At 44.8% G+C, this 72,089-nt stretch overlaps 1 long non-coding RNA gene across 1 annotated transcript; it reads right to left on the bottom strand.

Annotated features, from left to right (window-relative positions):
* Window positions 1–14,443: 14,443 nt before the first annotated feature.
* Window positions 14,444–47,689, bottom strand: LOC143828829 (uncharacterized). Its single transcript, XR_013227912.1, has 3 exons — window positions 47,628–47,689; window positions 15,311–15,455; window positions 14,444–14,884 (listed from the first exon to the last, which is right to left on the bottom strand). It is a non-coding gene; the product is annotated as an uncharacterized LOC143828829 (long non-coding RNA).
* Window positions 47,690–72,089: the final 24,400 nt, after the last annotated feature.

Below are 72,089 nucleotides of genomic sequence, written 5' to 3'. Positions count from 1 at the left end.
ATGGTTTTGAATGGCTATTCAGGGGGCTTGGGACATTTTTTAACCATTATAGAACAACACCACACAAAGGTACATTCAAATAGTTGGGATCTGTCTAAACCTTCTGCTAACTGTCCAATATATTTCTATCTCACCATTCCACCGTGCAGCACAGGCATACATTGTTGTTTATTCCCTCACGGCATCTCTCAAGAAGCATATAAGATAGGCAAGTGCAGGAGTGGGTCACACACTGAGTTTTATGGGTAGTAGAGACCTCCCATATCCTGGCCTTAGTCTCTAACCTAGCCTTTCTCAACTTTTTACCATTGAGAAATCCTTGAAATATTCTTCCGGCTTCAAGAATCCCCAGAAATGGCACAATCATGCAGAATATGGTTGGGAAGCATAGCTGTGTACATGCTCACCCAGGGCTCTCCCCTTTCCAGCCCCTCCAGGCCCATCTCTGGCCATTTTGGGGGTGGGTGGGTCAATATCGTGTCACCTGATAAATGTTTGACAAATTAAAGATATATATATATATATATAAATCAATTAACTCCCACCCATTTGGGAAACCCTTCCATGTCTGTCAAGAAATCACAGGGTTTCATGAAATCCTGGTTGAGAAAGCCTGCTCTAACCACTACATATTATCTGCCATTCAAAATCTTAACCCATGGGGCCCTGCACTGCTTTACTAGTTCTTTATAAGAATTTTTTACTAGTAGTAAAGACTATTGCATTTTGTAATACAACAGTGCTAGCTCATGGTTCGGTGTGGGTTTTGTGCCTCAGTTGGAAGCTGACATCTCTGTGCACAGCATAGCAGTCCTAGTCCTAATCAGGTTTATGCACACCTAGGAAGTGTGGAATTCCAGAACATGAACCTACATCTGACAACCTTCCCTCCTCTCTGCAATACTTTCCTGACCAGGAATAGATCAGAAGGTGTTATGTGGCTGGGTAGGTGGCTTTCCAGACTAAGGACGGCCAACCTCCAGGTGGGGCCTGGAGATCTCCTGGAATTGCTGTTCATCTCCAGACTATAAAGATCAGCTCCCCAGGCAAAAATGGCTGCTTTGGAAGGATGACTCGGTAGCATTGTACCCCAGGTGTCTGTGCCCATCTGCATTCCTTTTGAAGGGGCGCACATGAGGGGGGAGAGCTTTCCATTTCAGCCTAACTGCCTGGAGATGAGTTGTACCCTCAGGGGATCTCCAGATCCCACCTGGGGTACAATGCTACAGAGTTACCCTTTCAAAGCAGCCATTTTTGCCTGGGGAACTGATCTTTATAGTCTGGAGATAAATGGCAATTTGGTGTAGTGGTTAGGAGTGCAGACTTCTAATCTGGTGAGCTGGGTTCGATTCTGCGCTCACCCACATGCAGCCAGCTCGGTGACCTTGGGCTTGTCACGGCACTGATAAAGCTGTTCTGACCAAGCAATAATATCAGGGCTTTCTCAGCCTCACCCACCTCACATGGTGTCTGTTGTGGGGAGAGGAAAGGGGAGGCGACTGTAAGCCACTTTGACATGCCTTCGGGTAGAGAAAAGTGGCATATAAGAACCAACTCTTCTTCTTCTTGACTAGCACAGCCTGTAGCTTGGCTGGTGATGTCTGCCCTTCTGAAGCCTGAGGCCTACTTCTGGCAACTGCAAAATCTGTTGTTTGCAAGGCCAAGTTGTTGCCTAATAAAAATGGAGATTCCACCAATAGGATTCTTTGGAACCCTCCATAAATCTATCTAATCCCCTTTAAAGGCTGCTTATTTCATCACTATATCCTCTGGCAGAAAAATCCACACTGCAATAATGTTCTATGTATTTCTTTTTGTCCTTCCTGAATATGCTGACCATCAGTTTCATTAGATACCCTCTGTGTGTAGTATTTCTAAGAACAGACGAAGACAAAGTCTGAGGGAAGATTTGCCTGTGCTTCCTGCCCTGCCGTTATTTTGGCATCCTGTGGGCAAAGGGGCAAAGGGGGATGAGGGTGCTAGCAACTGTGGAGAAAACAATTACCCACATTGTCAGGACCTCACCAGTCAGACACATTGACAGCACAATGGTGTGAATCACCTACTTGTTTCAAAACAGGAACATTCCTTTAAATATATTGTTTATACTGTTGCATTGTTATATGGTTACAACTATTAGTGATTATTATTGTAAGGTTATTCACATGTTTATAGACTGTTTTATGTATTGTTCTTTGTTCTTATGTAAACCGCCCTGAGCCTCCGGGGAGGGTGGTATATAAATAAATGAATGAATGAATGAATGAATGAATGAATGAATGAATAAATAAATAAATAATATATATTTTTGGTCTCATTATTAATATTATGCACAAATGGTAAATATTATTATTTATATGTATGCTTGTGGCATATTCATCATCTTAGATTTTGGGGGAAATATGTTAAAAAACTGAGCCGCGAGGTTTACGTCTGGATTTTCTTTTTTGAGCCGCTTCCAGTTTTTGACATGGAATCCATTAGCTTGTGGGGCCTATGAAGATATTGTTCAACCAGGTACAAGAAAATGAAGGCAAATGTCATTCACAAATCTTGCTCATTTTTTAGAGAAGTGACAAGTGATTCCCTCTGGCTTCAAATTATTCAGGAGCCATGGTGAACTGGCAGTTCTGATCAGGGCTTGTCAACTGCATCATAAAAAGGTTTCAAACAGACGGATTGTGGCCCGAGCTTCCAAAAATTCTGAAGCCGATTTTCACTATCGCTGTAAGAGCAGAAGGATTTAATATTCAGGGTACCTGTCCAAGGTAGCAGCCGAATATTAAAAATTACACTTTGCAAACATATGAGTTTATTCTTGGGATTATGCTTTTCTTTCTTTCTTTTGTATAGAACACATTTATATTAGATAATATGATGCCCCCCCCCCCACAAAGTGAGCCATCCTTTATACAAACCTGCCTTTGTTGCAGTGGGATTAGAGAAGAGGAATTATAGAAGAGCAGCAGCTTTATAAGATCTGGCAGAGTTTGTTTCCCTTTTTTTCACAGGTCATTGTGGCATTGGTGTGCCTGGAGACACTTCTTGCAGGGAAGATATCAGGGAAGAACCTGATAGATGGGCTGCTCTTCACTTAAATGATCCCCCTTTCCCCCTTCCCTTATTTTGTATTAGAAGTCAATTTGGACCTACACTGGGGAGAAAAATAGACATTTAGGTCTCAGCCAAGTTTTTTCATTCTCAGGCAGAGGAATTAATCTGAGAGATATCACGCAGTAGGTTCAATGGTGTTGTTTTCTGGGTATTGGCTATCACATCAATTGCTGAATAACAAAATCTATACAGAACAAAAGTTACCCTGATAGCCAGCCATCTTTCCCTTCTTCCAGATAGCAGCTCTCCTTCACAGTGTCAGGTACCTCATTTCTGTCATTCTCTTTTCCTCTTCTCTCCTTCCGGTAACTATCTCTTAACTCCTGATAGATTTAACCCTCTTTTCCTTGAATCTTTCTTTGCCTGACTTACATGTTTGTTTCTCAAGCTTTTCAGCTAGTGGTCAGGTTCCCTTTCCACAGAAGTGGAAAGTGTCTCTTTGAACACACTCACACATAGACCACTTTCCTTTTCTGTTTTCTGGAGGGTGAGAAATAGCCCTCCTCTAGCAGTATATTGCAAGAGCCTCTTGTGGCGCAGAGTGGTAAGGCAGCAGACATGCAGTCTGAAAGCTCTGCCCCATGAGGCTGGGAGTTCAATCCCAGCAGCCAGCTCAAAGTTGACTCAGCCTTCCATCCTTCCAAGGTTGGTAAAATGAGTACCCAGCTTGCTGGGGGGTAAACAGTAATGACTGGGGAAGGCACTGGCAAACCACCCTGTATTGAGTCTGCCATGAAAACACTAGAGGGCGTCACCCCAAGGGTCAGACATGACTCTGTGCTTGCACAGGGGATACCTTTACCTTTTTAGCAGTATATCAACTGTACCTATACAATGCATGAGCCAAAGCGGGGAGAGGTCAAGGCTGTGGCAAATGGCAAAACTCTGTTATCATTCCTGATTATTTAAAGCATCTTGGGAGGGGGGCATATCACTCCACAAGACCAAAAATGATCCAGCTGCTCATGGGCTGACTGCTAAAAAAATTAGGGATCAGTTGAGCAAGTGGAGATACCCATTGATTGGCTTTAGGCCAGCTCTATGCACAACCTGGGAAGCCAGTTTGCATAGGTTCTCTGAGTATGCATTAGAAAGGGTTATCTGGTGGGGGAAGAGGAAGTGGTGCTTAGTCACCTGCTCTCCTGCTTTCTCTTCTTTGTGGGCGAGGTAAGTGGCCCCTGGCTGCCAGTAACCCTACCTAGCCCTATCATTCCATGGACTCAGGCTACAGGCAGGCTTAAAAGATTGTCGTTTTCATGGTGGTACCCCAACGACGGAATACCCTTACCACAACTTGTCTTTGGGAAGTAAACATCTTATGCTTTAGATACCAGATACATATTCTGCCATTTTTGAGTCCCTTCAAGTGTTTTGTTAATAGTCAAAATATTTTAAACATTTTAAACATATAAATATAGAAGCATGCAAAGTTGAGGGATTGCCTCTCCCTCCACCCTCTCCATGGGATTTCTTAGGAGACATTTATGCTTTTTAAGAGCATCGACACCAAGCACAGATGGGCTATCTTTCAGTGATCTGTCCCACGAATCGAGCTTCGTTCTGGGCACAGCATTTTTGCTACATATTTTCCTCATAGAGACACAGCCCGGACAGCATAACTGATGTAAAAGAGACACTGCTTGCACATTGGTGAGACAAATCATCATTATCCACTAATTCATTTCCTTTAAATCCAGGAATGACACCCAGAGGTGTTCAAAAGCCAGGGGGAATCTAGTTGCAATTACATTGTGGCAAGCAGTGAAATGTTAACCAACAATGCCTGCGATGAATTAAAAGAGTAAAAATAAATTGTGGGCTTTTCTTCACTGCTCCATCTTTATGTAATCCAGTGCCAGGGACATGAAACCCATAATTCCTTGGGGAGCCTTGCAAGCTACTGTGTGACCCAGGAAAGTTATGGCTGATCCCACATGGTGGTGTGCTGTGGATTCATCTGTAAAAAAATGACAGTGTATAAAGTATAATTAAAGTATAATGACTGATGTTGGTGGTTTTGCTGATGATATAGTGCAGATGTGCGACCCAAGTTGTGGAGAGACGGTACCCTAGTGGAGGGAAAAATAAGTACAAAACTGAAAGTGTGTTTATTGGCAAGCAAGCAAACAAAACTTGGTCAGGCCTGAGTTAAATCATATGGTCAGCATACTTGAAATTCACAAAAGCAAGGAACGACGACACAGAACAACTACACCCCTCACTAGTTGGCAGGCTAATCTACAAGAGAGGAGCAGAGATTAAATAAAATCCTGCTCTGCTCTAAAAGAGCAGTAGAAAACTCGGGATTACAGATCAAGGGCCTAGCCTAGCTTCGTACTGGTATTCTAATTTTCTGTGTGCAATAATATTTGTTATTATGTATTAGATGTCACTGAAGCAGTCGGTGTGAACTTAAATGGACTCCGGGGAATGGTAGAGGACAAGAAGGCCTGGAGGATCATTGTCCATGGGGTCGCAATGGGTCGGACATGACTTCACAACTAACAACAAAATGGTTCACATTGTTGTTTCCTCCATTTTATCCTCCCAACAACCCTGTGAAATAAGTTAGACTGTGAGTGTGTGACTGTCACCCAGCAAGCTTAAGAACATAAGAAAAGCTCTGCTAGAACAAATAGGTCCTTGATTATCCTAGCTGTGACCATCCAGTTGCCCTGGAGCAGATCACAATAATTCCATTCCATATTTGTGCCATAGGTTTGCTGGATCAAGTGCTTCATCCCACACATCCTGACCCCCTGATTTTATGTGGATTCTGTTCTGAGTGAGTGAGTGAGTGAGTGAGTGAGTGAGTGAGTGAGTCAGTGAGTGAGTCAGTCAGTCAGTCAGTCAGTCAGTCAGTCAGTCAGTCAGTCAATTGTTATGGTTCTCACCCAGTATATACTCATAGACCAATGCATATTTTGATACTCAGTTGAATATATGTTTTCTTCTTAATTACATGGACGGCTAGTCATTCTTGACACATGCTCACATTTTATTAAATTGCTAGAGCTCATGGCATGGTGTGAAGGCATGGCAGTTTCCAAGGCCTGAGGACTGCCAGGGGGCAACTACTGCTGCCACCAACAACATAGTGAATCAGGGAGTCATGATCCCTAATATAGCCATGCTGTTTTGGCAGTGTGGCTGAGGCAGGAACTACAATAGCACCAGTCAGAGTGTGATGGGAATAGGAGAGGACAAATTGTTATGTGGTAGACATAGAATCATAGAGTTGGAAGCCGCCTCTAGGGTCATCTAGTCTAACCCCTGTACAGTGCAGGAACTCACAATTACCTGCCCACCCACAATAACCCCAGTTCCATGCCTCGGTGATTCTTCCACCAAAAATCTCCAGACTCCAGCCTGGCCTAGAAGAAATTCACCTACCATCCCACAGTGGTGATCAGCAGTTCCCTGGGTATGCAAGGAAGGGCCACAAGAGGGAGGGCCACTTCACTTCCTGCCCAGCCACTCATAATCTGCCTAAATTCACAACACATGCCTAATCCTTGCTCGGGCCTATCTCGAACATAACTGACACAGCCAAGAAGTGTTCAATGTGGGGGAAAGGAGTGACTAGGGAAGGGGAAAAGTTGGTACCTAAGAGGAAGGGCAGGGTGGGGCAGATTATATTCTGTTGTTTTGGTCCCATTTGGCATCAGCCTTATGGACACTGGTAGAATTCTACCCCTCACCTTTTCTGTACAATTAAAGAGTCTGTGAAACTAGAATTCCCATCTCCAATTCCCATCTCCAGATGAAGTCATGCTAGGGTAGATCTCAATCAGGGCCTTTCCTCTATTTAAAGGCAAATCCTCCAATATTCATTTCAGAAAGGAAAGGGTTGTGGCTTGGAGAAGAATGGCTGAGGCAAAAACAGGTATCTCCCTGCGCATATATGTGCTTGACCCCACTGGGCACCTTCAGATATTTGGTAGAATGCTCACAAAAAGGGTGAACAGATGTTGGTTGGGGAGAAGGATGTTTCCCCATCATTATTACTAAGGACACGCCAAATTCCATCAGGCAGCCATATTTCATTATCCATACTGAAACTCTTACGGCTATATACCTTCTCACACTGTGCTATAGCTGACCCATCAAGGAGTGTGGCTAGGGATGCCAGTCCCCGATGGGGACCTGTGGATCTTCTGTAATTATAACTCATTTCCAAACTAAAAAGATCAGTTCCCCTGGAGAAAACGGCTGTGTTGGAGGCTGGATGCCATGACACTAAATTCCACAGGGACCCTCCCTGACCCAAATCCCATCCACTCCCATCTCTACCCCAAAGTCACCTGGTATTTCCCAAACCAGAGCTGGAAACCCTATCCAAGGACTATTCAGGGATGAGAAGAAGCAAAAGTCAAATGCATTGTTTTTGACATCTGATTTATATTCTCACAGATGGGTTCCTTCCACCCAAAAAAGGCATCTCTAAATTAGCTTTGAATTAATCTTAGACCAAGACATGTTTCATCTGAGAAGGAACTCCTGAATTTAATTTTGGGGAAATTTCAGTGGTAATAGTTGATTTAAAACCTGTCAGGATCACAACTTTTAAAAGTTCCTTTCTGAAACCAATGAGGAAAAGGAACGAGACTATAAAGTGTCAGCATTCTTACACTGTGCACATATACATGCATGCGCTCACATGCATACATACACACAGAGTGGCTTTTTAACTGGAACTACTTCTTTATTAAAAGCCTCTTAAACAGGCATTTTGGAGTTTGTTCTGACATTTATTACAGTGTTTATTTTCCTCATTGCTCAAAATACCTATCATTAACTCACTGTGCTTTTGTTAAGTGGGCTGGGACTGGAGGGGAACCACACTCTTTGAAAAGGCTGCAATATTGATCCCCCTTAATCATGTTTTTAAAACAATCATTTATCTGCTCATCCAGGATGTCTCATTGACCACTGAAAGAACAAGGGAAAGTGGGATAACAAAACAATAATTACTAAATCATTTAGATTATATCAAGACAGAGACAAAATAATCCCTATAGGACTGAGCTTTATTTGTCTCTGAGGACATTTTCTACTGTGATTGCTTAATTTAATGTGTGGCATTGCCAGTTTTAGGTTTTGTTTGGATTTTAAGACCCTTACTTTCAAAGAGGGTCTATCGGAGGGTTGGGGCCAGATGTTTATAAGGATAATAATATCAAATGTGCACAAAGCATAGTTCTGTCTCTTACCTAAAGAACATGCATGTTTCAAGTGCATTTGATCTAGGGTTACATGCTGCATTGCTACTAAGCACCTGTGGTAACAAATATTACATTAATTACATCATTATAATGCTTCTCTCTGAGACCCACCTAGTTCTCTGAGACCCACCTAGAGAGCCAGTTTGGTGTAGTGGTTAGGAGTGCGGACTTGTAATCTGGCATGCCAGGTTCGATTCTGCGCTCCCCCACATGCAACCAGCTGGGTGACCTTGGGCTCACCACGGCACTGATAAAACTGTTCTGACCGGGCAGTGATATCAGTGCTCTCTCAGCCTCACCCACCCCACAGGGTGTCTGTTGTGGGGGGAGGAATGGGAAGGCGACTGTAAGCCGCTTTGAGCCTCCTTCGGGTAGGGAAAAGCGGCATATAAGAACCAACTCTTCTTCTCTTCTTCTTCTTCTTCTTTCTGTCCCATATGGCAGCTAGGATTTAGCAGATGCTGGCCAGAATCAGGTATGCTCCCTTCCCCAGTGGTAAAAGCAGATATGCAGCTGCCTGAAATGAACTCCCATAATCTGAGATGCTTCAAGTTGTTGGTTAATTTACCTGTTACTCTTGGAGTATCCAGCATTATTCCCATCAACCTAGCTAGGGCCTCAAAGTCTCAGAACTAGAAAAAACTCACCTTCCATCAACAGTACTTAGCAAGCAAGGAAATTTTCTTCATCTTGCCTAATCTGATAGAAACTCTCCCTCCCAAATCTTGTTCATTCCCCTCTGGGAGAGCCTACTGGAATCTGCCACTATGGGAAGCAACCTATATGAGGGAGCCAAAGGGCACAAACTTCAGGTGACTATCCCCAGGCCACCTAGCAAATAAGCCCCTGGCTTCCCAGCTGAGTCAGCCATGCTTGTTTACATGCTACCTCTTATGGAGGCCCCAAACCCCAGAGACTCCAATCACATACTGGACCCCCTGCCAACAGGTGCTATCCCATGTAAACCCACTGCTGTGATGAACTATTAACTATGAAAACATCCACCGCAAACACTGTAACAAGGCTGTTAAAACATCAACAGGGTGGGTGGGAGGGGAGTTGCTACTGCGGTGTCCTGGGAAAAGAGGCTGGGACCCACACACGTGGTATCTTCATAGGCAATGTGGGTCCTGCCCTGCCCCTTGACACTATGCACACTGCGACTATGCCGTGTGTATGTCAAACAGACTCCTCCAGCCCGATCCTCCACGTCATCAACAGGTGGCTGCGGTAAGTTTTGGCCATGTTTTATTTTTGTGAAATGATTATAAAACAGCAGTTAGGAAAAAGAATCACAATGTTCAGAAACCAAGTGAGCACTTATGTAACTGGAAGTGTCAAGGCTCAGACTCCTGATGGCTTTTATGTCCTCCTCCTGCACACTTTCTTGGCAAGCTGAAGGAAATGCTGTCATTGAGGGGAAGAGAGGGATGCTATCTCCTCTCCTCTCCTCTCCTGACTACAAGGTAGAAGTCTGCCTGATCAGTTACCTTGCTTCTTGCTTCTTATGGATTTCCTATGGATGGAGCAGTCCTAGACCCATTTAAAGTCTCAAAAAGAGGGCCTGGTCCTGTAACAGAGATGGGGGGCACCTTCCTGTGCCTCTCCTTCCTCTGTTTACCTTAGAGAGCCTCTCCTCTGGCCTGTGCCAGCCTGAGAGGGATGAGCACACCACCAGCTTCATCCACTCCTTTCCTGATCTTAGGTGAGACTTCCACCAGGGGCTTCCTGTAGCTGTTCCAGCCACCAGTAGAACCTGGGCCAGCCACCTGGGATCCTCTACCCGACCCGGTTTGTTTAGAAGCAGGCCAGTCAACACACTGGACACAAAAGTTTGAGAATCAGCTGCACTATTGAAAGCACAGCTTTTGCCTTGTCAAACGAAATTGGCCAAACACCAGTGCAGCTTCACTAAAAGCTCTGATTGAGGCAAAATGCATCTATTTTAGGAGCATTTACGAGATGTATTTTATGCAATGGGAAACTATAGAGTGAAGTGCTTGGATTAGCAGAGCGATTTCTTTCCCTGAACTGAAACCTTGCTAATCAATTTTAAGTAGCCAGCTAATGTATTTATGTAATAAATGAATCAATCTCAAATGCATATTTTACCATGTGGATTTAATTTAATATCCCAGCATGCAATTAAATGCCATTATTGACAGTGGTTTAAACATGTAATTGGCGATTTGATATTACAATTGGTGCTTGGTGCCTGAGAACAATTTTTCAATAAGCTCAAGAGGAACTCAAATTTGCCCCGTGGAACATTCAGACTGTTCTGCAGAGCATCCAGGAGACTGTAATAACCAGGTTCAAACAAGATACGCTCTTGAGGTCTGTCTACCAAATCACTGAACAACTCCCTCTTTCCGTATTATTAGGAGGCAGCGTTGTTGCTACATAAGACATGTTCCTGCCTTTGTCCTAATCCCTTTATTGCAACTATCTGTTCAAAGGGTGTAAATGAAACAGATTTCCCCACATCTAGCACAGGAATGCTGTGCCATCTTGGCACTTTTTCAATACCTGATCAGTACTGTGAGGGATTCCTGAATAATGTTTCTTCATATCTGTAACTTCTATTAAATCGTCAAGGAAAATTACTGTGAAACAGTCCTTGTTCCTCTTGTTAAAAAGACCAAGAACATATGAGGAGAACAACATCAATGTGCATTGCCCATGGGTATGGCATCCTTAGGGGGCACTACAGGAATGGGAAGGCGACTGTAAGCCGCTTTGAGCCTCCTTCAGGTAGGGAAAAGTGGCATATAAGAACTAACTCTTCTTCTTCTTCTACAGCCAATCCTGCCATCCTGCTAATCCTGTTTGCTACTTCCCACCGGATCTTTAAGCAACACTTTCCTGGGAAGTGGATAATTAAGGCTTCTAGCTGTTTTGTTCTTGCCTTGGGAGCATCGGTTGTGACAGTAAAAGGCTGGCTGAAATGCAATTCTCTCTGTGTTGGGCTTACAGGCTGTAGTATCTTCTGAGATGTGGTAGCTGGATGGTAGCTCACCTATCTTGTTTCAGATCACCCTTTGGTCTAGCTCCGTAGCTGGCCCACAGGAGACTCTGGTTACCTCAACAACTGGGATCTTCCAACTGATGTCAAACACTTGCTGATGAAGAACATGAATAAATTAGGACACTGCATCCAATACAGAAGAATAAGATCTAAGTGAGGCCCCTCCCAATGGCACAGGGCCTCTGCACAAAAAGAGTTCTCCATTCACTTCCATGGAAGAACCAACTCTCATACACCTATCTCCATCCCATAATGCATTTATTCCATGCAAATGACTGACCTCCACTCATACCAATAAAAATGAATAGACTGATAGGATGATTGTGCTGCAACAGGGGCAAGACTGCAACCAGGATGACCCTTTGCACTGCTATAAAGGTAAAGGTATCCCCTGTGCAAGCACCGAGTCATGTCTGACCCTTGGGGTGACGCCCTCCAGCGTTTTCATGGGGTGGTTTGCCAGTGCCTTCCCCAGTCATTACCGTTTACCCCCCAGCAAGCTGGGGACTCATTTTACCAACCTTGGAAGGATGGAAGGCTGAGTCAACCTTGAGCCGGCTGCTGGGATTGAACTCCCAGCCTCATGGACAGACAGCTTCAAACAGCAAGAGGCTCTTTGCACTGCTATACATCCAGTATTTTAGCAGAAGCATTTGGTGAGCAGACTCCCAGGAACCAAACCATAGGAGGGGACATCCGAATCTGCACCAGGAAGCTGAAGCTGCACCAGGAAAACTCCTGATAAGAATCCTTCTGCCAATGGAAATGATCCATGAGATCCAACTCAGTATATACCCGATAACCAAACCTTTACAAGTATAGGATGGTCTAAGCTGGTTCATTTCTGTAAGGGTGTTGTTGTTTTTTAAAGACAGACTACAAACAATAAAGAGAGCCAGCTTGCTGTAGTGGTTAGGAGCATGGACCTCTAATCTGGCAAGCCGGGTTTGATTTTGTGCTCCCCCACATGCAACAAGCTGTGTCACCTTGGGCTTGCCAGAGTGCTGATAAAGCTGTTATTCAGGGCTCTCTCAGACTCACCTGCCTCACAGGGTGTCTGTTGTGGGGAGAGGAAAAGAAAGGCAAATGTAAGCTGCTTTGAGACTCCTTTGGGTAGGGAAAGGCAGCATATAAGAACCAACTCTTCTTCTTCTAAATGAGCTCAGTGAGATTGAAATGTCAAACAGAAATGAGCTTCTATGTTTAGCCTGTATTTTCCACAATGGTACTACAGCTCAGAACTCCAGCCTTTGCATTTGTTATGTAAACTAGGGAAGAGCACGAACTGGAACATTATGGTTCAGAGTGTTTCTGAACTTAATTACTGAACCAAACTGAATCCATAGGGCTGAAACAAATCAGCCACTTTGGGCTGGTCTGTTTTGCTTTTCCCTGCTTAGAAGTGTGTGCGTGTGTGTGTGTGTGTGGGGGGGGGAGGTTCCACCTGTCAACTTTTAGATTTAAATGGCTGTCAGCCATTTCAGCCATCCATTTCACTTCTCCCTACATGGCAGGGGGGTGGGGGAGAGAAATAAATGATTTAAATGGTCCAAATATCTAAATGGGACAAAAGCTCAGGAAAAGTGGGAGGGGGCGTTTCCCTTGAAGTCCACATGTGGTCCTTCGACTAATTGGAGGTGGGCCCCGAAGGACGCCTTCTCCCCCTCCCCCCACGGCCCTTTACTTCATCCCCCCCAGCCCTTTACAACACACTTCATTGTTGTGGCGTGTCTTATTTTGAAGGGATAAACATTAACATAGTGATCGGAGAGCGCTAGGGCAGTGGTTGACAGTAGAGGAGTAAACTACCCCCCTCCCACCGGGCTTCAGTAAAAGGCATTGAGTGGTCTCCGGTGAGTGGTCCCCGGCGTGGTCCCCGGTGATAAAAAGGTTGGGGACCACTGCGTTAGAGGGTACAAGCCAGGCCAAATTCATGATGAATTTTGACTTGTGAACCTGCTCGTACCCATTCTTATAGTCAGCTACCTGATTATGGGTTATGATGTGTTTTCAAATGGCTTAACGGCATCTCTTGATATTGTAAACGTGCCATCTACTAGGTTTTTAGCAATAGCCTTCAGTTTACTTCATTTTTATTTCTGCCAGAGGTTCAAATATTCAGACAAATCCTCAGTGTATATTACATCAAGATCTGAATAAATTGGAAATAATTCCCCTGGAACCATTCAGTCACCTGGGGTGAACAGTATGTGCCATAATCTAGGAGAAAATCCCAGTTTCTTCTGAGTTATAAGGTGTAGAGAAAAATGACTGAACAATGTTAGGCAGACAAATGGCTTCTTCAGACAAAGCTGTCTAAAGTGTTTCATTCTTGTCCTTAATGCAGAATATAGTTGGGTTTTTAAGGATTTTTTGAAGTTGTAAAACAATAGATTTTACAAATGTGGGCAAAACTAGCCCTCTAGCTGTATCATACATTTTATATGTATTATAAGGAAGCTTTTGGGATACCTGTATCCAGCAGTGTACAGCAATTATTCATAGTTTCCCATGAATCATAAGATGCTGTTTAAGTTATGAAATATATGTGTTTTTCTTCTGGTTGGTCTGCCATGCACATGCTGTCAACATCCCAGAAAACAGCACCAAAAATAGTTTCTAAGGGGGGAGAACATCAGGTGGAAGAAAAAATAATACACTGATGCCACTAAAGCCCTGACTTCTAAGTTTTAATCTATGTATCTCTATGATTCATAATGCTTATCTTCATCACAGAATTGAGCAATTTGATACTTACTAGTATAGAATCATAGAATCATAGAGTTGGAAGGGGCCATAAAGGCCATCTAGTCCAACCCCCTGCTCAACGCAGGATCAGCCCTAAGCATCCTAAAGCATCCAAGAAAAGTGTGTATCCAACCTTTGCTTGAAGACTGCCAGTGGGAGTTCTTCTGGGAACTCATTCCACCAGGTATCCAAGGCCCATTTTTACAAATCGATTTTGAAAGGGGTGGCAGTCAAGATGGTTCCCTCAGACCAATGTTTGGAGGACAGGAGGGCGCCCAGCTCTCCCCCTGGCTGTTTGGAGGCTGGGAAATTAGCCTCCTCATCTAGTCTAGGTAGACAATATGTCAAAAAGGCCATGAATGGCAGACTAATCCTCAACTGCTTTTTGAGTATTAAAAATATATTAAGCAAGCACTATTGAAATATTGTACTTTAGGTTTCACTCAAAGCTTCCTTTACTGAATATTAGCAACCAATGCTTTAAATGAAGTTCGAGAGGAACGAATTTCTAAGAGGCAATTGGATTCCCCACCCTCTTGTTAACCTGAGTATAATTGGAAAGCAGAATAATATTCCTCCATCTTTTGTTTATGCTTATGTTTTCTTCCCCTTTATATAAGAGAAGCAATTCAGGAAGTAATTTTTTTACATCTCATTTCAGCTTAAAGTGAAGGAGAAGCAAAGTAATATCGGATATTAGCCTGTGGTGAGCACAATGGAAGGTGGTTTTCTTTTCTTTTTTCTTCCGCGAATGAGTTTTGCATTCAGGCTGAAAAAAAGGAAGCAGGCTTGGTTACCTTTTCAGATCTTTTATTTATGATGTTGTTTCAAAAGGTGAAAGATTCACTGCTCTGGTTATATGATCTCTAAATATCACATATCTAAATATGTTTGACTTCCTAATTAGGTGTAAGAAAAAGCCAGAGGTGCCTAATGGATTTGGCACTCTGCAGAAACCCTATACCTTTCTCAGCTAAAGAATAAGATTTTTGTATTTGAACAACATCTTTCCTTTTTGTCACCTCAGCTTTTGACACCCCTTCCCCCCCTCCCACCCCCGGCACATTACATCACACAACCTGTATTGAGATTCCACAGGGGAATAATCAAAGCAAAGAGAAGCTGGTACAATATATCCAAAAGTCACAAAGAGATTCTATGGGCCCTTTCTAATGTTACCTTAGCTGTGTCTCACCTTTCTACTCTGTTGTGGTATTCCACAGATCACATGGCAGAAGTCGATGACATGGCTTGGAGTTGTGCTGGCTCCGGAGAGAGGCCAAGTCGATGTGGGAAACAGCTGAGTTGCTGGGTTCTTTCTTGTTATATGAGGGCTTCAGCTGATATAGAAACACAAGGCAATGAAATGATCCAAATCAATAAGCAGCCTTTTGAGGTTCCCTCTTTTGAGAGAACCTCTGAAAACTGTTTGCTTACGGACACTTAAGCAACTGCTGCTTAAGGATACTGAGATCGGAGAGGCTGAGAACAGAGGAATGAAAAATTTAGCACTTTAAAATTTAGCACTTTAAAGAGGGATGATTCAAATTTCCCATCCTAGTTGTTTTCATCTAAAAACCCCTCTAGCTTCATGTGATCTGACGAGTTCAGGCTCACCTGGGCCATTCATGTCAAGGCATAGTATAATATACATATTTTTTATTTCTTTAATATTTGTATTTATATACCACCTGGTCAGCCAGCTCAAAGCAATTCACAACAGTTAAAATACCCCCTTCCCTTCCCTTCCCCCTTCCCTTCCCTTCCCTACTTCCTTCTAACTTGGTAGACCACATCCACTACCAACACCTCTTGGTGGAGTATTTCAGAGGAGGGACCTAATCGATGTTCCAACAATCTGCCGCAATCAAATGCCTGGTAGAAGAACTCCATATTACAAGCCCAGCAAAATTGTGACAGCTCTGAGAGGGCCCTTAGCTCATCCAAGAGCTCATTCCACCAGGCTGGGGCCAGTACTGAAAAGGCCCTGGCCCTGGTCAAGGCCAGGCATACTTCTTGTGGGCCAGGGATAACCAACCTGTTTAAATTCACAGAGTATAATGCTCTACATGGGGCATAAGAAGTTAAATGCTCCTTTAGGTATGCTGGACCCAGACCATGGATGGCCTTGAAGGTCAAATCTAAAACCTTAAACTTGATCTAAAACACAACTGGCAACCAATGCAGCTGCTGCAGCACTGGCTGGATATCTGTTCTCTGTGGTGTTCTAGTGAGAACCCCTGCAGCTGCATTTTGTACCAGCTGCACTTTCCAGGGCAGAGTCTGCACTTACTTTGATTATTCCATTGTCAATCCTGTTGAATTCAGATCGCTTTGAACTCAATTCTTCCTCTCCCCCCCCATTGAAACAGGAAAGTCTTCTGCACATGGTTAGGGTAGTTCAGAAGGGGGGAGGAAGCCAAGCCTCTTTCTTTCTTTTCTTGAAGGGGGGGGGGGGAAGGAGCCAAGCAGGGAGCCTCTTTCTTTTCTTGGAGGGAAGGGGAGAGGATCGAAAAAGGCAGAGGAGGGAGGAAAAATCCAGGACCGACAGAAATTGAGAGAAATTAGGGGCTTCTCCTTTAAGGCAAGCATGTCACATGACCATGTGTAGCCTATCAGAGGTTCTCTACCATGGAGCTTTCTTTCCCAAATGGATATTCAGGATTAAAAGCAGTCTGAGATACCGCACAATAAAGGTAGGGTAACACCGGATCAATCCTTCTTGCTGCAGAAGAAATTTTAAATCGGCCAAAATCCAAACGGAAATTGCATTCTATGTAGAGGGCAGGGACTGAATCGATCTGGGGTTGGAATAAAAGCTCCGTGCAGTTTACACCCAGGTCAAGGATAAGGTGAGGCCCACATAGAGTGAGTTACAGAAATCTAGTCTGGATGTGACCATCACATGGATCACTGTGGCTAGATGTTCTGGGGACAGATAGGGTATTAGTAGTCTTACTTGGTGCAGATGGAAGAACAACTTCATAACTTGAGCCTCCATGGAAAGGGAAGCATCAAAGGTCACGCCTAAATTCTTGGCTGAGGATGCAATCTCCAGTTGCACCCCATCCAGGCAAGGAAGTTTCCTGATCTGAACCTTTCCTACTCACACTTAGGACCTCCATTTTGGAAGGGTTCAGTTTCAGATGGCTTTGCTTGAGCCAGGCCATCACTTCTTCCAAGCGACTGGCAAATGTATTCATGGGGAGGAGCTGGACCGTCCATCCACTAGGAGATAAAGCTGGGAATCATATGCATATTGGCGACAGCCCAACCCATAATTCTGGACCAGCTGGGCTAGGGGGCACAGGTAGATATTAAATAGCATGGACCACCCCTTGAGGGACTCCACACAAAATTTGGAAACTGTGTGATTGCTCATCTCCCACTGTTACCCTCTGTGTGTGGTTCCAGAGAAAAGAGACCAACCATTGCAAGACATATTCTGGCCCCAGCAAGGTAGAGGGCTAACAACTCATGGTCAATGACATCAAATGCCAGCAACAGGTCTAAAACATGAAGAACATGGATCTGCCTCCCATCGGGACTACCAGCACTGTCTCCACCCTGTGGCCAGATCAAAAGCCAGACTGGAATAGGTAAAGCACCAGTGTTTCCTTCAAGTATGCCAGAAGCTGATTCACAGCTGCTGAGAGATGAAAAGAGAATATATATTGGTTATAAAACACAATACAATATATTTTTATGTAATTTCATTTAATAGCAAAGAATGGAGAATCAAATAGGTGATAAAATATATACTACTATTTGTATATATTTCACCAACTATTACCATTCTCTGACTTCATTATTTAGACAAGCCTTTCTCAACTTTTTACCATTGAGAAACCCCTGAAACATTCTTCAGGCTTCAAGGAACCCCAGATGTGGTGTGACTGTGCAGAATATGTTTGGGAAATATAGCTATATAACCCAATTGGTGCCCCTCTTTCATTCAGCTATTCGCTACAGCCACAATATGAGTGAAGCTGTTGAGGTGATGCATGGGGGAGAGATTGTCCATCTAGCAGAGCAGAGAGATGTTTGGTAGAAAGGACCAACTCTTAAGAAACAGTTCAAAATTAAATTAAATCTAGAAGAGAAACTTGGATTATCCCCCCCCCCCCTTGTATACTTGATGTCGTTTATCCGAAATCATTGCTGGCTTCCCCTTTCTTGGTTTTGGTCAAAAACTCCTCTGCAAACAGAATTGCAGTTTATCCAGTCTTCCTCTGTCTCTATGGCCATTTAGATTGATGAGGATGTACTGGCTTTACAACAGATCTTCCCGCTAGCTGGGGCAACTTTAACTCCTGTGGGTTGAAAAGAAATGATAACGCTGGTTATCATTTAATAGCAACATTTTCAAAGTCCCTGAGATTTTTCTCGAGCCATTAGAAAAGATTTTGATTTCTAAGCACTGCCCATCCAGATCCAGATCTGTACACCGCCCGTGGCGCCGCGGGCGCCACGGACTAAATAAAACAGTAAGGGGTTCTGGGGCGGGATGTGTCCGGGATGAGGAAGGGTCCGGATTGGACCCTTCCTCATGACAGACAACCGGAGGGACCAAACGGCAGGCGCGAAGCGCCTGCCGATTGGTCCCTCCGATTCCCAGCCCCAGCAACTGCGAGCCGCGCTCAGCGCGGCTCGCAGTTGCTCCCGGCCTGACGTGGTGAGAGGCGCGAAGCGTCTCTCACCGCGTCAGGCCGGCCCCAAGGAAGCCCCCGCCGCAAACACAACACAAGACTCCAGCCGCCGAGAAGCTGCAGAAAAAAAAAAACACCCCCGGAGGAGCCTTTCGCCGCTAGCGCGACGAGAGGCAGCAGAAAAAAAAACCCCTGTAGGAGCTCCAAGCCGCCGCGCCGACGAGAGGCAGCAGAAAAAAAAACCCCTGTAGGAGCTCCAAGCCGCCGCGCCGACGAGAGCTAGCAGAAAAAAAAAACCCTGCAGGAGCCTTTCACAGCTCCAAGCAGCAGAAAAAAAACCCCGGAAGGAGCCTTTCACAGCTCCAAGCAGCAGAAAAAAAAACCCTGTAGGAGCCTTTCACAGATCCAAGCAGCAGAAAACAAAACCCTGAAGGAGCCTTTCCCAGCTCCAAGCAGCAGGAAAAAAAACCCCTGTAGGAGCTCCAAGCCGGCACGCCCACGAGAGCTAGCAGAAAAAAAAAACCCTGCAGGAGCCTTTCACAGATCCAAGCAGCAGAAAACAAAACCCTGAAGGAGCCTTTCCCAGCTCCAAGCAGCAGCTCCCTGTAGGAGCTCCAAGCCGGCACGCCCACGAGAGCTAGCAGAAAAAAAAAACCCTGCAGGAGCCTTCCACAGATCCAAGCAGCAGAAAAAAAAAACCCTGTAGGAGCCTTTCGCAGATCCAAGCAGCAGAAAACAAAACCCTGAAGGAGCCTTTCCCAGCTCCAAGCAGCAGGAAAAAAACCCCTGTAGGAGCTCCAAGCCGGCATGCCCACGAGAGCTAGCAGGAAAAAAAAACCCTGCAGGAGCCTTTCACAGATCCAAGCAGCAGAAAAAAAACCCCGGAAGGAGCCTTTCACAGATCCAAGCAGCAGAAAACAAAACCCTGTAGGAGCCTTTCCCAGCTCCAAGCAGCAGAAAACAAAAAAACCCTGTCGGAGCCTTTCGCAGCTCCACGCAGCAGAAAAAAAACCACCTCCTGGTGTCCCCTGGGTCCTAGCGCCCATTGCATTCCTGGTTGCAATGGGCTTTCTTGCTAGTAGCTTCATAAATGCCTATTTTCCAGAGTTATTCACTACCAGGAACGATCGGAAAGAAACATATGTGCCGTCAGCCGTGCAGAATACCTAATGATGGAGCAGCCTCCGAAGCGTCCTGAAGGAGTTCTTCAGGTGTTGCTAACATACCCCCAACATAACATGCTCAGATGTTGTTTTAATAATGCAGGAGAACAACAAGCACAAGGTAGGAAATAAACTCTTATTTTAGACATTCATCCCAAACTGCAAAAGATCATAAAAAGGGAGTGGAGAGGATCCAGTGCCATAGGGCTGGACTAAATCAATAGGAGCATGTCTTATAGCTTGCTGGATAAAAATGGGGATTTCAGACTATTACACTTTCCATTACCACAACCATGATTCTTTCACTTATAAAACCAAACAACAACAAAATCCTCTAAGTACTTCCCATGCATCCCAAGGAGAACTTATTAAATATAGTCCAGGCAGCCTGAGGTAGACTGGCTTAAATGGAAGCACTATCTACCCTAGCTTGCAGCACAATACTTAAAACATTCCTATCATACTGATAGATTTCTACTTGTACTAGTTCTGGCCAATACAATATTTGGTTGGGGCTATGGCTCGATGACAGGTTATTGGTTTTGCATGCAGAAGAGTCCATGTTCCATCCCTGGCCTCTCCCCAACATATTTTCCCTGCCTTTCATTTTATCATCACAATGACCATGAGAGGTAGGTCGAAGTGTGACTGTTCAAAGTCACCTAGCAAGTTCCATGGCAGTGTAGATGTGAACCTGGGACTCAGAGATCCTAGTTCAACACTTGAAATATGTTCCATGTTAGAGTTATTTATGCAGGAGTACTTCTACAACTTAAAAAATGGCACTAGATTACAGTTATAGCAAGATACCACTTGTAATTGAAGGTGTAGTAGATTGTCTGAATACCCAGTTTTCATTTTAAAAACAATTCTCGAATGCTTTGGTTACAACAATATACCTTTCCCCTTATATATCTGCAAGGGGAAAAGGCTAGAGACTAGGTGCGGAAAAGGTCACACAAAGCTTTTCTCTGAACAAATTATTCAACTTTGCTACCAGGATACAGCTACCACTCAGTTATAATACCTCAGGAATTATACCTCTAGAAAATATGAACTTTCCTACCCAACTCAGCAAAGCAGGTATGAGAAAAGCAGGTATGAGATCAGAGAAAAGCCAGAAAATCTGCTAGAGATGTTTGAATGTATCACAATGCTGTGGAGAAGCTGGAGGTAGGTGCACTTTCCCAAAAGCATCAAATTTGGGGCAGAAAATGTAATTTGTAAGTAGATGGTCCCATACTGGTAGGGTAAGGTGACAAGATTTTAACATTGGTAAAGCGAGACACCATTGATCGGGGGGGGGGCGTTCTTGATTAAAAATTTGGTCTATAAGGAGCAACAAAAATTTATATATATATATATATATATATATATATAATTTCAACATAAGTACAATTTGCCAGGTGCCCCCAGATGTCCCTCCAAAAGTGGGACAATTTGCTCACCTTATGGTAGGGAAAACAGAAGTTCTGTTAATGGTCAATCCTTGACGATAAAAAAATCCAAAATCGAATTCCAATTGACTTACAGTAGGGAGAAATAACTGGCTAGACTCAAGAACACTATAGAGCATATCAGCTTTAGCGTACTAGTTTGTGTAAATAAATGAAAGAACTCTCTCTAAATTGTAGAAGACATGTGAATATTTTAAATAAACACACACATTTAATGCTGTTAAGGAGATGGAAAGGTTATGTGCCAAAAAATAAAGAATATGAACTATTCACAGTACAAAAGCTATGTGGTATTTAATTCTTTCATTTTTTGGAATTGAGACATATGTTGCCTCATGGTAATTTATACCAACTTGTCAAAGGCATCTTTTCTTCCTACTGATTCTCCAAGAGAAACAGCTTTTAAGAAAACCTTTCTTTGTTCTTCTACCTCATTAGGGTGTGTTGTAAATGGCCAAATGAAATTCAAAACACTTTGTTTTAGCTTACAGCATAGAGGGTTCTGGGTTTCATTAATGGAAGAGTGAGGAGAACTGAATGCTCAAAAAAGAGAAGAAAATGAATGACACAGCTATGCTAGGACTGAGTCAGTTTAGACTAACTGTGAGGTACTTGGATGTTTCCCCTTCTCAACCTTCCCTGCATGTAGAAAATAAGTATGTTAGACAAAAGGTTAAGGGTCAAATTAGATGAGACATTGGTTTATTTGCTGTGAAATGTTTTTACAGTTTTCTTTGTATTGCTAAAAAGCAGCAGTGGGGAGGGGAAAACAATTCAGACTGCCGTGTTAAAGCTAAGTGTTTCCTGTGCACCCTTTTCCTGATTTCAAAAGCATGCAGGAGCTGCTAATTGCCCTGCCAGACAAAAAATATGAACACTCTAACTGGAGACTTAATAGTTCCAGGGGACTATTTGAGAACAGGGAACTGTATGTTGGAGGAAGTATTAATCCCTTCTCTCCCTGTGCCATAGTTTCAATCTGAACTGGGGACTTCAATTTGGAGTCTTCCAAGTGTCTCATTTAATATGGACAACAAGAGCCTACAAGCCGTTTTTAATTTTCAAAGTTTGTGGAGTTTTTATCCATCATGAGCAGTATGCTATACAATCCTCCTCTTGCAGTCTGAACTGGTACTGTTCATAAAGAACCACATCAAATTTATTTATTTAAGATTGCATTTTGTCTGTCTGCAAGCCTTTAAATTGGCTCTCACAATGAAAGGACATTGAGTACATTCCAGAGGTAATTATTTAACAATACAAATCCAATATCAAGAGGGTTCACCCTCTCTTTGCCAGAGTCCCTTTGTGTTTACTCCCCCTTTCCTTGTACAGAAGCTCATCCCTTCTTGTTTGTATTTGTGCCCCCTGCTTTGGGATCAGTCCTTTTAATCTTGAATGCCACTGACACTAGACTGTGATAGGCATACTGAACATTTGTTGTGCTGGACTTGCAAAATTATATCCCCTTGCTTTGATATCTTGTGACTCTGTTTTGATATCAATCCTTTTAAGCTTACAATTCCAATGCCAGTGGCTTTTGCTGGGCATTCTGTAACTGGCTGTACTGGGCTTGCAACACACCTTTGCTTGGATTTCTTGTGACTTTGCTTTGAGAAGTCCTTTTAAGATTCAGTGCCATGGTGTCAATTGGTTCTGCAGGGCAGTCTGTACACTAAACTGGTTGTTATGGGCTTTTAAAAATGCCCCCTGCATGGCAGAGAATATCTAGTTTGGCATCAGTCCTCTTTTGCTGACATTGCTACAGTAGTACTTGGTTCTGCTGGGCACTCTTTGATTGCCCTAGTACTGCTGGGCAGTCTGTACATTGTCATTGCTACAATGGCATGGAGTTTTCTGGGCAGCATTACATTACGCAGGTTTTGCTGGGTTTGCACCCCTCCTTGTTTGGAGTTTGATTTGGTACTAGACAACAGTACTGCCATTGCCACAATGACACCAGATTCTGCAGGGCACTCTTTGATTGCACTAGTACTGCTGGGCAGTCTGTACATTGATCTGATTCTTCTGGACTTGCAAAAATGCCCCCAGTCACTTCTGTGCCTACTGTAGAGATTGTCTAGCTTGACCTTAGTTCAGTTGGGTTTGCAGTGCTACAGTGACATTTGTTCTGCTGAACCTGTAAAAGTGTCCCTATTTCTATGCATAGATTCTCTGAGACTTTGATTCTTTTCTGCTGGGCTTCTATTGCCTGTGCTTTTTTGCTATTTTCCCTCCTCCACTTGAAACAATAGATGATGGGGGCACCTTCTTGTGGGGCTGTAACTCAGATTCCATATATCTGATACTCACCAAGCATGGAGACCAGGTAGAGGACAACCAGCCAGTTACCCCTGTGAGTTTGATGACTCTAGCAAGCCACAGGACCATTCTACCACATCACAAACCTCACAAAATGAATCAGTTTGTTATGCTCTTAAAAGTTCATAATGGTTCACAGTTCATGAACTTGGCATACCACAAACCATCATGAGTCACATGTTCCTAATTTGTGCCTATCTCTAGTACTGAGATAATGTATGTGATGTTGTAGTGCCCTTGGGGATCAGCAAGCTGTCATACCTGGGGTTTATGGAGTCTTGGAAGCACCAACTCAGTCATTGTTTCTTACACAGATTGCTTTATTCACTAATCCAAATACATGAATGTGTATTTAACTCCACCCACTTTAGGGTAACTGCATTACATGTGGGCCACAATACATATGCCTCCCCCTTCCTTCTATTTTCCCCATTTGTCTCTCTTTTTAAAATATGTACTACTGCTCCTTGGTGCAGTGGTTAGGAGCACCGACTTCTAATCTGGTGAGCTGTGTTTGATTCCCCACTCTTCCTCCACATGCAGCCAACTGGGTGACCTTGGGCTTGCCACAGCACTGATAAAGCGGTTTCAACCGTGGAACAGCCTCTCAGCCTCATCTACCTCACAAGGTGTCTGTTGTGGGGAGAGGAAAGGGAAGATGTAAGCCGCTTTGAGCCTCCTGGTAGAGAAAAGTAGCATATAAGAACCAACTCCTCCTCCTCTCCTGTGTTATTTCCCTAAAGCCTCTCCCTCAATTTACCCTACCTCCATTTTTATAGCCCCAGCTTCACACTTGTCCTTGAGCAGAGGTCTGCTCTTTAGGTAGTCCCTGATTTTCACAGCCATGCACCAGGATCCACAGAGAGACTTTGAGGAAAAAAACAGTAAAAAACTAAGATAAAATTATTGTGCTATACTTACTCCTAAAATGGAACAATGGACAATTTCTTTAGAAGGATTTATAATTAATGAAGCTACAATAGAAAGTATTTAATTACTGAGGGAAATGAATGTTGAAGACTTTAGCAGTAATATTCTCACTAATGATTTATGATTTCTCTTTCACAGAAAATGGACCCAGATAAAAACTGAAGGAGTCGATAGCATTCCGGTGGGGAAAAGTTGTATAAAAAAGATCTTATATTGTCAATTGTATCCAGATGAGCTCAGTTTCCTTGCCAGTGAGAGATTTTTCAAAGGGTAAAGTAATGACAGCTGAATTTTGGTTTTATGTGGCTGTTAGCGCATGATATAATAACATGCCTCACTCTCCCTCTGTTATGAAACCGTGCATGGTTTACCACAGTACAGTGGGGTTTGCTAAAGGAGACCAAGTAACCATCAGCCATGTTGTCAGCAAATACTGACATGCCATTAGAATAAAGTATATCTGGAATGTGTTTATACAAGAACGGTTCTTTCCATGTAACCAGCACGAGAGCTGTTCTTACAGGATGCTAGGCTGTGCCAGCATGATCGGTGTTAAGAAAGAAAAAGAAGAAGAGTTGGGTTTTTATTTCGCATTTCTCTACCAGAAGAAGTCTCAAGGCAGGTTACAATCGCCTTCCCTTCCTCTCCCCACAAGGGTCACCTTGTGAATAGGTGGGGCTGAGGGAGTTCTGAGAGAACTGTGACTAACCAAGGATCATCCAGCAGGCATCAGATGGAGGAGTTAGGAATCAAACTCAATTCTCCAGACTAGAGTCTGCTACTCTTAACCAATATGCATTGCTGGCTGACTATACCATACTGCCCTTAACCATGCCACTCTTAACTACTACACCATGCTGGAAAAAGAATATTCATTATTCTTTAACAATATGGGAGCAACTGAAACATATTTTTGTGTTATAGCTAACCAGAAGATCATGTATTTAGGTAAACACCAAGTAGCACAGTTACCCAATCATAACACTGGCTAGTTCATAGAAGTCTATACTAGCTAGTTCATAGAAGTCTTCACAAAACACATTTGTATAGCCAGGAAGCCTTAAGCTAGCAGTAGTAGCTACTGGCTCTGGCACATGCTACTGTCAACCAGATCATTCAAGATTTTTCTCTACAATGCCATTCATTCATTTTCAGCCCTGCCTTTCCTCTTGACTCAAGGTGGTTGACATTTGCAGCTCCTTGGGGATTCTTCTTCCTACACTACAGGGAAACAAGGAAATGACTTGCATCATTGGAAAAACAGCCACAGTGCCAAAGTGTGATGCTTGGTGGTTCTGATGTTGTTCTCTGGCTTGACTGTGATCCTAAAGATGTAACACATGCCCCAAAGGAGTGGATCTTTCTTTTTTCATAGACAGCCAAGGGACAATCCATACATCCACAGTCATGGCAACTGAGAGCTTTGGGCACACATGCAGAGCTGCATCCTCTTTTATTCATAATGTATAGTTGTGAGAATGATTACAATTTGGATTTAAGAGATCTAAGTGGCACCCCAGATAATTCAAAGACTGATTTCTCCTGAAATCAAAATTGCAAATAGAATGGCTTAGATCAGTGGTCCCCAACCTTTTTATCACCGGGGACCGGTCAACGCTTGACAATTTTACTGAGGCCCGGGGGGGGGGTAGTCTTTTGCCGAGGGACGTTGCTGCCGCCTGAGCCCCTTCTCCACTTGCTTTCCTGCCGGCACACCTGACTTCGCGCTGCTCGCTGGGAGGCGCTGCCAGCAGCAGCTGCACAGTGCCATGCCAAGGGGGAGTCCCAGCCATGGTGGCCGCTGGAGAGCACCAAAGTTGAGCTGGCAGCAGAGTGGCAGGGCAGCCCCCGAGACAGCAGCCATGGAGGAGGATGAGGAGAAGCCACGGCCCGGTACCAACTGATCCACAGACGGGGACCGGTCCCCAGACCTGATCCACAGACGGGGACCGGTCCCCGGACCAGGAGTTGGGGACCACTGACTTAGATGATTCAGACTGACAGAGTTCTTCTTCAAGCAGAAATAAGCAAAGTCCAATATGAAGAAAGCATCTAAACTCCTTCAAATTCTAGGATGAAAACAGATATAGAATTTAATGGTTAATCGCCCACTGCAGATTCTTCATTCATCCTTTGAGTTCAACCATCTATTTAATGTATGTGCCTCGTTTTAATGCCCCCCCCCGCCCCGGCAATGACAACTATTTTTTAAATGACAAAACTAAACTGGGAGCAGGAATGATTATGCATTCCAGTGATGTCCCAGATGCTAACTCATCACCCTCGATCTCAGTCCCCCAGCTTTCCCCTCATTCAAACAGCCTGCTATAAACCCGCAGAACGATTTGTTTTCTCTGAACTTACCATAGAACAATAGATGTTTGTTCTGAGGACAAAAACAGCACTCTCAACCCACCTTCCTCCATAAAAATCTGTTCCTGTTCCTAGCCATATTTCTATATGCCTTATGCTTAATCCTGAATTAAGATACCCATAAGAAATGCCGAAAGGTGGAAGTTTTATGTTTAGCTTTAGAAATGTACATGTGGCAAGGAGAAAGGACTATATCACTCTTTGCCTTTTGTAACACTGATCCGAATAGCAGATAAAGAACCTCATCTCACAAAGATGTAGACATGTTTATATCCTTACCATACAATATATGCTTCAGTTCCATTTTCTCGCCTGTGTTGTTTTCTAGTAATATTCCAGTAACCAGCAGTTAAATCCTAAACAGAGTTGCATCGTTCTAAGTCCACTGAAATCAATGGGTTTAGAAGGCTATAACTGTATTTAGGGCTATAAAACAAAATCAGAGTCCAGTGACACCTTTAAGACCAACAAAGATTTATTCAAGGCGTGAGTTTCGAGTGCAAGCACTGTTTCTCAGACCGCACTGCATGTCTCATTGTCTAGGAAAGGAACTGCATTAAGGATCTTAGATCTACAACAAAATATGGCTGCCAACTATAATGAGCACGCAGAAGAAAAAAGGAAATCACGAGGCACAGTGATATAGTAGTCTTCTCTATGTTTATTGGTGAAAAGGATATAACATAAAGTCATAAAGAGTCAACCAAAACGGGATTCTAGGTTAAGTGACCCGCTTTCTGTTTTATCTTCGTCAGTGGTTGCTCTTCCAATATACTGTCATAGTAGTAGTCGTAGTATCACATTGGCAGAATGCTCATAATCGTCTGGGGATTTCATAAAGTGCCCTTTGTGACAGACCCTTTGAAATTCCTAGTTATGCTGTTCTCAGAGAGAGGAATCATTGGTTCCATGGGGGCACCATTTTGGAAAACTCATTGGAATGCAAGAGGAGCAGAGAGAGGAGGTTAATATCCATTCTGCTAATGGAAGCCATCAACAGTAAAGGACCTTGGTATTTTACTCAAAAGCAAGACAGAAGACATCTAATGATATGGACGTTTTAGCTTTCCTTTCCATTGAGGTCCAAATGCTTATATCTAAACGTGATACTTGGAAGATAGTATGCTGTGGTTGATTAAAGAGAAATTGGCTTTGTTCACTATATTGCTGGTTCCCTGTCACCAACTGAACATTTTCAGTCTTTGTAAGGTCTACTTAAGGAACCATTTGTGGTCCCTACATATCCTGTCCTTTCCCATCACGGGATAAACAAGCATATAACAGTCACAAATTAAAAGACGCTTGCTCCTGGGGAGGAAAGCTATGGCAAATCTAGACAGCATCCTAAAAAGCAGAGTCATCATCCTGCCATTGTCTAGTCAGGGCTATGGTCTTCCCTGTTGCAATGTATGGCTGTGAAAGTTGGAACATAAGGAAGGCCAAGCATCAAAGAATTGAGGCTTTTGAACTCTGGTGCTGGAGAAGACTCTTGCGAGTCCCTTGGACTGCAAGGCGAATAAACCGGTCAGTCGTAGAGTAGATCAGCCCTGACTGCTCCTTAGAAGGCCAGATCTTGAAGATGAAACTCAAATATTTTGGCCACCTCCTGAGAAGGAAGGACTCCCTGGAGAAGAGCCTAATGCTGTGAGTTATTGAGGGCAAAAGAAGAAGGGGACGACATAGAATGAGGTGGCTGGATGGAGACACTGAAGCAGTCGGTGCAAACTTAAATGGACTTTGAGGAATGGTAGATGACAGGAAGGCCTGGAGGATCATTGTCCATGGGGTCGTGATGGGTTGGACATGACTTCACACCTAACAACAACAACAGTCACAAATGTCTTGGTGGGTTTTGCATCAATGCTGGTGAAGAAGTCATTATTCTTCAGTCAGTACGAGCCTGCAGTCCAACAAAAAACCGTGAGTGTGCAAGACTTTTTTGTCCAGGAGCACCTTAAAGACCAACAAGATCTCTAGAGTATAAACTTTTAAGAGAGTTTCATCCAGTAATTCATGAAATCAGTCATTCATAGTATCAGGCTGTTGATCCTAACAAATTAATAGTGACTTGAAACTATTCTTCCCAAAAATTGTCTTCTGCTGAATCAATGCATTATTATCATTAGATAATACAGAGAACTGCTCCAATCCTTTGAAGTACAACTTCTGAAACAACTTTGTGAAAGTCAATTAATATGATCTTCTTTCTTTTTAGACTTGGTCAAGCTGGAGGAGATAAGTGGGGCACTAGATCAAATGAACTCTACTCAGTGGCTTCCTAAAGCCTTTGAAGAGCGGACTTAAAGGAGAAGGTGAGAAGGGAAAATGAAGACAGTCAGACAAACAAAATGCTTCCCAGATGATTCCCAAAAATGATTGCAGGCATCAGGTCAATGGTGTTGTGAGAAGGAGCATGAGGACCGTAAAGAAGACTGATAGCTACATGGGCCTAAATGAGAAACAGGCTGAGATAAAATAAAAATATGCATGTGTAAGTGAAGGAGCTCTCTCTTTAATGTTAAGAGCCAGAACAAGGTTCTCCATTAACATATTTTATGGGTTGAAGGTGAATGAGAGACAAAAACAGGCAGTGAGAGAGAGAATGCTCCGTGTCCAGTTACAGATCACATCTCTCTGAGAGAATGCCAGGCAGGCTTAAAAAGCAAACCTCTTTCTGAAGTACTGAGTGATAACTGAAGCTACTCCTTATATCTTTTGTATAATCACCAGAGAGAAGTGTAGAGTACCAGGAAATGTCCTGTCCATTTGTGTTAACCTAAAGATTTGAGTCAGTGCTGGTTTTTTGTATGGCCATATATATGTCCTGTAACTGTTTCTATTGAGGATGAATGAGTTGATTTTTTTCTTCACTGTAGCTGATATGGGGGAGACTTAGAATTTCATATCCCTGTTCTTTCAGCCCCCAAATCTTCATTTCTTTTTGTGTCTTTTCTGTGTGAGTCTAACTACTGATTATTTTTTTCACACCATTTTCTATATTCCTATCAAACATTCACCATAAAACACATGAACTTTCAAATGTTACTGGTCCATCCATCCATCCATTTTTATTATAGAAGATATACTCACCATGTAAACTGTCTATAGACCACCGTCTATAGTGGTACTAGCTAGACTGTCCTAATCAGATTTGGGAAATCCAAGTTTGAATCCCCATTTTGTCATGGAAGCTTGCTGGGTGACCTGGGACCAGTTGCCCACTTTCAGCCTATCCCACAGGGCTGTTGCGAGAATACAATGGGTGGGAGAAGAACAATAAAAAATACTTCAGGCCCTGCTGGGGTTTCTCAAAGCCTGGAGAATGTTTCAGGGGGTTCTCAATGATAAATAAGTTGAGAAAGGCTTGTAGAGTATAATGTTACTCAAATATTAGTGATGAATTGTGCAGATATGCCCAGGCCAGTCAAGTAGCTGAGACTGGGAGTTGACTGGGGAAGGTAGTTGAATTAAATACTGAATTTAATGCCAAATTAGAGTTAGTATGGAGAAGTGATTGTTTAATGGAGAGCTTCTTCCAGAATTTGAGTCTGGCCTGGGCTACAACTGGACTGCAACTCCAGCTCCTGACATACTGGATCCCTCCTTCTTTCATATGATTTCTTTGCAGACTAGGACAGGTATAATTTTGCTCTCATTCTGCCACTCTTTAACCACTACACCACACTGAATCTTAAGACTGAGAAGGAAGCAGGGAGAGGAGGATGTCAAAACCATCATTTATGCTTTTGCCATGTGGTCAGCACCCACGATGGTCACAATCCAGGCATGTGTCTTAGCATCCATTGCATTCCTGGGTGCACTGGTCTTTGCCTCTAGTATAACTATATATTCCAATTGTTAGTTATTCATGGAAATATGAATAATCAGAACTAGGTAAATGAACACCAGGATTTCATTCTCCCCCCCCCCCCATCAATCTGGAAGTTGTTATGCAAAGGACGGTGACAACTCTTCTCAATCATTACCCGAACAATAGCAGTGAAATTGCATCCACAGCAGTCAGTTGAACTTGTTGTTAACTGATTGTTGCAACTGATGATTTATGCTCTTTAATCTAGCACACTATTTTAAACAAACCTGAACTCCATCAAGGGGGCTTGATTTGAAAAGACTCAGCTGCCAAGAAAAAGAGTGGCACCAGCGCAGCTTCTGAGCTGACATGGACTACTTTCTGGATTTAGTTATTTCCAATTGCTAAAAGCACCAGCTTGAAAAGAAGTGCTGCATAGACAGCTGCTGCATTACTACAACTGTTTTGCCCTTTCCTCCACACATAGTCCTGCCATGTTCATTTGCACAAAGAAGTTTGAGACCTGAACTTGTCAACTGGTGAAGAAATGCCATTTTGGACTTACCAAAGGAAAGCACAAGCATTATGACATGATCTCTATCACTAAACATTATAAAGTTGAAGTTGTGGGCAGGCAACTCACTTCCTAACTGATTGGTTCTCGGGTTGTGCTGCCAGTAGGGAGATACCATTCTGACAGTGAGAGCCAATCAGTTCAAATTGCACTCTGCCAATTGGGGCCAAGCAGTGCAAATTGCAATCTGCCAATAAGGGCCAATCAGAGCAAATTGCATGCAGACAACTCAATCCTGATCTGATTGGCCCTCCCTGGGGGTGTGCAGCCAATGGGGAGAGAACAGCCTGCAAATGAGGGCCAATCATGGGGCTCATCTGAATTCTTCCTCTTCCTGCTCCTTGCTGGGTGGAAGAGGTGCTGGCCTCTCCGAAAGGCTCTGCTACTGGTATGTTACTCCATTCACAGCCTCTTCCTACATTTCATCTCCCCCAGGCAAGGGAGGGAAGCCAGCTGCTTCCTTTGCCTCCTATACTGATCTTAAGTTTCACCTTTCTGTTGGAAGAAAGCACAGAAGAGCTGTAAGGGAGGCAGAGATGATCAATATTTCAAAAACAGAATGCCAAGGGACAGACAGAATGTAATGAATGTCTTAACTCAGTCCAGTGAGTCAAGAGTTCCTTCAGGCAGTCCAAGGGCATCAGCAGAAGGAGCAGGTCACAAGTTGTGTCCACAATGCAGACACCCCCTCAAGTTAATATAGGCTGTCAGCAGCCTCTCAGTCTTGTTAATATGGTATGTTGCCTTTTAGACTGGAGCTCTTCCAGCACATAGCTGGCATTGCTTAATTGGTTCAGGTAAGCCAGGTGAGCTGACAATGCAGGGCCCTGCAACTGGAGGATGGGCAGAGAAACGAGGAGCTACTACAACAACATTGGAATCTAGACCCTGGTTTCTCTGCAGCTCCATTCCCTCTTGCTGGTCAGAACTCTCTACCTGTTGAAAATCTGGCTGGGCTAAGCTCTCATCCAGTTGAGGCTTGGGTGAAGCTGGGAGCTCCTCACAAAACTTTTTCTCCAAGGAGTCCTCCCTAACAGAATTTGGGCTCACAATACCTCCCCATGGCCCTGCAGCTGGCCATCAGAGTGCTCTTTGCTTTACCCCTCCCTCTGTCTCCTCAGATGGGCTGATGGGATCCAGAAGCCTTCCCCAACCAGCATGGTCCTTGGGAGATATGGGGGGATAGGAAGGAGGCAGCCCCCTATCCAGACTGTCCTTTGGGAGATATGGAGGGTGGAAGGTAGGCATCTCCCCCATGGCTATCCCTATTCGGCCTGGCCAAGCCTATGGGAGATGTGGGGTGGGTGGGAAGAAGGCAACTCACCCCCTATGGTCTTCCTAGAGCAGCCTAGCATTTGGGAGAGGTGGAGGAAGGGGCAGGAAGAAGGCAGCCCTCCGGTAGCCCAGCCTTTTGGAGATATGTGGAAAGGTGGCAGCCCACCCCTCCACGGCCTGCCCAGCTGGCTTTTGGAAGATGTGGGGTTGGATGGGAAGGTGGGGACAGTGGTGACATATATAGACACTGTTGCATGGGAGTAGGGGTAGGAGGGCCAGTGCCCTTCCAAAGCAGCTGTTTTCTTCAGGAGTATTCATGCCTCCCTTCCTTCCCTCCCCCTTCTGTCTCTTTCTCTCTCTTTTTCTTTCTCTGTCTCTTTCTCTCTCTCTTATCCTCCAGAATTTTTCCAGGCCACTACCTGGAATTTGGCAGCCCAGCTGGCTGCATATGGAGGTGGAGTCAGGAATCAAACGTGGTTCTTGAGATTAAAGTCTGCTACTCTTGAACCACTTCTGGATCTCAAGACTAAGCGAGGAGCAGGAAGAGGAGGAGGACAAGAACCCAGGAAGGTCAGAGTGCAGGCATATGTGTTAGTGCCTGTTGTATTCCTCGGTGCACCGGGTTTTGCCCCTACTACAACAATTAAACATGTGGTGAAAAGTTATTATGCCACATATAATGGACAAAAAGTGGTGTGTGGCACAGAATCTATGTAGCATCTTAAGAAACATTTTGACCACCCACGGGGATGCATGGAAGAGCACACGATTACAGAATAAGTGAAACCACTTATTATAAGAATCAGGCAAACAGGTCACCCACAGCATCATTTCTAAATGAGAAGACAGCCCTTCCTATCTACATATTATGCAGAATCAGGCACCACAGAGCTTTGGCAGGTGAGTCCCCCAAATTGTGTGGGAGGGTTCCCAACACAACTCACATTGCCTGTTTGTAAAGGTAGGCCCTCACTATTCTCCTTAATATGCACTTCCCTGAAGCATCCCAACCAGGAGCCTAAAAAGTCATATTGAAAATTTGTGTTTTGGCAAAACCGAGAGCCTTAAGAAGGCTCTGAAGATGGTACTTTCTGTTGGTAGTGTGCACATTACTTCCAAAAAGCTGACCTTAGTGGCATGTGGTCAATCTTGTGCCACTAACGTCCTTTCTCAGTCAGTGGAAGGGGTACAGATGATGGAAGAGGGAGGAGGGGACAACTGCATCTCCCTTTCATGCAGATCTCATCACACATGTGGCTATTCATCCTTGTGAGAATCACAACCTCGAGAATCAATCTCCTAGGATCAGAAAGGAGTACTGGAGCAGTGGAAGCAGCAAACATGGGTTTCTATCTAGCCTTCCAAAGATGGATCATTAGATCCAAGTCTCAGAGAGCAGCAGCAGCAGCAGCTAATAGCAGCCCTAACTTCCCAGAGGTGGTGTGCCCGAGAGGGCAGTATATAAATCCATAATTAACTAAATAAATAAAATTTTGTGCCATGGGATACACCAAAAGAAAGTGGGAGCAGTGCACTGTTGCCTAGGTGACACACTGATTCTCAAAAGGTATGGGGAAAAAAGTTAGACTTGCACGAAGAACACAAAAAAAAAAGCTATTTAGAATCAATTTAGACTGCTCAGTCAGAAATAGACTTTTTAAACAAGCATTCTCTAGTGATGATTGTCACTCAAGAGCCCATAAAGAAGTTGGAGTGCCAGAGAACATCAGTAAGGCAGAGTCAGCATAAAGAAGGAGAAAAACATCTCCCATAAATGTCACCTCTTCAGATCTACTGTCCCATTTACCTTAGAGTATATAACTGTGTCCAAGTGTTGTTATGTGTACGCTATCAAACAGCCCTCCTCCCTTAGTGGAAACGTATCTGCCGCAAGTATTATCAGAACAAATACACTTTCCAGAAATAGGGTTTACTTTTCTCTGATATGTGATTTACTGCTAGGATAATGTCATGGTGTTACATCTATTGTCATTTTTGAAGCCTCCAGAAAACCCCTTGATGGTGCAGCAGGAAAAACAGTGGCCACAGAGGGCTGATGGAAGGGGAAATCATGTTGATGCTGGCAGGACTTTTAAAAACAAGCACTTCTCCTTCCTGATGGCATTCTAATTTTCTTGGGCTGTGTTCTTTCCAAAAAGATTTTGGTAAACCAGGCTGGAGAAAGACCAGGTTAGGATAGGAATTCTTCTACAGTGGATGATTAGAGAGTCATGTGGATGCATCTCAATGCAATGCATTAACTGGGAAGCCAAGGTAGAGAAAAACATCCATGCAGAGACAGATGTTGTCACAGAAGTCCAGTAGTAGCTATGAGAAATTCGGAGAGGGACAGATGAGTCCAGGTCACAAGCCCTGTTCATATGATATAGTGAACACATGTGCATCTGTTTGTGAGAAACAGCCGATGTGCATTCACTTTACAAATAAAACCATGGGTGGCTCAGTACCTGAATCAATGTGTGATTAGAATCATGCATTCAGCTGTATATACACTGAACGTAACATGAACATTACTTTATGCATGTATAAACTGGGGAAATTGGGCAGATGTGATATGCAGTTTCTGTTTGCCTGAATTAAATGGAATATCTAATATGTGGATAATATGGATATTATTAATGTCCTGTTTTCCTTATTCCATGTTTGGTCTTTAGAAGTGGAGTTCAGAATTCAGAGGAATAGGCCTGGTGCAGTTTCCCATATAGAAATAGCTTTAGTTGAGCATCCTTTATCTGAAAAAAAAGTTCCATTGACTTCTTAAAACAGGATATGTGCTCTCCTTACGCTATACTGTAAACATGATAACCAGATCTCAGATTTCAGCAGATTTCCAGCACCCCATTGCCTTTTCCTACCACCACTTAGTGGTGTGGCAGGAGAAAACGGAGGAAATATGCAGCCATCAGCATCAATGGAGACATGAGAGACATTTCCCATCACCAGCAATGCCCCCTCCTCAACTGGGTTACTGCCCGGCTAGTACTATTGTTAATATTTTAGTATCAGTCGGCTGCTTAGTAAAATTTGGGAAGTGGTCGTTGACTAGCATTCCCCGCAATACCCTACAGAGCCTATGACTGATTGATACTAAAATATTAACAATAGTACTATAAAGAAAGGTGATAGGATTTTGCCAGCTTTGATACTACAAACTGTTTTTGGAGGATTGGACGTTTCAACCACTGATGAAGCCAATGAAAACGGAATTGATCTCGAAGCCGTTATGGTTGTTCCTTCTGGTATATAAAAGATGTAAAAGAAATCGTAACTACTGAAAAAGGCAACAAAAGTCAACATGGGCATATTTTTTCCTATAGGTAGTTGAAGAAAAAAATGTAGTAAATATAACAGGAATAAATGTACAGCCTATTTGGAACTCATCTAGAAGGTGTTTTCTGTGTGGAAAAGTCCCATAAGTAGAGATAATCCATTACCATGTCAAATACAGACTTAGCCTTTAAGGAATTACTTCATAAACTTAATTAAACACATTAATCCTTTAAACGATAAATTAATGCTGCAAGTGATTGGTGCGGCCATGAGATTTAAACCATAAATTTTACTAAGCAGGTGTACTCGATCTTATCTGCTTTGATTCCCTTTTGTGGCCACTCAAACAACCATTACAGAGGCAGAAACCAAAAGTATCAAGGAAGAGCAAATATAGAGCAAAAATCTCTACAAAAACAATGTAAGGGAAATGAGCTCTCTTAAGGAGGTCAGGACAGTGTGGAGGCTAATATGAGAGGTCTGACCCTTAAGAATATTAGTGTGGGACAATGTAAAACTAAAAGCGTGGCCGCAAATAACCACAGCCGCCAAATGATGATGCAGGGGGTAGGCTGGCAAGGTGTGACACTTGCCAGTGTAGCGGGTATACCGGGTGGACACACATGTTGGAGGTGGCAGGGGCAGAACTTTTGGCACCTATTTAAGTTGCTACATGTACGGGCCTGGCCTTTCTGCTGCCAGTCACCACCAGGACAGCTTCCCTACCCTCCCATCCTATTTATATGGTTACTGGGTTTTTTGTTAACATTTCCATCACAGAAGTTTAAGGGGGCACGAGAAAAACAGCCCATGGTTTCAGGGCTTCAGTGTGAGTTCTGGAGCCCTGAGGGAGGGGGTCTCCATAAGAGACTGGCTTGTGTGAGCATGGCCTACCCAGCTGGGTAGCCCAGGGGGCTCTGAGCCAGGTGGCTGGGTGACCTAATGAGGCAGGTGCCTGTCAGCCACCTGTCAAACCACTTCCCAGGGAGATGGGCTGGGATGGAAACAGGTTCCAGGGCACCCCCAGGGCCAAGAATAAGCAGCCATATGGCTGACGGGGGCTCTAATTCTTGTGCCAGGCCAACCCTCCGGCTGGAGGCTGTGTAACAATACAGCTGTGGCCTTGTTACTGTCAACTGGACTTGTGTCTTGCTTTCCCACAGGCCCACCTGCCAATCAACACACATTCTAGTTTTGTCCTCAATAGTTTTTGTTCACATGGAGGAGATAAACAGATAATACTTATGTTTATCTTTAAATTACCAATATCTAGTATTCAGGGTGCAGTAGAATGGCACCCTGGCTTGCTAGAGACACCAAGTGCACAGGGATCCCTGGTTGAAACTTCTCTCTCTGTCATCCAAGCTTGGTGAGGATTGGAATTATGGCGTACAAGTCTCTCCTAAGAAGTTGCTCCCAGGAAAAGGCCTGCCATTTCCCTGGAGTGCACATTCCTGGGGACACCACCTTTGGAGGCCTGTACATTTTATCCTGTAAATCCAATTTTATCCTGTAAATCCAATCATCATCAAACATGGACAAGTAGAACAGAGTCAACTAGACATCCCCTGCAAACTTGGTGTCTCTAACTTGCATAGAATCTGTTTGAGTACCAGAATCACAGATCAAGTATGGCCCAACCCCACATAGGTTCTCCTACCATTTGATAAATAAAATCATTGGCCAGACAGGTCAGAAAGTTGCATGATTCTGAATGCTTGGTAGAGTTTGATTCCCAGCAGGGAAATTGGAGTCACCCATAATTGCAAAGTAAAAGCTTTTGTAGGCAAGCATATATGATTTAGCAGATATTACAGAGACATGATGGAATGATTCCCATGTCTGGGATGCTGTAGTGGGATGCTGTAGTGTAGTGTTCAGAAAATCTATAAAAGGTTGAAGAGGAGGTGAAGTGGCACTGTATGTGAGGAGAGGACTTGCCTGGCAACACATGCTAGAGGAGCAGAATCATAGAGTTGGAAGGGGCCATACAGGCCATCTAGTCCAACCCCCTGCTCAATGCAGGATTAGCCCTAAGCATCCTAAAGCATCCAAGAAAAGTGTGTATCCAACCTTTGCTTAAAGACTGCCAGTGAGGGGGAGCTCACCACCTCCTTAGGCAGCCTATTCCACTGCTGAACTACTCTGACTGTGAAAAACTTTTTCCTGATATCTAGCCTATATCGTTGTACTTGAAGTTTAAACCCATTACTGCGTGTCCTCTCCTCTGCAGCCAACAGAAACAGCATCCTGCCCTCCTCCAAGTGACAGAGTGACACTCCAGTAGAAATTATCTGGGTGAGGATAAGGGAGGGTAAAACAAAAAGTGCTTGGCATCTGCTGCAAACCACCTAACCAGGATAAAGACATATATGCTGCCCTCCTTAAGCAGCTTGATTGAATATCCAGGGAACAGAACCTTGAATAAACCTTTGTTGGTCTTCAAGCTGCTAGTGAATTGGAACTTTCATAGAATCATAGAATCATAGAGTCATAGAATTGGAAGGGTCCTCATGGGTCATCTAGTCCAACCCCCTGCACTATGCAGGACATTCACATCCCAATCGCTCATCTACTGTAACCTGCCACCCCTTTGCCTTCATAGAATCAGCCTCTCCGTCAGATGGCTATCTAGCCGCTGTTTAAAAATTTCCAAAGATGGAGAACCCGCCACCTCCCGAGGAAGCCTGTTCCACTGAGAAACCACTCTAAATGTCAGGAACTTCATCCGGATGTTTAGATGGAATTTCTTTTGAATTAATTTCATCCCATTCGTTCTGGTCTGTTCCTCTGGGGCAAGAGAGAACAATTCTGCTCCATCCTCCATCTGGCAGCCTTTTAAGTACTTAGTTCTGCTGCTGCAGACTGACAGGGCTACCCACCTGAATCTTTCTTCAGTTATAGTTGCTCCTAATAAAACGTCTTCTTTTAGTTACTCCTAATGAAACCCATAGTGGTGTGCTAGTAAGCAATCTGGGCTAAGAGTGTCTAGAGCTGGGATGAAAAATTCACTCGCTGAACTGAATTACTCACTTGTTACTCAGCCGAACTTACTTGTCATGGCTGTTGCAAGGGAAAAAGAAGAGCGCTATCCTGAGCTCTTTGGGTGAAAGTGAGATGCCTGTATGAGGAGTAAATTATCTCTCTCTAGAACATTGCAAACACCACCGAATCAGAAGAGTTGTGCAGCTAAATATTATTCCAAATGAAAATTATTTTCCTTTCAATAGCTCATTATTTCTTAGCATAGGTGCTTGTCAGTAAAGTAGAAATGTAACTCTTTTAAAATCTTATCTCTATAACTCCACAACAAACATGCTAGTATATAAAGGTAAAGGTATCCCCTGTGCAAGCACCGAGTCATGTCTGACCCTTGGGGTGACGCCCTCCAGCATTTTCATGGCAGACTCAATACAGGATGGCCTTGCCAGTGCCTTCCCCAGTCATTACAATTTTACCCCCCAGTAGCAAGCTGGGTACTCATTTTACCAACCTCGGAAGGATGGAAGGCTGAGTCAACCTTGAGCCGGCTGTTGGGATCGAACTCCCAACCACATGTGCAGGCAGCTTCAGACAGCATTTCTGCCGCTTACCACTCTGTGCCACAAGAGGCTCTAGTATATATTCATTCTTAAAAGGTAAAGGAATCCCCTGTGCAAGCACCGAGTCATGTCTGACCCTTGGGGTGATGCCCTCTAGCGTTTTCATGGCAGACTCAATACGGGGTGGTTTGCCAGTGCCTTCCCCAGTCATTACCGCTTACCCCCCAGCAAGCTGGGTACTCATTTTACTGACCTCGGAAGGATGGAAGGCTGAGTCAACCTTGAGCCGGCTGCTGGGATTGAACTCCCAGCCTCATGGGCAGCCGGCTTCAGACAGCATTTCTGCTGCCTTACCACTCTGCACCATATTCATTCTTACATCTTCATAATTGCGAGGCCAAATTAACGAACCGTTAATGTTTCAAATTATGACTTGGAGGCAAATACATAAGGTGTGTCCTTCAGATTGAGCTGATTGCCCCTGTGTTATTCACTGGAAGAAAATGAGAGTACATACACTGCCCCCCCCCCCACACACACACACATTACAAGGCTGCTTTGCAACCAGATAAAAGAGGCTCCCTATTAAACATGAAACCCTAGTGTCGTGTTGTGCTTTTAGGATTTAATGCTAAATGTTACAAGGAACTGGAGATTGATTTTGTTCAGGGAACAGAGCCAGATAAAACAACAGAGAAGCAAGTGGCCCTGTTTATAGAAGGCAGCAGTGTTATCATAAGAAAGCAGAAAGGTACCTGAGCAACATTAATGGTGGGCTTAAAGGGCTACTGAGCTGATTTTGTATATATAGACATCCGCACCTCAGCTCACAGCACTTTCCTCTTTGCTATTTCTCTAAATAAAAGCCATGTCCCAACACTGGATCAGAGTAGCCGACTCTGGGTTAGGAAACTCCTGATAATTTGGGGGTAGACTTTGGGAAGAGACCTCAGTAGGTTATAATATAATAGAGTCCACCCTCTAAAGCTGAAATTTCCTCCAGGGGTTCTGTAATTCTGGAAGTTCTTGTTATCTCGTGCTATTCTAGAATCATAGAGTTGGAAGGTACCTACAGGGTCATCGAGTCTAACCCTCTGCAGAATACAGGAAGCCCACAACTAACTGCCCACCCTCAGTGACCCCGATTCCATGCCCAGATGATGCTCCCCTGCCTGGAATATATTCACTCCTGACCCCAGAGTGGCAGTCGGCATTTGTGTGGGCATGCAAAAAAGAGCCACAAGGGCAAAGCACTGATACAATTCCTTCTGCCCAGCCACTCATAATATGCCTAAATTCACAAAGTCAGCATTTATGTCAGATGGATATCTAGTCTCTGCTTAAAAATATCAAAAGAAGAAGAACCCACCACCTCATGAGGAAGACTGTTCCGTTGAGGAATTGATCTAACTGTAAGGAACAAATCAAAAACTGGCCAATAATCAATACAAGACAGAGAAGCGAATAGGTAAATGAGCTCTCGGAGGCCAATACAATAAAACCAGGCCTCCCTTTTATATGAAATTGTTGTTGTCATGTTGTAAATGGCCCTGAGCCATTGGGCAAGGATGGGATAGAAATCTTCTTCTAATCTTCTATCTAATAAATGCATACAATGAAATCAAGATAGTGACCAATGTTTAGTTCCAAATGCAACGTTCAGGGACCACGGTTGAGAACCTGCCCATTCCACTATTCCACTCCCCACATATATTCTAACTGGGTATTTCTCTCGTGTTTCGACACAGGGAAGTCTATCACTTGAGAATGTACAGCTTCTTTCATTAAAGGAAATGGATGACAGTCATTCTGTGCAAGGATAATGGTAAATGAAAGAGAGGAGTAATTAATAAGCAAATGTCTTTCGCTTCTGTCTCACATGTTCTTTCCTTGTACCATAACCTATTGAGGTAGAGAGATAGCACAATCCAATTTCACTCAATTTATTGCCTCTTGGCTCCTGTGCTCCGGGCTGCTCCCTGGATTTTTGCACCGGCAGATCAAGCTACTGGCATCAACTTTGGCTGACAAATTGAGTAATAATGCGGGTAATAAATGCAACAGTCACTTCCCTACTTAGGGGCAATTTACATGTCAGCCTTAAAGAGACTTTCTGCCCATTTCCCCGGACTCAGAAGCACATCAAGTGGTATTTGCTAAGAGCATCTTGGCTATGAAGATGCCATGGTGACAAATTGATAGGCAAAATCATTTTCTCTGTGCCCCCAGCCGGCTGTTTTTCAAAAAGTCAAAATTTGTAATATTGAGACCTGAGATCATGAATTGACTGTAAGGGGGGGGGAGTGGAGTTGAGGAGGAAGCTAGAGCATTCTTCTGTCACAGAACAGACACAGTTAAGGTAACTTAGTCAGCCTCAGGCAGAGTTTGACACTGGAAAGTGACTGACCTTCTGTGTTTCATGCAAGTAAGGCCTAGAAGCTAGATAAAGAAAAGAAACTTTTTATTTTTTTTAAAAAAACGAGAAGGGTGTTGATCTAAGTATCTTCTCTGAGTGAATATATTTGAGTAACATGACCACACTTTTGTCACTTTGGGCGGTAAAAGGAACAGAGGAAGTCCAAACAACATTGCAGGAGTCTCTGAGGCTTGAATACCATATATCAGGGGTAGTCAACCTGTGGTCCTCCAGATGTTCATGGACTACAATTCCCATGAGCCCCTGCCAGCAAATGCTGACAGGGGCTCATGGGAATTGTAGTCCAGGAACATCTGGAGGTCCACAGGTTGACTACCCCTGCCATATATGATTTCTCTCATCAGAAACCAGGCTGCTCAGGGTCAGAGGGCGGGCACAGATTCTGTCCTTCCAAGTAGGGATCCCTAGCATCATTAGTTCAACCATAGCTCTGCTTTTGTGCTGAAACAGAGAGAAGGAGGCTGGCTGGCAATTCCAATCGAGCCTGGTAAACAATTGGCATCTCTATCATGAGATTCTATGAGACTAAATTAAATAATATTGCTACAAAATCATAGAAACCTTTATGAAACAAAACTATCAAAATGTGAAGCTATTGTCCCTTTACGTATCCTCTATTTACGTCTATACACTTCTGAAGGTTGTGTTTTCTGCACTCTTTGATTTACACTGTGTCAAAACTGCAGTCCTGGCATCCTTGAGGGATTTGAATCGTGTTCCTTTTAAATGTTTGGAGTTTGGGTGACAAAAAGAAGCCCGAAGGGGCAAGATCAGGACTAGGTTTGTACAGTTCGAGCCAAATCTTCCAAAGAGGGTGCCCCCATCTGCCCCGTTATATCCAATGGTGCCATTGATTTTCATTGGTGCCGAGCAGCCGCTGTGGCCGAAGCTGAATCGGTCTGAATCGGGACCACTTTGCACAACCCTAGTCAGGACTGTAGGGTGGGTGGGGTAAGGTTTCCCAACAAAATGTTCATAGGAAAGCCCTTGCTACGCTCAAAGAATGAGCAGGTACATTGTTGTGTTGGGAGGGTGGGGGAGGATCCTCAATGCAACTTTCCCAGCCTTTTCCTCACCAATGCAGTTTTCAGTTTTTAGTTTTCTTGAAATTTCTTCATAATAACTTGTTTTTTGTCCTTCAAGAAAGCCTGCAGCCATCCACTGATCACAGAGACATGTTTAAACACATTTTATTTGGAATAAAATCCATGGAACCCTAGGAGCAATACTTTTGACTAACCCTTGTACAATACATCTGATCTGCATTGCTGTAGCCATCAATGGAAAACATTTGTGTACAACTCTTCCGCCTTGAGCCCATTTGGAGAAAAAAAGGTTAGAAATACTGTAAGCATATAAAAGGGGGACATGGGAGAAATCTTGCCTGGTTTTCCATCAGGTGCATATAGCCAAAAGAATCTGAGCTTTAAAAAAAAATGTCTGGAAAATGAGATGTTTTGCATGTCTGCAGCAGACGCTTCAATTCTCCTGAGAAATTATGTAAGTTGCTTTGGTCACATTTATGAGAAGACAAGACTCACTCGAAGAGACAATCTTGCCAGGAAAAGTTGAAGGCAGCAGGAAAAGAGGAAGACCCAACAGGAGATGGAGTGACTAAATAAAGGAAGACATGTGCCCCCCCCCCTCAGTATGCAAGACTCAAGCAATGCTATCAACACTAAGAAGATTTTGGATTTCTTAAAGGGGTCACCATAAGTAGCTTGATGGCACCTAAGAGAGAGAGAGAGAGAGAGAGAGAGAGAGAGAGACTCACAAAACAGGACATTTGCATCTTTTACTCTTCCATGCATGGGTTCCTCTCTGTATGAGGGATCCCCCCCCACAGACACACACTATCTCCTCCTCTCCATTGGAAGTATCCTGGCATATTTAATTATATACATAGGAGATGAGCTGTATTGGATCCCATTAAGTCACCCCCCCCCAACCGTTTTTGAACTTAAAAAATATTCGTCATTTTTGACTGAAAATCAAACTGTAAATTCTCACTGGTTTGAGCCAGTTTCAAATCCCCAATGACTTACCCTTTGTTTTGGTCAAGACTTGTTATATAAAGCCAAAACCAGAAACATTAAAGGTTATGATTTAAGTGATAAACAGCTATTGCACTGAAGTGTTATGAAAGACACTGTGAATCTCCCTGTATATAAATTTCATAGACACTTTGGATGTTAAACCTGCAAAGGGTCAAACAGAGAACTGGTGAAAGCACAGTTTGAAGTTACTGTGACCCAGTCATTTAAATGATTCAGGATATAAGTTTCTACAGGAACATTATGTTTAACTGTTTTTAGAGGTTGTCTTTTACTGTTGTTGAAGGTTGTTTCCTGACAATTGGAGTTGTACTTTTTAAAAGTGTGCTACTTTCCTCAAGTGGGTGTACAGAGGATTCCGCAGAGTGGCCATAAACAATCGTCCATACCAGACTTAATTGGAAGGTAATTGTTTTACACTGAGAACTGGACTAAAGTTTATTTGTTCATTTACTTCATTCACTGATACCCCACTCATTCATTCATTCATTCATTCATTCATTCATTCATTCATTCATTCATTCATTATTCGACTTATATGTCGCCACTCACAGCCCAGCAAGCTTGTGGAGGTTTACATTTCCTTCCTTCATTCATATCCCACATTTCTCCCCAAAGGCAACCCAAAGCAGCTTACATCACCTTGCCTCTCCTCATTTTTATCTTCACAAAAACTGTGAGGTAGGTTAAGCTGAGAGGTTTTGAATGATCCAAAGTCACCCAGTAAATTTGCTGCTGTAATCTGGATCAGTCAGTTTCTGGATCAGGAACAAGGGTAGGCCCATGTGGAGCAAGTTGCAGAAAACCAGCTTAGAGATTACTGTCACATGGATCACTATGGCTAGGTGTTCCAGGGCCAAGTAGGGTGCTAGGAGTTTGGCTCTGCACAGGTGGAAAAATGCCAGCTGCACTACTCTTGTGACCTGCATCTCTACAGAAAAAGAGGCATCTAGGATTACTCCCAGGTTTCCGACAGTTGTACTCCCTCCGATTTGGATAGTCCTGCTTCCTCACTTGGACCCTTTCTGTCTAGCTGTGGGACCCTTTGAAGGGCTGAGCTTCAGACGACTCTGCTTGACCCATTATGCACGGGGGTTTTAGTGCACATTCGGGGTGGAATGGCGGCGACTAAAATCACCGATAACGCACGGTGCCGGCTGCAACCGGCCGCAGCTTCGGTGTATGCTGCCGAAAAAGCCGCGTTAGCGAAACGCGGAAGAAAGCGCAGCTTCCGGGTGACCGGGGCGCAACCAGAAGCGGCGCCCGAATTGCCGCGTGCATAATCGGTTACTCTGGGTTTTGTCGCCGTCGCGCTCCGCCCCGTGCATAACCGGTGTGTGTCGCGTCTTCCCCCTCTGCGTTTTCCATGTGACCTGAAATCGCCGTTTCGGCGGCCGTGCATAATGGGCCCTTGAGCCACAGAGCTGCCATTTTTTTTCAGCCCTTCAGATATGGTAAGGGGAATTAATTATTGAGCCTAGTGTAGCATCAATGCAGGAGCAAGATCATCTCCAGCTTAATCCATTTTTACAAGAGATAGCATGTGGAAATCTGCTCTAGCAGTTTTTCTCTCAATTCTGCCCAACCTCTTTGGTTGCTGACCTATGTATAGTCGCATACTTTTCACAACTGGGGGTAAAAATTGCTTTGAACCTGTTCCATTAGCTCAGGGGTAGTCAAACTGCGGCCTTCCAGATGTCCATGGACTACAATTCCCAGGAGCCCCTGCCAGCATTCCCAGGAGCCCCTGCCAGTCCATGGACATCTGGAGGGCCGCAGTTTGACTACCCCTGCATTAGCTTTTCGTAAGTATGTGCAAGTATATATTTATGCCCGAATTCCTCGTAGAGATTCGCTGAGGCTATAATTCTCCAGATATTTCCAACAGAGTAATCTTATTTAAACCAATATATTTTCTTAAAAGTAAACACTTTAAGAGATTCAGTTTTAGTCATTAAATCCAAGTAGTTTCATAACAAGATTTTTTAAAAAAAACAATATGAATAAGCTTGAAAAGCCATGGGCAAATCCCACACTTTCATTATATTTATTTTAAAACTATAAAAGGAGCCTTTAATCTCCAGTAATCACTGGCTAAAAATAATTCTTAATATAGGAGAGCTAGCATGGTGTACTAGTTAAAAGTGGTGGACTCTAGTCTGGAGTTTGATTCCCCATTCCTCCACCTGCAGACAGGTGAGTGAGCTTGGGCTAGTCACAATCTTCTTAGAGCTGTTTTCACAGAGCAATTCTTTCAGAGTTCTCTCAGCCTCACCTATCTTACAGTGTGTTGTGAGAAGAGTAGGGGAAAGGTGTTTGTAAGCTGCAAACAGGGTTGTCTTTTTGTATTTTCTTTAAATTTGTATTTTTGTATTTTTAGAATTATACAAATCCAAAGTTAAGCTTTTATATTTTAAAATTATATAATGTTGAACGGTTTGTTTTTACCTGTGGTGATTGCCCTGAGCCTTTAAAAGGACGATAATAAAATGAATGAATAAATCTCCACTTATGTTTAGCAGTGCTGGGAAGATGGCTTGGCGACAAGAATTTTCATACTGGTTACAAGAATCCTCAAAAACAAGGCTGGGAGCCAACGTTTACAATCCTCTCTACTTAGAAGTAAGACCCACTGATGTTAATTGAACTTTCTCCGAGCATGCATGTATAGGATTGCAGCATCAGTCTGCAAAGTATCTACAATTCTGGCCTGATAAAACCCTCTGGCCCTTGCAAAAAAAAAAAGCACTTTGATGGATGATTAATATGAAAACAGGCTGAGATCTTGGGAAAAGAAAGGGGGAAAGCCACAACTGGAGGGGCTAAAAGTTCATGCTCTTTCAGAATTCCAAGTTCCTGTTTCTTATTACCTTTTTATTATTATAATTTTTGCGTGACTGTGGCTGGACCTCTTGTAACCTCCCTGCTCAGAGTGCCGAAGAATAGCGGCTCACTGCAATCAAACAGGAAACCCTTTCTCCACTGCCCCCTCCTACTGAAGCCCAACAATGCCTCATAAAATATCAGATCGCAGATTAAAAACGACTGACTCGAAAGTTCAGAAAGCACAAGCTATGTCTGCTATTCAAAATAACTTTAACCTATTAAAGATGAAAAATCGGGGGACATGCTGAAATAATATAACTCTTCTCGGGTTATTGTTCTCTTTCTGTTTGATCTAAAGGAGAAAATTGGCTTTTAAGTGTTTACTAAAGACAACTGAACTGGCCAAAATAGACAGCTGCAACCATCCATACAACAGACAAGGACTCCTGCTTATGGCCCATTATGCACGGCCGCCGAAACGGCGATTTCGGGTCACGTGGAAAACGCGGAGGGGGAAGACGCGACGCATACCGGTTATGCACGGGGCGGGGCGCGACGGCGGCAAAACCCAGAGTAACCGATTATGCACGCGCCGATCCGGGCGCCGCTTCTGGTTGCGCCCCGCTCACCCGGAAGCTGCGCTTTCTTCCGCGTTTCACTGATGCGGCTTTTTCGGCGGCATGCACCGAAGCTGCAGCCGGTTGCAGCCGGCTCCGTGCGTTATCCGTGATTTTAGTCGCCGCCATTCCACCCCGAATGTGCGCTAAAACCCCCGTGCATAATGGGTCTATGTGCGGCAAAGACTCACCGCAGCCGCTGGTTGACGCTGCGGAGGGCTGGCTGGAGGCGGACGCGACTGCCCCAGCAGCCCTTTTGGGCTGCGTGCTTACGTAAAGAAGGAAGGCGGGACGGTGGCGGCTATAAAAGCGCCACGTGTGCAGGTCCCGGCCTCTTCTCCAGGATGCCGCGGAGCAGCTCATGCTCCGTGGTGACTGGGAACAGCGAGAGCCTCCCCTCCCCCCCGCGCGAGGCGGTCAGGAAGGCCTCTCATAGGAGAGAGAGAGAGCGCGAGCATGAGAGCGAGTGAGGCAGGGAGGGGAAAGCCAGCGCGACAGGAGCCCGCAGAGTCATTGGGGAAAACGGGCAGACTCGGAGATCCCTGGTCTTCCCTCCCAACCATTCCCATGTCAGCACAGTTCGTGGAGGCTACTGGGTTCACGGAGGGGGGGGGGGGCTTACATACCTCCTCCGTTGTGCGCTTGCTGCTCCGGAGGGGGGTGGGTGAGGGCTTTGTTTTGCCTCTTTGTACTCGGAGCGCCCCGCCCACAAGCTAACTGGGAGGATTCAGCTCCGTCGTCCTCAGCAACTTGGAGAGGTTTGTCGGACTGCAGGTGTTCTGAGCTCGCAGGGGCATGCAGCTTCTCTCCATGTCCTTGTCGTGACAGGGAGTGTGTAGTCTGTCCTCACGCAGGCTGAGCGCCCCACCTGGAAATTTGGTGCGCCCCCTCTATTTCAGAACCCATCACTAATGCAGGAAGGGATTGCTTGCTTCAGACAGTTCCTCCTCCTTTAGGAGACGTGGCAGCTAATGGGGGGGGGGGGGTTATCCCATTGCCTGGAATAGGTCTGGAGGTATGCTTCCCAAATTTTCCCCACTTTTCCTCCATACAGCAAGCATATCCGGGGGGGGGGGCAAAAGGGGCCTGGACTCTTTTCAGCAGCCCAGATTATGATGCCTGCGCTCTAGGGGCCAGGCAGTTCCATTCGGCTTGCATAAGCCAAGTGGGGCAGCTCTGCTTAGTATTTGGATGGGAGTCCAAGGAAGCATATGTCTTCATGCAAAGGCAGGAATGGCCTTAGTGCGGCTGCTTGCTTTGTGCACCTGCTTTTGTGCACCTGCTTGCTTGTACTCTGCAGGGCTCTTTATGAAGTGTGGACTAGTTTAAACTCATCAGATCTCAAGCATGGGGCTTGGGTGTGCCTGGCTAGCACTTCTACAGGAGCCCTCACGTGCTAACAGGATCCAGACATGGAAGCAGAATGTAAAGATGAGTTGGTTATTATGCGCTGCTTTTCTCTATCAGTAGGGGTCTTGGGGTGGCTTGCTGTCTTCTCTTTCCTCTCCCCACGGGGGTGGAGGAGGGCCCTGGTGTTGCTGCTTGGTCAGAGCAGCTTTGGCTGTGCTAGGTGAGCCCTGGGTTAGCCAGCTGGCTGCACGTGAAGCATACCTCATCTTTTAGCTTGCAAGGGCTCCCTCCCCATCAGAATAAAAGGCAGCTGGAACGTGACAGCCCTTTTCCTCTTTTTTGTAACTTCATGCTTCTGTCATGGACTGCATTGGCCTGGGCTTTCTGACATCCTGGCAGAGCAGGGATGTTGAGCTTGCAGGGTGCTTGACTGAGGCCTGGTGCCCCCCCCCCTTAGGCCACTAGGGGAGGTCTGTGCAACGGGTATGATTGTCAGATCCAAGCCCTATGCAGACAGGTTGTGGGACTTCGGTATGTCCAGTCTGGAAAAAGGGAGGTTGCGAGGGGACATGGTAGCCCTCTTTAAGCATTTGAAAGGTTGTCATTTGGAGGAGGGCAGGATGCTGTTTCCGTTGGTTGCAGAGGAGAGGATGAGCAGTAATGGGTTAAACTACAACTACAACATTATAGGCCAGATATCAGGAAAACATTTTTTACAGTCAGAGTAGTTCAGCAGCGGAATAGGCTGCCTAAGGAGGTGGTGAGCTCCCCCTCACTGGCAGTCTTCAAGCAAAGGTTGGATACACATTTTTCTTGGACGCTTTAGGATGTTTTGGGCTGATCCTGCGTTGAGCAGGGGGTTGGACTAGATGGCCCCTTCCAATTCTATGATTCTATGATCCTATCCCATGGTCTTATAATAGGCAGCTCAGGAAGAGATTCTCTCCTGGCAAATAGTGGTCCTCTGCGTATTCTGGCATCTCCAGAAGAAAGGACCGGTCAGAGGGGGATGCATAAAACCCCCTCTTGAGACCTGAGTGGACAAGACTGGTGTCAGTTTGCCAGGAGCCTTTTCTGCCAGGAAGCAAATCAAACAACTACAAAACCTTCTCCCTGTCAGTCTTTTCACGAGGATGGTTACAGGGATGATGAGAGAGTGGGCCCGTGGCTCAGTGCTTTGTATGCAATAGGTCCTATTTTCAGTCCCCAGTACTTACGGTGCAGGGAGTTGGCAGTGAGTGAGGTGAATGGCCTCTGTCCGGACACTGGAGTTTGTGTGGATAATGCTCACTTGGATGGGCCAAGGGTCTGATTCACTATACAGCAGCCCATATCTTCCACCTGGGTTGCACCCAATTCTGGTTAGGCAGGGGTGCCGGCGTGGAGGAGCAAGTGGGGGGATGGGCAGAGACATTAAGGCCCAGGTCCCCACCCCTACCTTTGGCATTTCGGTCATCCAGGAAGTGGAATGATGGTCGCACAGCCAGCAGCACACCTTACAGGGCTTACCCTCCAAGTGAACAGGTGACTCCATCTGGATCCATCAAGTGGATTCACCCTCCGGAAACCTGGCACAAGGCTGCTCTTGGTCTGCAGTGCAGCTGGCAGGCTACACCAGTGGAGGGTCCCTTTCCTTACCCTAGCAGGAGGGATGATCCCGGCAGGGTTGAGAATACACATCCTGAGGTGCCTCAGGGTTGGGGGATTCTACCCGGATTGCTGGGCATGATCACCAGTGTGTCATACTGCATCTGATCTGCTCCAGCAGCACCAGTTGTCAACAGACTCCGGGGCACCTTGTTTGTGGGGCCCACATGTGGCCCCCTTTTGTAGTCCAGCAATCCACTAGCATGGCCTTTCTTGGGTCAGTGGCCATCGGGGGCAAGCTGGTATTAGGGCTTCGTTGCAGGCCCCTTGTGTTTACAGTCCTAGTGATGACGTAAGATACATGCCATGCAGAGCCCGATGGGTAGAGTTTCAGTTTACAGCCTGGAAGCGGTGGCCACAGGTGGCTGGCTGTAAGCACCAGTGCATTAGCACAGAGCGCGGCATCTTCAGGTGAGTCCTTTGATGGGGGATAAGGGGTCAGTGCCTATAAGACAAAGCAGATGGCCTGGAAATAACTCTGAGGTGGCAGCATCCGGTTCCGTGGCATATTCTCAGGAACGTTTACAACTGGCATCCCATCCCTTGACTGGCCCCAGTATCCTGAAACAGGATCACAGACCTTATTTGCACCAGGGATTCTAGCACTCCCCCCTCATCAACCTCTGGGGCTAGTGGCACAAGTTAGGGCAGGCCTGGTACACATGGAAAATGGGCTCTGCAGTTGCCACATTGCAGGTATGACCTCTTCTTTCCAGGGGGTCGGTCTGAGGTGGGTATGGCTGGTGGGCTGGCAGTCTTCAGGGTCACTGGATACCCGTTCACACAAGGACTGCACCCTGTGGCATTATTGAGTCATGCCATGCTCTCCAGTGCAGCAGTGGTCCCAGAAGGGGTTCAGTGCCAGCCAGCCCATTCCATGCGGGGAAAAGTGCTTGCAGGTGGCTCACTTACGGATTAGCACTCTGGGAGCCTCAGAGCAGTTAATCAAGTTCAGGCTGCCGGGCTACTAGATACCTTCCTCCTGCTGAGCTTATAAGCACCGGGATGGGTTCAGGCCTTTGTCCAGCCAGCAGGAAAGGTTTCATTGTACTTGGCTGGCACAGGCACAACGGGGGATTCTAACACTGATTTATGGGGTGACTTGAGCATGTTGCTTGGGGCCCAACTTAGAAGTGGCACCCAGGGGAACTTAATCATATGCTTGCTGCTTGCGGCTGCCCCTCAGGAATCTTAAGGGCATTTCCCTCAGTGGACCAGCAGTTCAGGGACTTGGGACACGGTATATGTCTCCACCTTATGAGTCTACCTTCTGAATTGTTCTAGGTCAGACATCAACACTGCTGCTAATGCTGGTGGTGCGGCAGGGAATCGTGTACGGAAGGAGCAGGGTGTGCTGCAGGCTCAGGCTGTGATGTCCACTGATGTCGCGGAGACCACCTTCACATCACCTGGCCGGACATCAGGGGGCTCGCACTCCGGACACCATTATGAGAGAGGTTTCCAGTGTCAGTGCCCCATCGAGGACCAAAGGCATTTGGCGGCAGATGCTCCTTTTGGCTGCCCTAACTGTACTTTTGCAGGGCCTCCCCCTTCGGGACTCAATACAAGGTCCAAGTGGTTGGAGGTTACATGCGGGGGAGTGCCGGATTTTGTATTGGACTTTTTTCATGCCGCTGGTGCTCATAATGCTGCAAGATAGTCAAGGGGTAGTCACCTGGGTCTCGGGGACTACATTCACATTCCTAGGTCAGGATATTGCAGCACAAAGCGGCCAAGCACATGGCATGGCCATGCAAGATACCCACTGGGTAGGTGCACCTGATGTTGTGGTAGCTTATTGGGTAGACTGACTTGCCAGTGATGCCCAGCTTCCAACTCATTAAGGAAATATCAGTGGAACTGGGAGTTTGGTGGGGAACGTCCCTGCAATGACAGGAGCTGTGGAGGCCAATTCCTTTATTGGCTTCGTGACCTCTGGGTGCCGCCCCTGCAGATGGTTTGGTTTGCCAAGTGATTGGGTCCATTAGTCTGACCCGGGTGTGATCTGTGGTTGCACAGGGTTTGTTGTTTTTTGCTTCCCTGTTGGAATTGGTCATGGTTTTGGAGGGTTGGCGGGAACAGGGCCTGTTTGGCCTCGTTCTGTGGCGGGTTTGCATGGGATGGAGCCTGTTGGCAGGGAGTCCGGTGTGCGATCGGACTTCCTGGAGTTCGGGACCTCGGTAACAGGTGGCATGTAAACGAGCGCGGCTTACCCAGCTGGGAGGCCAGGGGCTCGTTTTGCCAGGCGGCCTGGGGACAGCCAAATGAGGTGGACGCCCATTGGCTCCCCCGTATAGGTCGCTTCCCGTAGGGCGGACTTCAGTAGGCAAGGGGATCTGCTCTCCCGGCGGGGAATGGTGCGGGTCCCCAGGGCGCCTCTGGACTCTGCGCGTTGTGGTGCAGTCTGCTGACTGCTAGGTCAGGCTCCCTCTCCCATGCTGCACCAACCCTCCCGTGGGGAGGTAATAAAAGCTGTGGCCTTGTTTATCCCAACATTGGTGTGTCGTGTCTTATTCCAGCCCAAAATGCCCTCCTGCGAGTCAATGTTATGTTAAACTGCGGCATGCTGTTTACAAGAGTGACGGGGCAGTCCTATATAGTGTTTATGCCACAAAAAGCCCATGAAATCAACTCTGGATAACTGCAGCTGTACATAATGCATGAAGCTGCTCTAAACTGAGGCAGCCCACTGGTCTTTCAAAGTAAGTATTGTCTACATTGGCTGGAAACAGCTCTCCAAACTTTCAGGAAGAGGTCTGTAACATCAGCTACTATCTGATCCTTTTAACAGGAGTTCCTGGGGATTGAACTTAGGTCCATCTGCATAAATTACTTTTGAACCAAGTTTTGTTGACCTACACTAATCATAGAATCATAGAATCATAGAGTTGGAAGGGGCCATACAGGCCATCTAGTCCAACCCCCTGCTCAACGCAGGATTAGCCCAAAGCATCCTAAAGCATCCAAGAAAAGTGTGTATCCAACCTTTTTCACTCCCCTGAATTCACTCCCCTGAATTGTATGTTACTTTCCTGTAACACCTGATTCAATTTTTAATTCTGCCACAGATCCATTAAATGGCCTAAAACAGGCCATTTTGGGGTCAGCTTTCAAACCTTTATCAACAATATTGAATTAATCATACAAGATTTCTTTAAGAATGACAACCAGATTATATATGAGCACTCAAAAGTATTTGGGAAATACATAGTAATATCATTAGTTACATTGAGCTTTACTGAATGTGTACAATCCTAGGGAGCAACTGTCTTCTGTTTTGTCTTGGTGCAGCCCCTAATAGTTTTCAGGTGCTTTAGAAATAATAAATCACGGGTAGAGTACTAAGTGACAGGCTATCAGTCAGGGAACCTATGGCCATCTTGCCAAAGATGGTTGGAGGATGGAAGGCAAGGACACACGGGAACTGTTTGACCTTCAAGGCAGCATACAAAATCAATAACAATAAAAAAAAATCAGTCAACACATTATTTAGCTGTTAAAACCCTCACTATGAATTAAGCAAGAGTAGTCAGACAAGAGCAACCATGATAATGGACCTGGCCAAAAGCTGAAGTCTTCTTTGAAGGCATTACTCCATTCAATTTCATTTTGGAAAGCTGAGAGTTGCTACAAGGGGAAGGATCTTCTCAGGTGTTGAACAAGGTTATAGAATGCCCTCCCTTCAGTCATTAACCAGGCACCAAGGTTTTTGAACTTTTTGACGCAGGGTTAAATGTTTCCCAAGTACTTAATGTATGTCTTAATTGGATTTTATTTCCTTTTTTTTTTACTTGAGTCCCCATCACAGCTCACAATATTCATATAATGTGATTTCCATTTTTTTAAATAATATATTTCCATTTAGAAGAAGAAGAGTTGATTTATATGCCCCACTTTTCACTACCCGAAGGAGTCTCAAAGAGGCTTAAAATTGCCTTCCTTTCGACTCCCAACAGATAACCCCTATGAGGTAGGTGGGGCTGGGAGAGCTCTGACAGAACTGCTCTTTGAGGACAGCTCTAACAGGACTGTGACTAGCTCAAGGTCATCTGGCTGGCTGCATGTGGAGGAGCAGGGAATCAAACCTGGATCATCAGATTAGAAGATGCCGTTCTTAACCACTATACCAATCTGGGTGTATAATATAAACCGCACTATCTCCATATATATAATATGTATAATAAAAAAGGAGAGAAAAGAACAGATTGAAGAGCAGAATAAAATACAAGTAAAAGAGAAAAATCTGAGCATATCTAGCAACAAATAATCTCTACCTACCTCTTGAATTTCTAGTACAGGACACTTATGGTATATACTTGCATATAAGCCAACCCGCATATAAGCCGATGCATCTAATTTCACCACAAAATGTTGGAAAACTTATTGACTCACATATAAGCCGAGGGTGGTGTTTGGATAGTGGCTTTTTCTCCTTTCCTCCACTCACCCCCTCCCATTTTGGGGATGATCTTTTTTTTTATCTTTTCTTCCCACCCTCCTCTTCCCTCTTTCCCTCTGACCCCTCTTGCCTTTTTATATCCAATCATGTGCTCCTTCCCTTCTTCTTAGTCCCGTATTCTGTTCCCCCTACTTCCATTCCTTCCTCTAGGGGTGTTTCCTCCTTCTGCTCTCTGTTCTCCCTCTGAGACAGAGGCTTCAGCGCTTCCTTCAGCAGCAACACATGCTAGCCCCGGTAAGGCAGTGAGGGTGAAGGCAGAAACTGTTCTTTCCCTCCTGGGCTTTCTGTGCCTCTATTTCTTCATGCCTCTGTTTCTTCAGTGAAGTATACTAATCTCCTACCCCCACCCCCTGTTTTGTCTGGCAGCTGTTTTTTTTTTAATACCCACATATAAGCCGAGGGGACTTTTTCAGCCTAAAAAAGGGTTGTATGTGAGTATATATGGTAGATCTATTATGCATAGTTGTTTCACTGTCCATATCCATTGAATTTTCTGTAACATTCTACATTGATTTTATTTCCTTCAGAACTCAGTTTGTTTTCTGTTTTTATAGGTTTTCTGAGAGTACTTTTGTGCCAATTTCCCTCTTGTTTCACGGCATGTAATTCAAATATGTGCAGACTCCTTTGGATTTCCCCCAACCCTTTTAACACCATTCAAAGGTCACTCCCCACCCACATTAATGCAATTGTGTCCACCTTGCACCTTTTGCCATCCACCTCTTTCCATCAGTATACATTGTTTATTTTTTATTATACATTATTTTATTTTCCCCATATATATCACTGATCACTGATTTTATTTTAATCAATGAAGAGAAACCAGAATATCTGCTTTATGCCAATAAAGGTATTGTATTATTGTATTGTATTGTAATCAATGATGGAGGGAAAGTAGGTTAGGACCAAGTATAATCAATAACGCAATGGGGATTGGCCATATGTTTCCTTAAGACAGTATCATACTATTTTCTCCTATGTAATAATAATTGTTTTGCTAGCTGTTTTTTCTTTTTCTGTTTTTACTTTTCTGTAAACTCTTTATATATAACAAAAACAAAAAAATAAATAAAAAAATAATGGAGGGAAAGTTAAAATGGAGCCACATGGAGTTTAATTCCCTGGTGGTTTTGACTTGAAAGGTGCACTGGAGATGGTGCAAAAATAAACAACAGATTTCAGTAATGCATGTAAACAAAATAAAGGAAGGGGGGATCATTGGCATGGAATATTATCAGTGTAATTGTCATGAGATGTAAACAAAGAGATATACTGGGATAGGAATTCTAAAGGCTGGGAACTTTAGGATGCTTTGAGCTGATCCTGCGTTGATCAGGGGGTTGGACTAGATGGCCTGTATGGCTCCTTCCAACTCTATGATTCTATGATTCTATTTTTCTCTTTAATGCTATAGTGAACAAAGTTTTTTGGGGGAACCATTCTGGCAGTCTCTGGAAATCTAACATTAAAATGATAACTGACCTACATGGGCCTTCGGTGAACTGGCAAATTTAAGAATCATTTGGAATCAATCCAATTGGAGGAACAGTGCAATCTGCACAGGACAGGCTTTTAAAAACTGCCAAGATCATGACCAGTATGCAGGACCAAATTAATGAATCACAAAAAGAAAGCCATGCAAATTTGTAAGGAATGGCAGGAAAAGTGTTACTATGCAGCTGTGCTAGAGTATTGCCAAAAATATCCCCCTTTTTATTCGATTTAGTGGCACAAGACTAATAAAGCTCTCTAGAGCTTCTGCCAGAGGACTCCTACCATGTGCATATTGCAGCCACGTGCAAAGTGTGGTGGAGTCAAAGCAAACACATACAATGTTCACAGCTTGCAATGCCAGTGTCAGTGCGTTCTGCCATGCATTCTATACACTCAGCATGTCCCCCCATATCATGAGATCGTGTGACTCCCATATTTCACAGTGACCAAAAACAGCAGAGAACCCACTAGTGCTCTGCAATATGGGAAACAAGCTTTTGCAGCTGCTTGTCAATTTTTTTGAAGTCAGTTTCAACATCAGGTCCCCCCTCCCTTGCTGGAGTTCTTTTATGATCCTTTTCATCCAATGAACCAACACTAAAATGCATGTGCAAAACCTGAATGATGTGGATTTAAATGGAAGGTGCATGCTGGACACTACTACACAGCTGTGATAGGGCAGTTGTGTATTTTATTTTAAATAAAAAAATACCTGAGAATCAGATTGTCACAGATAGTGTGGAAACACATAATCTACGACAATCTGATTCTTGCTGGCAGCCCTCACTGGTGGCTGCCCCGCTAGGGGCCACCTCCAGACCCATGGTTGCCTCCTTCATCCAGGCATGAAGCTGGAGAAAGAGACCAGTGCCCTTATCTTCGAGGTGAGGCTGAGGTGGCTGGAGGATGAAGGGGTTCCACGGCGGCTGGCCAGGTCTGGCACTGAGCCCAGCTTGCAATACCACCACCACCACCACCCGTCTTTGGTGCCCTGTGGCTGCGCTCTCTGTAGGCAAGTCAGTTTCATCTGTCATGGGGGTTGAAGAAGGATGGATGGACCTCATATCCATACTAATTTCCATCCCACTTCAGCCCCCAAACATGGCACAAGATGTGTTTCCACATTAAAAATGGACACACACCTCACTGATCACAAGTTATGTTCCTCCCCAACTTAGAAAAATCAAGCATTTGTCATTGTAGCTGCAGAAGAGAAAGAGTGGTGTATATGGCAAGCACAGAATCCAAAGTCAAGGGATTATTGCTCTTATAATTTGCAGTAAAATGTAGATATGTAATGGGCCTTGATCTCACATGGCCTTTGTGGTAGGGACTTGTACATTTTTCAAGTCATTGTTGTGTCTGTGAATGTTATTCTCTGAAGAATGGGAGGCAAGGGAAGAAGGAAGGTCTTTTTTTCTGCTTATGTATAAGAAACTGCCACTGTCAACCACATTCATGAGGCGTCACATGAATCAGTGGTCTCAGATTGGAGTCATCTACAGAGGAAGGCAAATTATATTATATGCTATTGGACTGTAACTTTTGTAAGTCACCCTGAACCTCCAGGGAAGAGTGGCATATAAATACAAAAAGTAAATAACTAAATAAATCTTATTTTGCTAAGTAGATGAAGAAGAAAAGGAGGAAAGGGAGTGAGGCAGCTCTTCTCAGTCTCAGATATAAAATACAAGCCAGAGAAGAATGTCACACAGTAATGCTCTCCTTTGTATTGAAGACAAAGATTATGAGTGGGAATACTAATAGTCTGAGTTCAGGGAATAGGGAATTTGGCAGCATTTTTAATAAAGACACAATGCCTTTTTGAAACATCGTTGCCTGTCATTAAATGTATTTTGATAAGGAAGATGTTCTGTATGAGAATGGAGCCCCCGCCACACACACACACACACCATTATTTTCTAATAAAAGATGGGCCCAGAGCAGCTCTTTGTGGTGATGTCGATAGATGAGTATGAGCAATGCAAAAATAATTGGTCAGGTCATATTACTGTGTTTCAGAAAACCCTTGCTTATTGAATACAAATTTATTGCTGCAAACCTGTGTACAGAACCCCAGTCCCCAATGACTTGGGCTCCTCTTCATATTGTAAAGGAAAATAGCATCCTTTGTAAGCAGTTCCTAATAGCAACTGAGTCAACATCCCTAGAGAAATCAATTAAAATCATCCAGATTATCGGCATGAAGTCAACATGATTATCCCAGCATTCATTCCCCAAACAATTTTGCTTAATATAGTGGGTAGATGACTAATCCTATACTGTGGAGTCTCAGAATTACAAATAGTTGAAAAGAAATTAATTCAGAGCTTCAGTCAATCTAGAATTCTCAATGTTTCTTCTAGAGAAGGCCTTTAGAGGCATCTCCTTCTCTAGCTCTGATTACGATTGCCACATTCAGGTTGGGAAATTCCTGGGAGAGTTAGAGAACGGAGCCTGGGGAGGAGAGGGGTGTACAGTCCACCCTCCAAAGCAGGCTATTTCAATATTATGACTGTGGAGGAGCTCCTGAAATATTTGCAGACTTCAAGGGTCTGTGGAACTGGGCTGGAAGTGACATCAACTGGCCATGCCTCCCTGCAATGCTTGGAGTGCAGGTGGGAGAGAAAGAGCTGGGGCCATCCCAGGCATGGCCCGACTCAGGCTCTCCATTGCCTCACAGCAAGGGAACATGGATATATCCGTGTTTCCTTTTCTGCCCCGGAGGGCAATGGGGCCTATGTTGGGGCAGGCCCGTGTGGCAGGGGAAGAGTTGGGCTACTGAGGACCAGTTCCTCCCCTGACTACGGTGTCCAGGAAGGGACAAAAATGCCCTGGACATTTTTGCCTGGGGCATTTTTTGTTTGTTTGTTTAGGAACATGATATTGTGTCCCCATGCTGTACTACATTCCTAACCCCCCCAAAAAAGCCCCCGCCCCACAGTGTGGCAGAACCTCGCCACCCTGGCTCCTGGGAGGGAACACAAATCCAGAGTAGATAAAATTGCAGGAACAGGAAAAGAGGGCAATGTGCCCTGGCATAAACACCTGGCAGCAGCCTGGCAAGCTGGCCTCGGTGTGAAAGAGGTGAATGGGGAGTAGTTGTTGATAGACGTATCCTTCATGAGTCTATCCATTCTAAAGCTGTGTCTTCCTGTGGCTCTCTGGCAGTGAATTCCACATTTTAATCACTCTCTGATTGGAAGCCGCTTTGAGACTCCTTCTGGTACAGGAAAACAGCATATAAGAACCAACTCTTCTTCTTGTTCATTTTGTTGCCCCCCACCCAACCCCTGACCCAGGTCTTCAACAATTCATTTTAATTATTACGGCTAGCAGCCATTGATGCACTTTTCTTCCATGAGTTTATTGACTCTCCTTTTAAAACCATGGAACTTTCACTCATTAAGGTGTACTTGTTGGGATACTTTGGTTCAGAATATGCCCTCTGCCATAAAACTTGCTGGGTGGCCTTAGGCAAGTAACTCTCCCTCAACCTAACCAACTTTATAAAGATGTTGCAAGAATGAAAGGAACAACGTCATCTACCCTTACTGCCTTGTATGAAGGGGTGGGTTAAAATGTATGCAGTGGTTTGCATCCTGTGAAGTACAATAGTCTGTTTTGTCTGCCCTGAACCTACTACACATAGATGTCAAAAGACAGAAGAGAGAAGGAACTTTTTTTTTCTCTATACCTTCACTAACTGAAGGAATCCCAAAGTGACTTACAATTGCCTTCCCTTTCTTCTCCCCACAACAAACACCCTGTGAGGAAGGTAGAGGTCTAATAAAATTGTTTGGCAAGAACAACCCTAAGAGAATTCTGGCTGGCCCAAAGTCACCCAGATGGCTGCTTGTGGAGGAGTGGGAAATCAAACCCAGTTCTCCAGATCAGAATCCACTACTGTTAATCAACTTGGTGTAGTGGTTAGGAGCGCTGGCTTCTAGCCTGGCAAGCCAGGTTTTATTCCCCGCTCCTTCTCCACATGCAGCCAGCTGGGTGAACTTGGCTCACCACAGCACTGATAAAACTGTTCTGATTGAGCAGCAATAGCAGGGCCAACCTCACCTACTTCACAGGGTGTCTGTTGTGGGAAGAAGAAAGGGAAGGTGATTATAAGCCGCTTTGTGATTCCTGGTAAAGAAAAGTGTCACATAAGAATCAAGTCTTCTTCTAATCACTACACCATATTGGCCCTCACCAATACCCACAACATTTTTTGGCAAGGGAAAAGGTTTCAGATTAATTGTGACTTTGATTGTAGGTAAAACCCAGAGGTGTGCATAATCCCGTCACCCATAATTCCCCCGCACCCAGTTCCATCAGATGTTTCAGTTACCGATAAATGCCATGCCAGTTTGGACTTTGCTTTACATCATAGAATCATAGAATCATAGAATCATAGAATCATAGAGTTGGAAGGGGCCATACAGGCCATCTAGTCCAACCCCCTGCTTAACGCAGGATCAGCCCAAAGCATCCTAAAGCAAATCAAAATTAAAGCAGAATCTGTAAGCGGCATGCTGAATGAATGGGGGCTTGTCACAGAGAAAAAAATTAAGATATGAGAAGAAGCTGTGAAAAAACAACCCTTACCATAAACTGAATCCTCATAAAGGAAATTACACCCCCATTCTGAACTGAGGTTATATAAAGTAAGTAGAACAATTTGATGGAGAGCAGTAGCTGTTTTGATTTCCTGTGATGTTCTCTGTTTTCTTTAGCATGATGCAGCAGAGCACATCCTTTGCTTCTGCTTTATTTGGCTTCACCCATCTCTGAGGAAGAACCAGAATCAGAGGTCAAAACGCTGAACTCTCTGTTCTTCCCTCTCAAAGAGAATGCCAGATGTACTTACTACACCAGGCGAAGGGACATAGACCCTTGATGCATTTGAGAACTTGCTTATTTATCTTGGTAAATGGAATAACCCCCTTTTTAACCTCCAAGTGTCTCAGGGCTTGACCCCAGACAGTCTTACAAAAGAGGCGGGTCAATCATAATCTCCATCTTGTTGTAGGGTGTGAAGATGGCCAAAGAACAGAGAAGCCTTCTGTCACTCATTCCTTTCTGTCCCCCGGTGAACCCATTTCACTCAATTAACCAATAGCAGGTGTACACTCCACTCCACGGCACTGCACTGGAGGTATGCAGGAGGCTTTGGATTTAGCATATGGACATGAAACCAGCACCTGGTTCAGTGATTTGGCAGGACTGCAAATCAAACAAACAAAAAGTAACGAAGGCAATATGTTTCCTACTCTCTCATTCTCCTCTCATCATCCTCCCCTCACAAAACCAAGGGGGGAATAAGTGTTTGGGCATAAATAATGATTGTCCTGACCAAGCAACCTCCAGAGTGCTTTCTGTATTTTAAAAAAGCAGCAACAAAACTAGTCTGTATATGACCATTTATGCACTGGGAACTTCACTGCCCCAGCTCCCATACAAGAGTACAAATCAAGGGCGGATGAGGTGCACCAGGCCAAATACTCCTCCTTGTGGGTGCAGGAAGAGGTGGGGCAACCTGCCATGACTAAAACTCCAGCCTGCAGTCTGGCATGAAACCTCCAGTGCATAAACGGTCTATGAAATGATTTATCAAGGTAGACAAATCAGCCATTGTGGGAATGCTAGAATAGTATTTTGTGTTGATGCTGGATGAGGATAGAATGAGGTCTTCCTGATACTCAACTGGGGGCACTTTTTTTTTTTTGAATTTTAGTTCTAAAGGGGTCGATTTTAGTCAAGATCCTCACCAAGGTTTACAGGCCTGTTCCCAGGAACAAAAAAACTCAAGGTTTAATTATGAAAATTGCAGTGTATTTCAAAAAGATTGGACCCGGGAGGGGCAATCCTATGGGTTCCAAAAATGTGTCCCCATCCTCCATTGTTTCCAAGTTGTGGGGGGGGGGGGATAGCAATAATATATATATATTATTACTTTTAAAATATGTTAATTTAATATTGGGGCAAAATGTGTGGCTCTTTTAGCTCTCTTTTTTTGGGCAGTTGTTCAGCAGAGCAGACACTGGAATGGCAATTCTATAGAAGTGGCCCATCTCTGCTCCACTATTAACAAATCCTTACCACTTGCCCGGCAGCTGTACTATTTCATTAACTCATGAATTTTCACTAAGGATGTCAGCCTCACCAAAACAACAACAAACAAACAATTTCAAGACAAAGGTTGATTAGCATGAAATAAAAGCGCCATCTGCAACGTTTAGCAAAGACATTCACCAGCCATTGCAAACCGTGTCCTTTTGTAAGCATCTGACACAATTGCCTACACCCAGTGATTGCCTACTGTTTAGCAACAATAGGGAAATGTGATGATTACTTGAGTTTTCCATGGGGAAAAAAAAGTCTTGCACTTAAGTTGCTTTGAATAAGAGGATAGAAACCCATCAGGGTATACATTTGGATTCAAAATCTATTACCATTGATTTTTTCCAGGTGCACTCGGAAACTGATTTCCCTCCCTTCTTTCCAGCTCAGAAAAATGTCTCCTTTCCTTCAATTTGGTGTGGTTCAATTGCATTCTCTTTGTAAATTTAATATTAAAAAGGCCTAAAATGAGCACAAATGGATGTGGACTTCAATTTAGAAGAAGCTTCTCTGTTTAAGATTGAAAGTGGAGGGGGAAAGTTGATACTGGGTGTTGTGTATGCGGTTTAGTGGAGACCAGGAGCAGGGATCTTAGTTCTAACATTAGGGATGCATAATTGCCATTGGCTAGCATGCAGGATGCAGCCTGCTATTGGTTGTTGTCTTTGTCCAATCAGGGGGCTCTGCTTAGGGCCAATCTCAGGCTTTGGCAGGACCCCCTCAACTGGATATAAGTTTGGATGGTGGGCTGTTTGGTTGTTCGGTGGTGTCCAATCAATAAAAGAGCTGATGTTTGGCACATGAGCATCTCTGCACCTTATTGAACCTGTTAATCAGTACTGAAACTTAGCCATGCCATATTTGAACTGAATCTGCCCTTGCCTCTGGACTCAGTACATCAGTTACATATATTCGACATAAGGATACAGGGTATGTCCACAGTGAGGGTGAATCCACTGTCTCACAATAAACAGGCCATGCATGAGTTAGGGCTAGATTATTCTATTTCTTTCTTCATCAAGTTGCAACCAACATATAGTGACCCCATAGGGTCTTTGAGGCAAGAGGCTTGCCATTCCCTGCCTCTGCATAGCAACCCTGGACTTCCCTGGTGGTCTCCAGTCCAAGTACCAATCATGGCTGACCCTGCTTAGATTCTGAGTTCTGAGGAGGCTAGCATGGACTATAGCTAGATACGTGGCTAAATAAAAGAAATATTTGCCAGTTCTTTATCCACCCAGCCTGCATCAAAAAAGCTACAACTCTGACCTGAGAAAGACTATTTATAATTGAAATAGCATCTTCCCTCTCCTGGGCAACATTCCTTGGACAAGATGCAAATTTATGAAGTGATCCTTTATTTCCCAACGGTCATCAATTATTAATCTGTTGGATGTAGAGCGAGTTTGTTGAAGCCCGGACATTCCGAGAGCTCTTGTAGTGTCCATTGAGAGCATTAGCGATAGAGGATGTTTCAGCAAAATGTGTTGTATATACTAAAAATGTTGAGATGAAAAGAAACCTGTCTATCTTGGAGTGGTGCGAGATGACATCTTTTAAAATAACAATAGTCCCAGAGTCTAATGTCATCCTGTATTTGTGTTTGTAGGTAGGGAACAATGGTTAAAATATATAAATGTCACTCAGCAGTCTTCATGTGTAGGAAGAGGGAATCAAACCCAGTGCTCCAGATCAGAGTCCACCACTCTTAACCACTACTGCTCTTAACCACTGCACCATGCTAGATGCGTACACTGTGGGTAAGAGATGAAGGAAATAAGGCATTTGGGAAAAAAAGAGTCCTCCTGAAAACTTAGTCCCCATGTTTTCTCTATACTATAGTATGGAACATTCCATGATGGAGAAAACAAAAAGAAACTCAATTACAGGTCAGTAAAATTTATAAGTCAGCAAGCCTGTTTCTTTCCTGTAGTTACACCTATTAGAAACTGCAGCTCAGAAACAAGAAGGGGGAGCTCATTTAAACTCATGACAACATACTAGGAGGCCAAAAGTCTTAAAACCATACTTGCTCAAGCCTCAGAAGGAATGTTCATCCTTGGAAGGACAACAGAACAATCAGTTTAAATAAAACACACCCTGCCAAACCCTTGTTTTCACACTACTGTGATTTTTTTTAAAGATGGTTGCCTCCTTCCCCCATCTCCCAGGTCAATGTACCCTTAGGGCAAGCATTTATTTATTTTTGTATATCCTTTCCACACCTTTCAGATAAAGAAAGATCTTGGGGCAGGGGTTGTTAGAGTGAGTCCTACGATGCAATATTCATCAATATTTTTGATGTTCCAAAGGTTTTTTTTTAATTCCTTTCCTGATCAGTTGCTATAAAATTCCAGAACACCTGTTTTCATCTGTTATTGCAACAGAAATCCTAGGAATTTCCCCAGTGTGAATCGTGGTTGAATCATACTATTAAAGCTCTACAGGTTTGTCAAGTCTCATTGGAAATGATTCAAGTGGAGAGGCTTCCATTAGCTTCTTGGGAAACATGATTCCAATGAAACAACTGCTGCATCTCTCTAGCATTTCAAGCACCAAAAGAGACTAAAGAATTGTGAACAATGGTGAAGGCTTATCGAAGTTCAGTGACATAGAGGTGTACGTGATGGAGTGCTGTGATTCTTTCCACTCTCACATCTGCCCACACCTTAACTTGTGTCCCCATTCACTCATCATTCATTTCTTCTTCCCCCTCCATATTTAGCCCCAATATTCTCCCTCCTCCTCATATCAGGAAATGTTTGGAGGCATGAATAAATGCAAAATTCTAGGATCTCTCAGCCTGTTGCTGTGGTCACTTTGTTCTAGCTGTAAGATGCTGTAATCCTTCAATGTGGGTCAATTAACAAACCATATAGACATTTTATTCAGGACCAACTGATAAAGAAACACAAGGCCTGCCAACGTCATGCTGGGCAGGTGTTCTAGACCAGGGGTAGTCAACCTGTGGTCCTCCAGATGTTCATGCTGGCAGGGGCTCATGGGAATTGTAGTTCATGGACATCTGGAGGACCACAGGTTGACTACCTCTGTTCTAGACTGCTTATTCAGAGCTCTGAGTATAATCTGTACTGGAACATCTCAGAATCTTGCATCTTAATGGTTGATATAAAATGTGAAATGAACATTATACTAACCCTTTTCCTGATTCCCCTTCCTCTTGACTCATCTCCCAATCTTGTCTTTTTCACTCCACCAGTCTGCTGTTTGCATATCATACTCAGAGGTTGAGATGCCTCCATGACACACAGGTCTTCCCATAGTTGTTAACCCCTAAAAAACTTCTGACCAGACCTCCAGAGGACAACTATTTAGCTTGATATTAAATTGGGCAGCTGAAGGTAAGCACTTAAAACATTCACATATTCAAACCCCACAGATTTTTGGGGGGTGTTTTCATTATGCCAAAGAACCCCAGATTGGAGTTACCATTCCAGAAAAATCATGGTATGTACCCAAAACAGTGGCCTTGATGCATGTGTTGCTGGCAGAATTTCAATATGGAAGGCGGATCAGAGCACTACCTCCTTAAAAGAATAAAATAGTTTTCTTTAGAAAAGAAACAACTAACTTTTGTTCATTCTGGTCTGTAGGCAAGCAGACAAGAAGTACACTCAAAGTGGCAGGAAGTCTCCAAAAAGCCAATCAGGACAATTAGAAAAGCAATTATGCTGAATGTATTTCTGCTCTGATGTCTCATGAAGGATAAACACTACAGATCTGGCACATTCTAACATGTTTTCCGCTTGGAGATTTCATAATGCATGTTTTAAAACCGAATTGATTAGACTTTCAGTTTTTCAGGTTTAGATCAGTTCAAGTGCTCCAATAAGGGTCCATTCACACAACTAATGCATGCATGACAGCTGGCATGTATAGCAACAGCCAGGCAAATGGCTACCCTCCTTCTGCAATCTCCTTCTGAATTCGTAATGGTAATATGCATAAAGCTTTCCCCCCCTTTTCCTGGCTGCAAATTCTCAGATGTCCTTGGATAGGAAAGCAATATGTACAGGAATTGGAACTGTTTCCCATGAGCAAGATAATTCTGAGAAACAATGCTCATATCATCACAATGGCCTTCATATACTTTGAATATATTAGACCCAATTAATAAATGATAGAAATGAGTAGAAAATATTTAATTCACAAATGGAGATGTATGTTAAAAACCAGCAAAACTTTTCTGATTGTTATTTGGTTTTGCAGTACATAGAACATTTGGTGCTGTTCTTGTTGTCTGGGAACAATCTAGACAAGAACAAGTAATCCCAAAACATTCAAAACAATGGAGTCATGACACACATTTATTCTTCCCACAATGCTTATTTTTATTATCTGTTCCCAATTAAAAGCGGTATTATTTGAAGGTGATGTGCTATTTTTGTTCCTGTATGGTTTACATCCATCAAATGAGGTACCCAAGGCCAGGAGCTATTGTTGGTATCTGCCCAGTAGATGATTATTTACTCTTTATGTGGTTCTGATGAAACAATGCTGATTTTTGTAACTGACTTGTTGTTAATTTAATTTCTAGCCCGCCACTCCCACAGAGGCTCATGGCGGGTTACAACATACATAAAATCCCCAATAAAATTACGCCTAAAAAAAAATATATATATATCTGTACACAGCCTGTGGCGCCACGGGCGCCAAGGACTGTATAAAGGAGTAAGGGGTGGTGGGGAGGAGTTAGGGCGGGACCGGTCCGGGATAAAAACTCGGAGGGGTCCAATCAGGAGCCGCGAAGCGGCTCCTGATTGGCCCCTCCAAGTGTCCATCCCGGCCCAAGCAGGCAATGGCGCAGCTCCCCATTCCCTGCTTCACTGGCAAGGGAGCACCCGCCAGCCGCGCATAGCGCGGCTGGCGGGTGCTCCCTGCCTGGCGGACTGACGCGGCTGCCGGGGACTCCCGTCCGTTCTTCCGACGGACCTCTCAAAATGGCCGCCGCCCCCGACAGCCAGCAGCCGCCTCCGCCGCCGCCAGCTGGCCGCCGCCGAAAATGGCCGCTGCAGCCGCAGCTCCAAGCCGGCACGCCCACGAGAGCAGCTCCAAGCCGGCACGCCCACGAGAGCCAGCAGAAAAAAAAACCCTGTAGGAGCCTTTCGCAGCTCCAAGCCGAGAGGCAGCAGAAAAAAAAACCCTGTAGGAGCCTTTCGCAGCTCCAAGCCGAGAGCCAGCAGAAAAAAAACCCTGTAGGAGCCTTTCCCAGCTCCAAGCCGAGAGCCAGCAGAAAAAAAACCCTGTAGGAGCCTTTCCCAGCTCCAAGCCGAGAGCCAGCAGAAAGAAAAACCCTGTAGGAGCCTTTCCCAGCTCCAAGCCGAGAGCCAGCAGAAAGAAAAACCCTGTAGGAGCCTTTCCCAGCTCCAAGCCGAGAGCCAGCAGAAAGAAAAACCCTGTAGGAGCCTTTCCCAGCTCCAAGCCGCCACGCCCACGAGAGCCAGCAGAAAAGCATTAACCCTGTAGGAGCCTTTCGCAGCTCCAAGCCGAGAGGCAGCAGAAAAAAAAAACATGTAGGAGTCTTTCGCAGCTCCAAGCCGAGAGCCAGCAGAAAGAAAAACCCTGTAGGAGCCTTTCCCAGCTCCAAGCCGAGAGCCAGCAGAAAAAAAACCCTGTAGGAGCCTTTCCCAGCTCCAAGCCGAGAGCCAGCAGAAAAAAAAAACCCTGTAGGAGCCTTTCCAAGCTCCAAGCCGAGAGCCAGCAGAAAAAAAACCCTGTAGGAGCCTTTCCCAGCTCCAAGCCGAGAGCCAGCAGAAAAAAAAAACCCTGTAGGAGCCTTTCCCAGCTCCAAGCCGAGAGCCAGCAGAAAAAAAACCCTGTAGGAGCCTTTCCCAGCTCCAAGCCGAGAGCCAGCAGAAAAAAAAACCCTGTAGGAGCCTTTCCCAGCTCCAAGCCGAGAGCCAGCAGAAAAAAAACCCTGTAGGAGCCTTTCCCAGCTCCAAGCCGAGAGCCAGCAGAAAGAAAAACCCTGTAGGAGCCTTTCGCAGCTCCAAGCCGAGAGCCAGCAGAAAGAAAAACCCTGTATGAGCCTTTCCCAGCTCCAAGCCGAGAGCCAGCAGAAAGAAAAACCCTGTAGGAGCCTTTCGCAGCTCCAAGCCGAGAGCCAGCAGAAAGAAAAACCCTGTAGGAGCCTTTCAGAGCTCCAAGCCGAGAGCCAGCAGAAAGAAAAACCCTGTAGGAGCCTTTCCCAGCTCCAAGCCGAGAGCCAGCAGAAAAAAAACCCTGTAGGAGCCTTTCCCAGCTCCAAGCCGAGAGCCAGCAGAAAAAAAAACCCTGTAGGAGCCTTTCCCAGCTCCAAGCCGAGAGCCAGCAGAAAGAAAAACCCTGTAGGAGCCTTTCCCAGCTCCAAGCCGAGAGCCAGCAGAAAGAAAAACCCTGTAGGAGCCTTTCCCAGCTCCAAGCCGCCACGCCCACGAGAGCCAGCAGAAAAGCATTAACCCTGTAGGAGCCTTTCGCAGCTCCAAGCCGAGAGGCAGCAGAAAAAAAAACCCTGTAGGAGTCTTTCGCAGCTCCAAGCCGAGAGCCAGCAGAAAGAAAAACCCTGTAGGAGCCTTTCCCAGCTCCAAGCCGAGAGCCAGCAGAAAAAAAACCCTGTAGGAGCCTTTCCCAGCTCCAAGCCGAGAGCCAGCAGAAAAAAAAAAACCCTGTAGGAGCCTTTCCAAGCTCCAAGCCGAGAGCCAGCAGAAAAAAAACCCTGTAGGAGCCTTTCCCAGCTCCAAGCCGAGAGCCAGCAGAAAAAAAAAACCCTGTAGGAGCCTTTCCCAGCTCCAAGCCGAGAGCCAGCAGAAAAAAAACCCTGTAGGAGCCTTTCCCAGCTCCAAGCCGAGAGCCAGCAGAAAAAAAAACCCTGTAGGAGCCTTTCCCAGCTCCAAGCCAAGAGCCAGCAGAAAAAAAACCCTGTAGGAGCCTTTCCCAGCTCCAAGCCGAGAGCCAGCAGAAAGAAAAACCCTGTAGGAGCCTTTCGCAGCTCCAAGCCGAGAGCCAGCAGAAAGAAAAACCCTGTATGAGCCTTTCCCAGCTCCAAGCCGAGAGCCAGCAGAAAGAAAAACCCTGTAGGAGCCTTTCGCAGCTCCAAGCCGAGAGCCAGCAGAAAGAAAAACCCTGTAGGAGCCTTTCAGAGCTCCAAGCCGAGAGCCAGCAGAAAGAAAAACCCTGTAGGAGCCTTTCCCAGCTCCAAGCCGAGAGCCAGCAGAAAAAAAACCCTGTAGGAGCCTTTCCCAGCTCCAAGCCGAGAGCCAGCAGAAAAAAAAACCCTGTAGGAGCCTTTCCCAGCTTCAAGCCGAGAGCCAGCAGAAAGAAAAACCCTGTAGGAGCCTTTCCCAGCTCCAAGCCGAGAGCCAGCAGAAAGAAAAACCCTGTAGGAGCCTTTCCCAGCTCCAAGCCGCCACGCCCACGAGAGCCAGCAGAAAAGCATTAACCCTGTAGGAGCCTTTCGCAGCTCCAAGCCGAGAGGCAGCAGAAAAAAAAACCCTGTAGGAGTCTTTCGCAGCTCCAAGCCGAGAGCCAGCAGAAAGAAAAACCCTGTAGGAGCCTTTTCCAGCTCCAAGCCGAGAGCCAGCAGAAAAAAAACCCTGTAGGAGCCTTTCCCAGCTCCAAGCCGAGAGCCAGCAGAAAAAAAACCCTGTAGGAGCCTTTCCCAGCTCCAAGCCGAGAGCCAGCAGAAAAAAAACCCCGTAGGAGCCTTTCCCAGCTCCAAGCCGAGAGCCAGCAGAAAAAAAAAAACCCTGTAGGAGCCTTTCCCAGCTCCAAGCCGAGAGCCAGCAGAAAAAAAACCCTGTAGGAGCCTTTCCCAGCTCCAAGCCGAGAGCCAGCAGAAAAAAAACCCTGTAGGAGCCTTTCCCATCTCCAAGCCGAGAGCCAGCAGAAAAAAAACCCTGTAGGAGCCTTTCCCAGCTCCAAGCCGAGAGCCAGCAGAAAAAAAAAACCTGTAGGAGCCTTTCCCAGCTCCAAGCCGAGAGCCAGCAGAAAAAAAACCCTGTAGGAGCCTTTCCCAGCTCCAAGCCGAGAGCCAGCAGAAAAAAAACCCTGTAGGAGCCTTTCCCAGCTCCAAGCCGAGAGCCAGCAGAAAAAAACCCCTGTAGGAGCCTTTCCCAGCTCCAAGCCGAGAGCCAGCAGAAAAAAACCCCTGTAGGAGCCTTTCCCAGCTCCAAGCCGAGAGCCAGCAGAAAGAAAAACCCTGTAGGAGCCTTTCGCAGCTCCAAGCCGAGAGCCAGCAGAAAGAAAAACCCTGTAGGAGCCTTTCGCAGCTCCAAGCCGCCACGCCCACGAGAGCCAGCAGAAAAGCATTAACCCTGTAGGAGCCTTTCGCAGCTCCAAGCCGAGAGGCAGCAGAAAAAAAAATCCCTGGAGGAGCCTTTCGCCGCTTCAAGCCGGCGCCCTGGGAGCCCCGGCAGCTGCCCACAGCACAGCTGCTGGGTGCTCCCTGCCCTCACGGCCCCAGAACACAATGGAGCCGCCGGGAAAGCCGCAGAAGAACAAAAAAATGCAGAGGAGCCGCCACAGCCCAGCGCACCACACCTGGGACTCCCCGGCAAAAACTACGAGACGCCGAGGAGCCGCCGCCCGCCTCCTCTTTCAGTTAGCCTGTCCCTCGCTCTGTCCCTCGCCTGCCGCTCGCTCTGGTCCCCACCTGCTAGCGCCCATTGTCTTCTTCATACAATGGGCTTTTTTACTAGTATATATATAATACAGCATCGAAGAAATACCATGGCGGAAAGAAAAAAAACAACTAGAAAACCAACCCACTATCACCTTCAGAGGATGGACACAGGGGATCACTCCGCTAACAGAATGAACATAGAAATGCTGCCAGATTTTCTGTCGCTATCCTTGCCCCTTAACAAGGGAATCCATGTTTGTAAATATGAAATGTGGGGGCAAGCCAACATGATGACACCTGTATTACCCAGAAGGAAAGGTAACAACACACAATTGTTCAGTTGTATGAACACTCCAACTTCTTAGTGGTCATGCAAAAATGGTCATTGCACAAAACTTTGAGCCATCATAGAATCATAGAATCATAGAATCATAGAATCCTAGAGTTGGAAGGGGCCATACAGGCCATCTAGTCCAACCCCCTGCTCAACGCAGGATCAGCCCAAACAATCCTAAAGCATCCAAGAAAAGTGTGTATCCAACCTTTGCTTGAAGGCTGCCAGTGAGGGGGAGCTCACCACCTCCTTAGGCAGCCTATTCCACTACTGAACTACTCTGACTGTGAATTTTTTTTTCCTGATATCTAGCCTATATCGTTGTACTTGAAGTTTAAACCCATTACTGCGTGTCCTCTCCTCTGCAGCCAGCAGAAACAGCATCCTGCCCTCCTCCAAGTGACAACCTTTCAAATACTTAAAGAGGGCTATCATGTCTCCTCTCAACCTCCTTTTCTCCAGGCTGAACATTCCCAAGTCCCTCAACCTATCTTCATAGGGCTTGGTCCCTTGGCCCCAGATCATCTTCGTCGCTCTCCTCTGTACCCTTTCAATTTTATCTACGTCCTTCTTGAAGTGAGGCCTCCAGAACTGCACACAGTACTCCAAGTGTAGTCTGACCAGTGCCGTATACA

This window comes from Paroedura picta, chromosome 2, assembly GCF_049243985.1.
Source record: "Paroedura picta isolate Pp20150507F chromosome 2, Ppicta_v3.0, whole genome shotgun sequence".
NCBI classification, from domain to species: Eukaryota; Metazoa; Chordata; class Lepidosauria; order Squamata; family Gekkonidae; genus Paroedura; species Paroedura picta.
Note: the sequence above shows the minus strand (reverse complement) of the source record. Positions and strands in the feature narration are given on the sequence as shown.